General features: G+C 43.8%; 3 protein-coding genes across 4 annotated transcripts in view; 1 reads left to right on the forward strand and 2 right to left on the reverse strand.

Annotated features, from left to right (window-relative positions):
* The window catches only part of LOC311107384 (macrophage colony-stimulating factor 1 receptor 1-like), a 24,421-nt gene extending 23,771 nt beyond the window's left edge, over positions 1-650 (reverse strand). Inside the window, exon 1 of the mRNA XM_084149877.1 lies at positions 540-650. Within this exon, the coding sequence (XP_084006003.1) occupies positions 540-591 (52 nt within the window). The 5' untranslated portion in view covers positions 592-650. The remainder of the gene's footprint in view (positions 1-539) is intronic.
* A 915-nt stretch (positions 651-1,565) lies between these two features.
* On the reverse strand, positions 1,566-45,890 carry LOC311107628 (platelet-derived growth factor receptor beta-like). 2 transcript variants are annotated; one of them, XM_084150150.1, is made up of 23 exons: positions 45,460-45,890; positions 20,712-20,787; positions 20,071-20,352; positions 19,218-19,475; positions 18,719-18,849; positions 16,622-16,787; positions 15,502-15,682; positions 14,946-15,061; positions 14,518-14,641; positions 14,010-14,218; positions 13,591-13,685; positions 13,325-13,454; positions 13,094-13,198; positions 12,689-12,799; positions 12,283-12,442; positions 11,587-11,753; positions 10,589-10,707; positions 6,067-6,189; positions 5,758-5,869; positions 5,109-5,208; positions 4,886-4,991; positions 4,275-4,564; positions 1,566-3,308 (listed from the first exon to the last, which is right to left on the reverse strand). In XM_084150150.1, the coding sequence occupies exons 2-23, from the start codon at positions 20,758-20,760 to the stop codon at positions 3,155-3,157; spliced, it is 3,288 nt and encodes a 1,095-aa protein (XP_084006276.1). In that variant the 5' UTR covers positions 20,761-20,787; positions 45,460-45,890; the 3' UTR covers positions 1,566-3,154. The 2 variants fall into 2 exon arrangements, with proteins under 2 accessions (XP_084006276.1, XP_084006275.1); XM_084150149.1 differs by having other exon boundaries at positions 13,325-13,457.
* A 4,507-nt stretch (positions 45,891-50,397) lies between these two features.
* LOC311107385 (homeobox protein CDX-1-like) lies at positions 50,398-53,073 on the forward strand (the record flags this gene model as incomplete). Its single annotated transcript, XM_084149878.1, has 3 exons — positions 50,398-50,793; positions 52,015-52,163; positions 52,861-53,073. Exons 1-3 carry the CDS (start codon positions 50,400-50,402, stop codon positions 53,071-53,073), a joined length of 756 nt encoding a protein of 251 aa, XP_084006004.1. The 5' UTR covers positions 50,398-50,399.
* Positions 53,074-72,089: the final 19,016 nt, after the last annotated feature.

Here is a 72,089-nt window from a genome sequence, read left to right on the forward strand (position 1 = left end):
TACTCCATACATTTTCCCTAACACCCAAAAGTACTAGTTACATTTCGAATGATTAGCATGACTGAAAAATTATCTAATTCACACACTTATCAAGAGAACATCCGTAAAAGAATAAAACAAGAAAATCGTGCCGTCTGGTTTGCTTAATATAAGGAATGTGAAATAATGTTTGCTTTTACTTTTACTTTTGATACTTAAGTATATTTTAGCAATTACATTTACTTTTGCTACTTAAGTATATTTAAAACGAAATACTTTTTGACTTTTACTCAAGTAGTATTTTACTGGGTGACTTTAACTTTTACTTGAGTCATTTTCTATTAAGGTATCTTTACTTTTACTAAAGTATGACAATTGGGTACCTTTTCCACCACTGCATATAAATTGTATTTTAGTCGGGTAATATATACGTAAAAGTATGGAGGACACAAGAGCTGCAGTGAATACAATGTCAACAACACAACCAAATCAACACATGGACACCTAAACCTGAATCCCAACATGATGCAGTACAGTTGAAAACAAGGGTTGAGTCGTACCTTGAGCTGCAGTGGGCAGGATCCCCAGCATAAAGGCCAGGTATAGCTCCATCCTGGATCTGCTCCAGGTCTGTGTCTGTCTGTATGTCTTGGAGTGTTGTTATTGTGTCTGTGGTCAAGGAGAAAAATGAGGAATCATTCGATTGGATCTCTGCTGTCACTCACTCACTGTCAAACACTTCTTCTTTTCTAAAGAAGATTGGGAAATCAAAACTTTCAGGATTTATCATTTTGAAATCAAGGCAATATAGGCCAGACCTTACTGAAAGCCTTTTCAAATGTTATTCACATGCTATTAATGATAGTTACTGTGTAACATGGCTAAGACTGGAAACAATTAACTCTACTGAACCTGTAGATGTCTTAAGCTCAGTGGTATGCCTCTGACCCCACAGAGCTCTGTGGATTCACCATCCAGGAGCGAGTAAAGTCCCTTGAACCCTGTCTCTCTTCTGTCTCTGTCTCCCTTAGTCTGACCAGCAGCCAGTAAAAGAGAGAGAGGCATAAACAGACAGACAGTGGTGTCATGCTCCCCTCTAATGACCACGCGTCTCAGTTTGGTTAGAAAACAGGCCGGCCCTCCCAGTCCTAATGCCATGGTGCTGAGACTAATCTGCGGTGATGATGGGTCACACTGCTGCTCTGCTGCCTATCCCCAGCTCCAGCCCCAGCCCCAGCATGCCTAGCCCCATCCCCAGCCTGCCTGAGGGCCGAAAAGAGAGCTTTGATTGAACTAAGTCTAGCTGGGCTTGGGAAAGTTCATTTGGTTTTGCTGATTCTATTTTGGGAATCTCATCGGATATCTCTCTTATGGTCAATTCATGTGGGGACATTTATGATCTCTTCTACATTGATTGAATAAAGCCAGAAAACAGATGTTGGTGTTGAAAATTAGAGAGCTAAAGAACATAATGAATTATTTTCCGTTATGGGAAAATAGTAGAATGCTGCAAGTCATAGAACTAATACAAAATACAGAACACATTTATTGCTGATATAAAAGAAGAGACACAATGAAATGATCTATCATATTTTCATTAGAAACATTTATTTTCACATAAACACTTTTAACATACAAAATATTGCATAAAAAAATACATTTGTAAACATACAGAAAAGCTTTGGTACAGTAGCGTGTGTATGGTTAATATTCTACATAATGTAGTGTGTGAGTTCTGCATTCCTGCGTGTTCTGCATTCTGTGTTCCTACATCATGTGACAAATATATACAAATATGCATATTTGTATAAAGTTATCCTCCCAAAGAAAAGCTTATTTTAACATTAGGCCTACTATTTGTATTTCTCATAGAACTTTATACAATACAAAAGCACTTCAAAGATATTAGATCAGTCATAGTCACAGTACACAACAACGTACTAATCTTGTATCAGGTGTGCTAAGGCAGTGATATGCTCAGATTATTTCTAATTCAGTCAGTACCTCCGTGTAAAAACATACAATTTGTTCATACCTCTCAGACATCCTTCAATCTCTTATGTCCTGAACCTAAATCCCTTTCTTGGAAATGTTCATGTTTTCCTAAACATTGTAAAGTGCAAAATGTATACAGAATTGTTTAAACAAAATGTTATATAAAATGTAAAAAGAAATCTATATAAAACTCAAGACAACATAAAATGCTATTTTGATATATAACATTTACTGAGTGTACCATATTCTGCTTAATTAAGGCCAATGTATGTCTATTTTCTCAAAATTCATTATATTTCTGTGAAATAACTTGAAATAGAAAGTACGCATTTGTAAAAATAAAATAAAAAACACAAAGAAAATATACCTCAGTGCAACTAGAATGTCATATCCCATTGATATTGAGAAGTATAGATGCCATAAGATGATGTGTTCATGAATGTTTTTACTAACTAAAGTAGCCTACCCATCAACAAATTTGAACTTTTTCACACAACCAAAATGTAACAGTACATGTTACACTTTTAGTGATTTTAATAAAAAACTGAAAGGGTTTTGGAAGCCTAATGTTTTCATCTTCATAATAGAAAAATGACAAGACAAATCCCCATAGAAAACACTGCAATAGTGACCATATTACTACAGTATTTTAAAATCCTACATTTTTATTCTTATGTGTACTGGTATTTTTTAATCTTCATTATTATGTGAAGGGTTTGCAAATGGTCCCTCCCTTCAATATGGAGTATTTTGCATTGATTACATTAAAATCATCATCAATCAACAATCATCATTGATTAAATACATGTCACTGTCTCTAAGTAATTATAGATTTTTGAATTGATTTTCAGCACAGAATTATTTTGAAAGTACCAGTTGTGAAATATTTGCTAAAGCAGTGGAAGTTGTTTCTGTTGTTAGGGTCACCTTCTCATTGAAATCGCAATATGTTGTCTTAATCCACTGAAGCAGGGATGGGCAACTGGTGGCAGGAAATTAACTAGGGCCGGATCTGACTGCATTAATGGGGTATGCATGTGGGTACGCAGACATGTGTGCCACTGCGGACCCTCAAGATAAGTACAAAAAAATGGTGGCCCCCACTCCCATCAAAGTTTCCCATCCCCGCGCTACAGCTATTCAGGAATGTTGCTATACATTCACCAAGTTTCTTAAAGGTCTACAGGAAGCTGTCTTCCACTTCCGGTGTTCCAGAAGATTCCAGTGGAATCAGAGCCTGGTTGGCATGGAGACCGTCCTCTTCTGGAATGGTGTCTGCCTCTGCTGTCTCCTGGGAGATGGAATCAGCTCCGTCCTCCTCCAGAGCCAGAGAACTACAGGGAATAACAACACACGTTCCTTTAGAAACAAACGTGGGATTTTAGGTAAAAACTATACTTTGAGCACAGCATTGCGCCACAAATCCAAACTATGTAAAACCTAAACTGTCATATTTAAGCCAGCTTTGCTTGTCTGAGGTTTCAGTTGAAATATCCTGTGTACTGTATGCACAATCCTTATAGGTAATGCAAAATCCTCAAAATGTAACACTGAGTGTACAAAACATTATGAGCACCTGCTCTTTCCGTGACAGACTGACCAGGTGAATCCAGGTGAAAGCTATGATCCCTTATTGATGTCACCTGTTAAATCTACTTCAATCAGTGTAGAGAGATGAAGGGGAGGAGACAGGTTAAAGAAGGATTTTTAAGCCTTGAGACAATTGAGACATGGATTGTGTATGTGTGCCATTCAGATGGTGAATGGGCAAGACAAAATACTTAAGTGTCTTTGAACGGAGTATGGTAGTAGGTGCCAGGCGCACCGATTTATGTCAAGAACTGCAACGCTGCTGGGTTTTTCACCCTCAACAGTTTCCCGTATGTATCTAGAATGGTCCACCACCCAAAGGACATCCAGCCAACTTGACACAACTGTAGGAAGCATTGGAGTCAACATGGGCCAGCATCCCTGTGGAACGCTTTCGACACCTTGTAGAGTCCATGCCCCGACGAATTGAGGCTGTTCTAAGGGCAAAAGAGGGGGGTGCAGGGTGCAACTCAATATTAGGAAGGTGTTCTTAATGTTTTGTACACTCAGTACACATGGTAAGATAAAACAGCTTTTGTCTCAATCGCGCATATGGCTGTGTGGGTTGGTGTTGTAATGATACAAGGTCCTCTAGAGTAAATATGCCTTATCTTCCAGCATGCTCAGCACTTGGCACACATCTGCAGTCAGTCAGTCAGTCAGTCAGTCAGTCAGTGTTTGTAGTCAGGAAGTATGTTAGACAGCCATACCTCGCGGGGCTTTCCGTTGGCAAGCTGTTGGCCTCGGAGAAGACTTCCTCCTCAGGCTTGGGGTCCGGGATGGGGATGATGTAGTCGTTGTAGGAGGCCGTCACTTCCTCTCCATCTGCCTCCGGTCTAAAGTCTCCAGTTAGGGGGTAGGGGTTGAGGTCCTGGGGGGTGTCAGGAGCGGTGGAGGGGGTGATGGCTGGGGTGGGGAAGGGGGAGGAGAGCCTGGGTTTGGTGCGGACCACGGCCGGGTGGTCACTCTTAAAGAACTCGTCGTTGACCTGGCAGTATCTCTGTACCAATAATTATAGTCAATTAGATACATCTCAGTGATCAATGTTAGATCTGTCCATAGTCAATACACACTTAAAGGAAAACTCCACCCAAAAACTATCTTTTGGTATTTGTTTCGTTAGTCCATTGTTGACATAGTCCCAAAATGTTTTGCTTGTCAGCAATCAAGTTTTTAAGATATGTAACTTTCAAAATACAGAAATCATCCCCGTATGATGCATTTTGCAAAAACATTGATAGTTTTCATAGGTGGACGTGGAAATACTGTTTGTCCTCAGATGCATTGTGTAAAGGGAAAAACTCCTATATTAATAGGATACCTTTTTATAGCTGTCAGTGAGCATGTTCCCCATGGTGTGCACCAGAAAGGAGAACTCTGGCCTCTTCTCATGCTTCTCATCCCAGCACTTCTGCATCACTTCATAACTGGAGGACAGAATTACTTCCTTAGTTGAACATTTTAACTGAACATGTCACTAAAAAAGAACACTGACAGAAGACATGATTAGAGAGAGGTGTTTGAGAGTGATGGTAGAGACTTACACTTCGTCTGTGGCGTGGTTAGGTTTGGCCATGCGATAGCCTCTCTTTAAGGCACTGTAAAACAGCTCATTCATTGGAAGGTCAGGGTAAGGGGTTCCTCCTGTTAAAAGATCAACCATTCAAATATTTAAAGGCTGATCTGTTGAAGTCATGCTGAATCAGCAGTGTCCAAAAGTTCTCAGATCTCGAATTATACCAGAATCCTGTCCTATTTTGTTTACCATGAAAAACGTTCACGCGGTTTCACGCCAAATTAACCACTTCTCAATAGGTACTCTTCTTGTCACGGCACTTCCAAAAGCATTTGTAAAAATCCCAAAATGAATTGATAATAAACCCTGACTGTAGCTAATAACAACAAGACCTCATCTGACCCTAAATAGACTCAGGATTAGACAAGCTGATCGTCTTGTCCTCATAAGACAACTTTATTGCCTGTCTGTTTAAACACGGTATTGACAGCCTTTTGAAACCTCTATACTAACATACATTAAATAAACGAGGTAATCTAATCAAAAGTTCTGCTCATGCTACTACTGATATTTCTGAATTAATTCCAGTTAATGGGTTGTTTCGGTTTAATCAAACAGTAATCTCGTCTTCGATCTATCAGTTAATAATGAATGGATTCCGTTTCCCGTCCACGTACCAAGGGTGAAGATCTCCCAGAGGAGGATGCCGTAGGACCACACGTCACTCAGGGTGGTGTACAGGTTATGGAAGATACTCTCTGGGGCCATCCACTTCAAGGGCAGGAACGTCTGAAAGGGCCAGAATTAGAGATAATGTTAGCATCAGCAAGGTACTGAGAGGTAGGTTACAGCAGCAGTTATAGCTTACAATTTAAGTCGGTTGAAAGTTGTAATTTATGGTGTTTAAATGGTGTTTTACTGTTATCTTTCAAACGTTGTGTTATTTCATGTGTATGTGTATGTGTATGAGTGACCCTGCCACTCACGCTGCCTTTGGAGATGTAGTTGGAGTCGTGCATGATGTCTCTGGCTAGGCCAAAGTCACAGATCTTCACCAGTTTCCCCTCACAGATCAACACGTTCCTGGCGGCCAGGTCACGATGGACACACTGGGGAGGAGAGGGTTAAAAGGGCAATCTGCAGTTGCTACATTCATTTTTGATGAAATGCGTACCACAATAACGGACAGTATAAAGTTCTGTATAAACTGTGTGATCTCCACAAGAACCACCAGGGTATTTCCGAACGACAAACCATTGATTAATGGTGAGATCAAAAACGCATTAAGCACGAAGAAGTTTGCGTTCTCCCATCGGGATATGCAGTCCCTACGCCAACTGAACAGCTCCCTCAAACATGCCATCTAATGAGCAAACTAAGGTACAAGGAGAAGGTGGAGGAATTCAGCAACATGAACGCTAAGCAGGCCTTTCAAAAAGTCAGGAAGTTGGCAGGCTACTCTGACAAACCATCTCCACCTGCCCATGATGACCCAATCGCCTTGTCCAACGACCTCAACCACTACTTCTCACGTTTTGTTATCCACGTTTTGATACCCACTATGATCCAGAATCTGTGAGAACCTGCTGGATGCCCTCCACTTCACTGACTCCCCTCCACTGGCACAATCCCCACCCTATGGAAAACATCTACCATCGTCCCCATTCATAAAATGTCTACCCCGACTGAGTTCAACCGGCCAGTTGCTCTCACGTCACTGATCATGATTTTCTTGGAAAGACTGGTTCTTAACATCCTACTACTACCCACCCTTCACTCCTCCCTTGATCCCTACCAGTTTGTTACTAAGCGGGGAGAGGAATTGATGACACGGTGGTCTGCAGGCTGCACAGGCTGCTGGAACACATGGAGGGAATGGGAAATTACGCACACATCCCGTTCGTGGATTTCAGCTCTGCCTTCAACACCATCCAACGACACACTATGATCCAGAAGCTCAATAACCTGGACGTATCTCCCAACATCATTCGCTGGATCCACAACTGTTGAAGTGGCAGACCTCAGGCCGTGAGGATAGATAACACCCAGTCCTCTGTAAGCATCACCAACACTGTTGTTTGTTTCTTCTGTGTTTTCATATTTGTTTTAGGTATTCCTGTGTAAGCTGTGCCAAGATTTTCCTCTTGTAGGACAGTAAAAGGGATTCTGATTCTGTCAGTGGTGTAAAGTACTTAAGTAAAACTACTTTTACTTCACTACATTCCTAAAAAAAATAATGTACTTTTTACTCCATACATTTTCCCTGACACCCAAAAGTACTAGTTACATTTTGAATGCTTAGCAGGACAGGAAAATGGTCCAATTCACGGACTTATCAAGAGAACATGCCTGGCATCTCTACTGCCTCTGATGTGAAGGACTCACTAAACACAAATGCTTTGTTGGAGTATGCCCCTGGTTATCCGTAAATAAAAAAGAAACAAGAAAATGGTGCCATCTGGTTTGCTTAATATAAGGAATTTGAAATGAGTTATACATTTACTTTTACTTTTGATACTTAAGTATATATTTTTTTATATTTAAAACCAAATACTTTGACTTTTTCTCAAGTAGTATTTTATTGGATGACTTTCACTTTTACTTGATTCATTTTCTATTAAGGTATCTTTATTTTTACTCAAGTATGACAATTGGGTACTTCTTCCACCAATGGATTCTGTACCCCATCAGGACCCAAAATATAAGATTGTTTTACTCCAATGTTTGTAAACCAAATGTATGTAAACAAACACTGTATAGCCTCAATTTGTTGTTGTTGTTGTTGTCAAATAATTGTATTTAATGTATAATTTTTTACAGTTGAAGTTGGAAGTTTACATACACCTTAGCCAAATACATTTAAACTCAGTTTTTCACAATTCCTGACATTTAATCCTAGTAAAAATTCCCTGTCTTAGGTAAGTTACGATCACCACTTTATTTTAAGAATGATTTATTTCAGCTTTTATTTCTTTCATCACATTCCCAGTGGGTCAGAAGTTTACATACACTCAATTCGTATTTGGTAGCATTGCCTTTAAATTGTTTAACTTGGGTCAAACGTTTCGGGTAGCCTTCCAAAAGCTTCCCACAATAAGTTGGGTGAATTTTGGCCCATTCCTCCTGACAGAGCTGGTTTAACTGAGTCAGGTTTGTAGGCCTCCTTGCTCGCACACACTTTTTCAGTTCTAACCACAAATGTTCTATACGATTGAGGTCAGGGCTTTGTGATGGCCACTCCAATACCTTGACTTTGTTATACATAAGCCATTTTGCCACAACTTTGGAAGTATGCTTGGGGTCACTGTCCATTTGGAAGACCCATTTGCGACCAAGCTTTAACTTCCTGACTGATGTCTTGAGATGTTGCTTCAATATATCCACATAATTTTCCTTCCTCATGATGCCATCTATTTTATGAAGTGCACCAGTCCCTCCTGCAGCAAAGCACCCCCACAGCATGATGCTGCCACCCCCGTGCTTCACGGTTGGGATGGTGTTCTTCGGCTTGCAAGCAACCGCCTTTTTCCTCCAAACAGGACGATGGTCATTATGGCCAAACAGTTCTATTTTTGTTTCATCAGACCAGAGGACATTTCTCCAAAAAGTACGATCTTTGTCCCCATGTGCAGTTGCAAACCGTAGTCTGGCTTTTCTATGGCGGTTTTGGAGCTGTGGCTTCTTCCTTGCTGAGCGGCCTTTCAGGTTATGTCGATATAGGACTCGTTTTACTGTGGATATAGATACTTTTGTACCTGTTTCCTCTAGCATCTTCACAAGGTCCTTTGCTGTTGTTCTGGGATTGATTTGCACTTTTCGCACCAAAGTACATTCATCTCTAGGAGACAGAACGCGTCTCCTTCCTGAGCGGTATGACGGCTGCATGGTCCCATGGTGTTTATACTTGCGTACTATTATTTTTATAGATGAACGTGGTACCTTCAGGCATTTGGAAATTGCTCCCAAGGATGAACCATACTTTTTTCTGAGGTCTTGGATGATTTCTTTTGATATTCCCATGATGTCAAGCAAAGAGGTACTGAGTTTGAAGGTAGGCCTTGAAATACATACACAGGTACACCTCCAATTGACTCAAATGATGTCAATTAGCCTATCAGAAGCTTCTAAAGCCATGACATCATTTTCTGGATTTTTCCAAGTTGTTTAAAGGTACAGTCAACTTAGTGTATGTAAACTTCTGACCCACTGGAATTGTGATACAGTGAATTATAAGTGAAATGATCTGTCTGTAAACATTTGTTGGAAAAATTACAAGGTAATTAGATAGATGGTAGATGTCCTAACAAGGTAGATGTCCTAACCGACTTGCCAAAACTATAGTTTGTTATCAAGAAATTTGTGAAGTGGTTGAAAAACGAGTTTGAATGACTCCAACCTAAGTGTATGTAAACTTCCGACTTCAACTATATATATACTGAATAAAAATATAAATGCAACACGAAACAATTTCAAAGATTTTACTGAGGTTCAGTTCATATAAGTAAATCAGTTAAATGAAATAAATAAATTAGGCCCTAATCTATGGATTGCACATGACTGGGAATACAGATATGCATATGTTGGTCACAGATACCTTAAAAAAAAGGTATGGGTGTGGGGATCAGAAAACCATTCAGTATATGGTGTGACCACCACACATCTCCTTCGCATAGATTTGATCAGGCTGTTGATTGTGGCCTGTGGAATGTTGTCCCACTCCTCTTCAATGGCTGTGCTTAGTTGCTGGATATTGGCTGGAACTGAAATATGCTCAATGGGTGACATGTCTGATGAGTATGCAGGCCATGGAAGTTTCCAGGAATTGTGTACAGATTGTTGTGACATGGAGCCGTACATTATGATGCTCAAACACAACGCCATACACGTGCGGTTGTGAGGCCGGTTGGACGTACTGCCAAATTCTCTAAAATGGTAGAGAAATTAACATTCAATTCTCTGGCAACAGCTCTGGTGGACATTACTGCAGTCAGCATGCCAATTGCACACTCCCTCAAAACTTGAGACATCTGTGGCATTGTGTTGTGTGACAAAACTGCACATTTTACAGTGGCCTTTTGTAAACTTGTAAACAAATTTGTGCACAACATTTGAGAGAAATAAGCTTTTTGTGCATATGGAAAATGTCTGGGATCTTTTATTTCAGCTCATGAAACATGGGACCAATACTTTACATGTTGCGTTTATATTTTTGTTCAGTGTATATATCAAACTATCATTTTATATCAGTTGTTGCATCCATAGCTCTGTCTATTTGAGAGAGGTTACATTTCTCCAAGCCCATCGATCAGCTTTTAACCAAAACAGTGACGGTGAAGATGCTTTGTTATTGTTTCAACTGCTGATTGCCCATTTAAACATCAGGGTTACAGGAAGCCAAGGTCAGACGGGACATTAACTATTGATGCTGAAGTACATTCTATATCCATATCTACTGCACTTTAGATTCCATGTAATAAATAAAGGCTGAATAAATAGAACATTACATACGTTCTTGGAGGCGAGGAACTCCATGCCCTTGGCCACCTGGTAGCTGAAGCCGATGAGGTCAGAATAGCTGAGGGTGGTAGAGTCACTGATGAACAGGGCAGAGTCCACTGTGTTCTGGTCTGGAGATAGAGCAGAGACATGGATTGAAGGGTTCATTAATGAGGTCAAAAAGAGAGACAACGTAAAGGTGAATAGATTTTCAGGTGAGTATACAAAACATTAAGAACACCTGCTCTTTCCATGACAGACTGGCCAGGTGAATCCAGGTGAAAGTTATGATCCCTTATTGATGTCACTTGTTAAATACACTTCAATCAGTGTAGATGAAGGGGAGGAGACAGGTTAAAGAAGGATTTTTAAACCTTGAGACAATTGAGACATGGATTGTGTATGTGTGCCATTCAGAGGGTGAATGGGCAAGACAAAATATTTAAGTGTCCTTGAATGGGGTACACCTCGATAGTAGGAAGATAGGGATACTGGCCCATGTTGACTCCAATGCTTCCCACAGTTGTGTCAAGTTAGCTGGATGTCCTTTGGGTGGTGGACCATTCTTGATACACACGGGAAACTGTTGAGCGTGAATAACCCAGCAGCATTGCAGTTCTTGACACAAACCGGTGCGCCTGGCACCTACTACCATACCCCGTTCAAAGGCACTTAAATATTTTGTCTTGCCCATTCACCCTCTGAATGGCACACATACACAATCCATGTCTCAACTGCCTCAAGGCTTAAAAATCCTTCTTTAACCTGTCTCCTCCCCTTCAGCTACACTGATTGAAGTGGATTTAACAAGTGACATCAATAAGGGATCATAAGGTATACATAGAGGCTTCTGTAGGTAAAATAAACAATAAAACTGTCCTTTCCCATCCTCCTGTCCTTTCTTGATCTCATGTGCTTCCCATATGTTTGGCATATCATAGACCTAAAGTATACAAAGTATACAGTACGCTTGGGCTTTGTTATGGCTCTGTATTTCTTGGACTCTGTACCTTGTTCCTGGTAAAGGTCGTGCTGGTAGGGAGACTCATATGGAGAAGCCTGGATGTCAGCGTATTTGATGGTGTCTTTCAGCTCCTGCATGGGGACGTACACTGTGGGCTCGTCCTTACTCATGTCCATGTAACCACCGTCACACTCACTGCCAAATGACACGTAGCTGCCAAGATATTTGGGACACATTAGGATAATGTATAATGGAGAAAAAAAACACATGGCCAGTTCTATGTCTGTATGGCCTCATTTTTGTGACTGAAAGTCTACAGATGTAGAATCTTAATTTGAGCCAGTTTGCTACAGCAGGAAAATAATCCTGCAGCAGCAGGAAATGCAAATTATTATGTGGATTATAATTAATGGATTTTTTTTTTGTGGTTGATACATTTTTTGTAACTAAACCTAAACTGTAATTACTAAATTTCAAAGTGGAAACGACAAACTTCAGAATCCTTCTAAAACCTCAAATAAACAACAAGTTTACCTTTCCTGCATTGCAGAAAAGTTATCCTGCAACAGGGTGATCAAATTAAGATCCTACATATGTATGTCTTTTTTTCTCCCATTAATATGTGGTTGTACTTGATCCACGCACTGTTTCACTCAGCCAGAGGAAAGGGTGAGAGCTAACCTCTTCTTTATCTTCCAAACGAAAACCTGAGTGAACCCCCAGATGAGGAGGTAGCTCTCACCCTTTCCTCTGGCTGAGAGGAGTGCTCCCTCCAGAGATGCGGCAGCCAGAGTCCTCCTGGTTCTTCTCAGCGTAGTACTGCAGGAACGTGTGCTTGTTCCTGTGTAAGTAGTCCACCAGGTCTCCATAGCGACAGTACTCTGTCACCAGGTAGAGAGGGCCTGAGAGGTTGAGCGCCACAAAAAGGGAAATAATTTATTTTCACTGGGGAAGAATTTACACATACGATTACATAGTTAGTCAAAAAAAACGTTTGTAGCTACGACGTTATAGTCTCCCTAGGCAGATGGGTTGCCTCCCACATTAACAATGTTCCCGCATACATGCTGTTGCCCTAGGTCTGGGACTTCAGAGACTAATGACATTAGGCTGTGAGCTTGTGAATGTTGCTGTGGTGATGGGCTCACCCTGTTTGGTGCAGGCCCCCAGCAGGTTGACGATGTTGAGGTGAGGCCCCAGGTGGCTCATGATCTTCAGCTCTGACATCAGAGCCTGTGTCTCACTCCTCCTGGCCGTAGCTGGTGGTCAGAGGACAGAGAGGTCGGAGGTCAGAGAACTAAAGCATGGGGTATGGGTATGGGTGGTCCTCTGTAGCTCAGCTGGTAGAGCACGGCGCTTGTAACGCCAAGGTAGTGGGTTTGATCCCCGGGACCACCCATACACAAAAATGTATGCACGCATGACTGTAAGTCGCTTTGGATAAAAGCGTCTGCTAAATGGCATATTATTATTATTATTATTATTATTATTAAAACAGACTGGCATACAGGCTTAAAACTACCTCTATGCTGAAGATTATTGTTCTCACTTACATTTGAGCATTTTCACTGCCACTTTCGTGCTGGACTGGGAATGACCGAGACCATATGCGGTCGCTTCGACCACCCTGCCGAATGCTCCGGACCCAAGAGTACGACCTGGAACACAACACAAATACTGCCCAAATCAGAACAGTCAATATGTAACTTGCATCTGTCCCTATTAAATACACCATCAAATAAAGATTGGGGGTACCCCGTTCCCCCATGGTTCCTAGTCCTTACCCAGCACCAGGCTGTCTCGGGGCATCTCCCAGGCAAGGTCATAGGGCAGATGGATGGGGTCAACGTAGATATACTCATGTCCGTCCAGACTCACTGACTCGATCACCTTCCACCTGATCTCGTAACGAGGCTTCTGAGGCAACACACAAGAGTGAGAGTTACCCAATCACTCAGGCACATTGTAATACCATGAGTGAGTTAGTAATCGTAATGCATTTTTGCATAGTTGTTTAAACATTGTTCACTGTGTCTTTGTGTAGTCTCACCTTCCTCCACACAGCGATGAGGATGATGATGGAGATGATGAGGATGACCACCAGGGCTAGAACCGTAGCCAACACTGCCACCTGGGAGAACAAAGCTGGAACACAACACAGAACATTAATATCCAACTATTACATAATTGACATAGTCACAGAGAACATTTGTTCCTAGTATTAACATTCACACCATTATTTATACATAAACCATTATTTATCAGCTGTGTTAGTGCTGGACTGGAACCAACAGCCTGCACAGTACACCCTGCAACTCTCCACGACTTAGTCTAGTTACAGTATGCACTTAGATAAATAGAACCCCTTAGGTAGAGACACACTGAAATACAAAAATCCCCATAGATAAAATATTGTTCTTAGATAATGGTAATAGCATCATTATTTTTTTTATTTTTTTTGATACATACTGCTGGACACCAGTTTGACGTCCCTCCTGCGGAGTCCTCTCTCATTGCTGGCCTCGCAGCGGACGGTCACCTGCTGGGGCTTGTGGAAGATGACCTGGCTGCGGATCTGGCCCACCTTACGGCTCTCGTTGAAGCTGACGTTGGTCTGGACGCTCAGGGTCTCAGGGTCTGACACTAGGGGCTGCCACACTGTGCTCCGATTACTGCACCTGGGAGAGATGTTATAATGATAACGTTACTACAGGTGTTTCAATAGTACAGCAGTAAAGGTGAAATACTACTGCTACCTCTACTCAGGTGTGTCTGAGGTAAAGGCTGTGAGCTAATGTACTCTGGTATAGAAGCTGTCTAATAACACAAATGGCCTGACATCAGTTTAAACTGCAACTACTAAAACTAAACTAAAACCAGTTTAAGCAAAGTCTGCCCTCTAGTGTCCAGAGTGTGACAGAATCCCAGACACTAACAGTGTGATGATGATGATGATGATGACGATGACATGACTCACTTGAGCATGGTGTCACAGCTGAACCACTGGATGGTGGGGGAGGGGACTCCCTCAGCCACACAGGTCACTGCATGCCTCTTCCCTGGGAGGTGGTGGTCCGACAGGTCTGTGATCTGAGGGGGGACTACACAGAGAGGGGTACAGGGTTAGGAAATACATATCCCATGACTCTAGATGATAAGTGTAGGTATATGTTGAGCCAGGGTGGAATTTCAATAGTCTTAAGTGACTTTCTATTATTATCGCCTCTCATTTATTTGCACTGATCTCAAAGCATAGGGAGTGTGAAAGCAATGGAGCTACATCCATGGTGGATGCAGTTCTTTCAAATCAGTGCTGATGACAAAAGGTAAAGGAGGAGAAGGAACCACTTAACAGACTACAGAGATACACCACGTTGGTTTACATTGGTTGCAAAGGCGACTCACCTTTGACCTCCAGATCAAAGGTCAATTTCTTGGTGTCATCTCCGTTGGCGACGTGAACGGTGTAGAGGCCTTTTTGTTCTGTCCTGATCCTCACCAGGGTCAACGTGCTGACGTACCTGAGATAGAGGGGTAATGGAAAACCACACAGTTGTAAATGTCATGAAATTATTCACAACGGTTCAGTCTTCCTGGAAAAATGTGTTCATCTTAATCAATCCATCAACATCGCTAAAACCTTAAAACCTCCTGAGACATCCAGTCTCTATCAGTCAACAGCAGATAAAGCCTAGACAGCAGGTTACCCAATCCTCTCAGACAGCAAGACTAAATCACTCAACACCCAGCAAGAACCACAGACAGACTAAGACCATCTCTTAGAGCCTAAATTACCCAATGAGTTGCTAACGTCCATACCACACAAGTGGGATTGTAAATCCGGTTGCCTGATCTGTTTTATACTTTCATGTAACGACAAATAGAACCCACTCTATTGATCTAATCTGATCAATTCAATCTCCAAATTGATTCGAATTGATCGTCGTCCAGGTAGTCTCACCTGGTCTCATGTTCCTGCCTGGTGATGACGGTGTTGTCCCCATTGACCGTGGCATCATCTTTGGTCCAGCGCACACGTGGAGGAGGGTAGGCCTCAATCTCCACCCTCAGCTCTACGTTCTGGTGCAGCTGGGCCGAGATGTTACGCTCCTGGGCGGATCTCAGCTCCACGAAGCCTTGCTCTGACAGAGGAAGGTTGTCATTAGTTAGTAACCACATAATAAGTATAGTACCTCTGTAGACATCTTGCAAGAACATGTAGCCTGCGTTAGGGAATAAATAGCTTGACAAATGGAAGTTGAAAAGCTGAAACAGACAGGCACCCAGGGCAAGGGAAGTAACTACTATATAAGAGTATTAAGTGTAGATCACTGTGTTTACAGTATAGCTGCTAAGTATAGTAGGTCCATATTGTATAGACTGAGGTGATTACAAAGCTATCTATTCAAATGGTTGAACTGTTTGTAGACTGAAATGAGGATCTGTCATTTCCACTGGGCTGTCCAGAGTATTGGCTCAGAGCCCTGTAGAGAGAAAGACTTACAACATGCATGCCCTGGCTCTATGAAGAAGGCAGTTTATACATGTTTGGCTACCGTGGCCTAAATATAACACACCTCAGTGGGAATAGGGTAAGCATTCACAGAGGCATGACGGTATCTTAGGTTACATCCAATCCTCAAAGAGGGTGAAAGAGAAAAATGTTGGGTTTAACCTTAAAAAAACGTTCTGCTGACTTTCAATTTGCAGCGTGTTAGATGCAGTTCAATTATTTGAAGTGACGTCAAAGGTAAGGGGGGGAAAACACAGATTTAAAAAATAAAAATTCAGTTTAATTCTCAGATTGGACACTTTGTATAAAATGTTATCAAAAATAATAATTCAATATTATTGGATTTTAATTGACTTTCTCACACAAAACACAGATGTTGTGTTTGTATTTTCAGTGACGTTCACTAGCTACATGCTAAAAAATATGTATTTATTTTCACAGAACTCTCTCTCGCCTAGTGCATGGGGGTTCATATTATGAGTGATGCTCTTTCCGTCTAAAAAATAACCTTAATAATAAGCTATCCAGTCATTGTTTGTTTTGAGAGAGTCTCTTCCTGTCTCCTCACCGAGGACGGTGATGTTGACGTTGGCTGTGGCGCTCTGGTCCTGGACACCCTCGTGGACATGACACACGTACTGGCCAGTGTGGGCCAGCGTTGCCTTGGAGACTATGAGGCATGAGCGCATCCTCTGCGATGACAGGACGTCAGTCAGAGGCTCAATGGAGTCCACCTGACAGACAAAGGGGAGGAAAGGGGTGCATACATTTTTTATTCCTTCTAAGAGAAGGCTATGGAAGTACAAACTGAGTAATATCAGATTCTACAAGTTTAACAGTATGTGTTGATTTGATCCACATGTACAGTTGAAGTCGGAAGTTTACATACACATACACCTTAACCAAATACATTGGATAAAAGCGTCTGCTAAATGGCATATTATTATAATATTATATTACAATATATCACAATTCCTGACATTTAATCCTAGTAACAATTCCCTGTCTTAGGTCAGTTAGGATCACCACTTTATTTTAAGAATGTGAAATGTCAGAATAATAGTAGAGAGAATGATTTATTTTAGCTTTGGGTGGACTTCAAACGTTTCGGGTAGCCTTCCACAAGCTTCCCACAGTAAGTTGGGTGAATTTTGGCCCATTCCTCATGACAGAGCTGAAGTAACTGAGTCAGGTTTGTAGGCCTCTTTGCTCGCACACGCTTTTTCAGTTCTGCCCACAAATGTTCTAACGGTTTGAGGTCAGGGCTTTGTGATGGCCACTCCAATACCTTGACTTTGTTGTCCTTAAGCCATTTTGCCACAACTTTGGAAATATGCTTGGGGTCATTGTGCATTTGGAAGACCCATTTGCGACCAAGCTTTAACTTCCTGACTGATGTCTTGAGATGTTGATTCAATATATCCACATAATTTTCCTTTCTCATGATGCCATCTATTTTGTGAAGTGCACCAGTCCCTCCTGCAGCAAAGCACCCCCACAACATGACGCTGCCATCCCCGTGCTTCACGGTTGGGATGGTGTTCTTCGGCTTGCAAGCCACCCCCCTTTTCCTCCAAACATAACGATGGTCATTATGGCCAAACAGTTGTATTTTTGTTTCATCAGACCAGAGGACATTTCTCCAAAAAGTACGATCTTTGTCCCCATGTGCAGTTGCAAACCGTAGTCTGGCTTTTTTATGGCGGTTTTGGAGCAGTGGCTTCTTCCTTGCTGAGTGGCCTTTCAGGTTATGTCGATATAGGACTTGTTTTACTGTGGATATAGATACTTTTGCACCTGTTTCCTCCAGCATCTTCACAAGGTCCTTTGCTGTTGTTCTGGGATTGATTTGCACTTTTCGCACCAAAGTACGTTCATCTCTAGGAGACAGAACGCGCCGCCTTCCTGAGCGGTATGACGGCTGCGTGGTCCCTTGGTGTTTCTACTTGCGTACTATCGTTTGTACAGATGAATGTGTTACCTTCAGGCATTTGGAAATTGTTCCCAAGGATGAACCAGACTTGTGGAGGTCTACAATTTGTTTTCTGATTTATTTTGATATTCCCATGATGTCAAGCAAAGAGGCACTGAGTTTGAAGGTAGGCCTTGAAATACATCCACAGGTACACCTCCAATTGACTCAAATGATGTCCATTAGCCAATCAGAAAGTTCTAAAGCCATGACATCATTTTCTGGAATTTTCCAATCTGTTTAAAGGCACAGTCAACTTAATGTATGTAAACTTCTGACCCACTGGAATTGTGATACAGTAAATTATAAGTGAAATAATATGTCTGTAAGCAATTGTTGGAAAAATTACTTGTGTCGTGCACAAAGTAGATGTCCTAACTGACTTGCCAAAACTATAGTTTGTTAACAAGAAATTTGTGGAGTGGTTGAAAAATGAGTTTGAATGACTCCAACCTAAGTGTATGTAAACTTGCGACTTCAACTGTATATCTATCAGTGAAATCCTATCTCAAGGGCCTTCAAACTTAAACACTTTCACCACCATAAATGTACTGTATTATGAACGATGATATGAAAACCATGTGTCTGTCATGAATGAGATTTCCTGGGGATGTAACACATCTAGGTGTGGCTACACAGACATCTTGACGTAATTTACTCTGCGCCTGTTCTCCTCTCTTCTCTCCCACTCACATCTCTATTGGGATAGTCCCAGGAGAAGTAGACCAGCTCCACTCCGTGCACCGTGCAGTTCACTGTCAGAGGCTCGCCCTGCTTCAGCACCGTCTTGGACGCATTGATGTAGGCGTCGATCGTCTCCGGGACTAACACGGGAAGTGTGTGGAAAGAGAAGAAGAGAAAGAGAGAGGGAGGGCATGAGGGAGAGAGAGAGGGATAGAGATAAAGAGTTCCTTGTTATTTTTGAGACATTACCTCAAGGTGAAAGAGAACATATTGCTTACTTAGCAATATCACTGATATACAGCAGCTTGATAGCCTTTTAAGTGAGACCATAGATTGATACCCTTGCAATACTGTCTTTGTTACAGCCAGACATGCATATCAACAAAGAAATACATGGCCTGTACAGTACAATGCATGTCATGAAACGCTAGGTCTCTAGCCTCTAGTCTCCTTTGTTGTTACAATCCCCAGCCCCATCTCTGACCCCCAGCCTCAGCCAGGTACCCACCAGCAATACTGAAGACATAGAAAGCCTGGGACTCTTTCTCCTCCCCGTTCAGCTCTCCTCGACAAACATAGGTCCTGTCCTCCAGGGGCGCTCTGTAGCCCTCACTGGGGATGTAGACCCCCTTCAGGTGCATGTCACTGTCCCTTTCGTAGAGGGTGACGTTGATCTGGGGGTTGGTGACCACACAGGGGATGGTCCCCTCCTCGCTGGTCTTGGTCACCATGCCGTGGGAACTCTCAATGAACCACACATCAGGGTCTGTGTGAGGAAGGCGAGGGACGGGAAGACTTAGCATCACTTGAGGGATAAGAGGAATCATTTCACTCCATGTGAGGGATACAAATATTTACTAAATATATGACGATTGAACCTAGATATTGAGGCCTATAAGCTGAGTTCTCTGTTACAAGATCCAATATTTGCCTGGGCAGTGGGAACATAACAGTTGTCTAACCTAACCTATCTTTGTAAAAGTACAATAGCTGTGACAGAGTGTAAAGGGAGCGGCAGGTAGTCTAGCGGTTAGAGAGACGAGCCAGTAACCAGAGGGTTGCCAGTTTGAATCCCGGGTCCAACGGGAAAGATCTGAAGGCAAGTGAGCTGGCAACCGGAGGGTCGCTGGTGTCATTGCCTGCCGTTGTGCCCTTGAGCAAGGCACTTAACCACCACAGCAGCTCGCCGGATGCCCAGTGTGGCAGCCCTGCGCACCTCTCCAAAAAACCTGTATGTACTGTATGTGTGTCTATCGAAGGGGTTGTGTTAAAAGCGGAAGTACAATTTCAGTTGGACCTTGTGTGCAATTGACCAATAAATTGATCTTAATCTAATTTTAAAGTTATAACAGTGTTTTCACCCGGCACAAAGACTGCCACCTCTGTAGTCTCGTCAGTCCAAGCCTCGGCACAGACGTATACTCCCGTTTGGCTCCACGTCACGTTGTCCAGAATGAGAACACTGGTTGTGTTCTGGTTCTCCACTCCAAAATAGGGAACGTTGTCATCCCGCTTGAACCTCCATCCGACCGTCCCCCAGCCAGAACAGGTGAAGATCATTGAGTCACCCGCTGCCATGACGACTTCACTGTTGCTAGGGGATATCTCCAGGCAACAGAACTCAGGACAGAAGTGTAGAAGAGCTGCAGTCAACACAAACAAGGAAAGGTCAGGTTTGGGGTCAAATAGCTAGATCCCCAGGCCAAGGGTCAAAGGTTAAGATAGCAATAACAACTCAGATATCCATCCAATTACACAGTGATGAGGGATGTGAACAGTCTGGAGGGCTATGAAGGAGGGATGATGATGCACCGTTAATGACAGATCCTTTTAAGCTGATCGATGCTCTTTGTGTTCCAGATTAAAGAACAATCTCAATGGCAAATTAGTCCAGGAGTTTTTCCCTACCATGTAACCTAACCAGGAAAGACTCAGGCCCTAGTGATGTTATACCTCACAGTATATTTTCATGATATTCATGATGTGTGGTTGTTCCTCTCACCTGTAAGTAGGGTTGTCAGATGGAGAGTGGATATTCTGACACTCCTCATGGTGATTGGCTTCAGGAGATAATTATTCTGCAAACAGATTAAAAAGAAAAACACTTTGATTATTGTAGTCTCCATTATAACCCCTGTTTTTCTTCACAACATTCCTCCCAGTGTCACGACTTCCGCCGAGGCTGCCTCCCCTCGTTCGGGCAGGTTTCGGCGTTCGTCGTCACCGGCTTACTAGCTACTGCCGATCCCATTCTCATCACTCCATTTGTCATGTCTTGTCTTGTCAATCACACACACCTGGTGCTCATTCCCCTAATTAGTATGTGTATAAGTGTTCCCTCTGTTCCCCTTGTCTTTGTGAGTGACTGTTTATTGTGAGAGCGTGTAGCTCGGTTGAGCTACTCTTCCAGTTGTATTTGCCAAGGTGGAATATTTTCCCTTGTTATAGTTTCGTTTTGACGCTGGGTGCGTTAGATTTATGTAAACGGAATAAACTCTGGACTTCAGTGTTTTACCTCCTGCGCCTGACTCCTTCATTCACACCTCGTCACAGAATCACTAACCCGCTGAATGGAGTCAGCAGGAGAAGACCGCATGCCTGGAGTTGTGGCAAGGGTCCAGGAGCATTCCTCGATGCTGGCCAGCTTGGGGGAAGCGATGGATCGGGTTCTATCGAGACCAGCTGGTCAACCGGATCAAGCCACCTACACCCCAGCCCCTGGAGGGATCCAGATATCCCGGCCACCGGCGTTTGATGGGACGGCTGCACGTATTGAGCTGTATTTCTCCAGCATCAGGCCGGAGCCACTGGAGCGGGAGAAGGTATCCGTCGTCGTTTCCTGCCTTTGTGGGAGAGCCCTGGAGTGGGCCAACGCGGTGTGGAACGAGGGAGGTGCCGCGTTGGAGGACTACTGGGAGTTTGCTCGCCTCTTTCGGGCCGTTTTCGATCACCCGCCTGAGGGTCGAGTGGCGGGCGAACGACTGGTCCATCTAAGGCAGGGGACGAGGACCGCACAGGACTACGCGCTGGAGTTCCGGATGCTGGCAGTGGGGTCCGGGTGGAACGAGCAGGCCCTGATTGACCATTTCCGGTGCCACCTAAGGCTAGCCTGCCGTGATGCCATGCTATCGTTCTCCCAACTGGTGGACATGGCCATCCGGCTGGATAATCTGCTAGCAGCCAGAAGTTGTCCTGGTAGGGGTCTGCCTGTTCCCACTCCAGACAACTCTGACCCCGAGCAGATGGAGCTGGGGGGAGCCGCCGGTCGAGAGGGCGCAGGAGGACAGCGACAGTGCCACTCTGGTGGCACGAAGGGACAATCCACCTCACGTCACAGTCAACGTTCTTTTGGGTCTGGAGGCGGTAGGCAGGGTACTCATGCATCACCCCAGGTAACGAACACCCAAATTTGTTCAGAGCCCTTTGTGGCGCACTGTACCTTATCTTTCTCCTTTCCCGATCACCTGGTAGTTTCCCAGTGTAAGGCGCTAGTCGATTCAGGCACAGCTGGGAACTTTATGGATAGGGCATTTCATTGGTTCCCCTATCCATTCCACTCCCCATCAGAGCACTTGATAGTCAACCATTAGGGTCCGGGTTGGTTAAGGAGGTTACTGTACCAGTCACCATGATTACACAGGAGACGCATGTTGAACAGATCACTTTTTTTATTATTGAGTCTCCTGCTTACCCTGTAGTCTTAGGTATTCTGTGGTTAGCCCTTCACAACCCCAATTTTTCATGGCCGCAGAGGGTTCTTACGGCGTGGTTGCGTGAGTGTCCGGGTAGGTGTCTAGGTGTTTCCGTTGGTGCGAACACGGTGGAAAGTCCAGACGGCACTCCCACCGTGTGCATTCCCCCCGAATACCATGATCTGGCGCTCGCGTTTTCCAAGACGCAAGCGACTAAATGATCACCTCATCGGGAGGGGGATTGCGCGATAAACCTTCGGGTAGACGCCGTACCTCCCAGCAGTCATGTGTATCCCCTGTCGCAGGCTGAAACGGAGGCTATGGAAACATACGTCACAGAGTCCCTGCGCCAGGGGTATATACGTCCCTCCACTTCACCTGCTTTCTCAAGTTTCTTCTTGAGAAGAAAGATGGCGGTTTACGCCCGTGCATTGATTATCGACCACTGAATAAGGTGACGGTACGATTTAGTTATCCTCTTCCCCTCATTCCTTCAGTGATTGAGTCAATGCATGGGGCCCGTTTTTTTCACCAAATTAGACCTCAGGAGTGCCTACAACCTTGTGTGTATTCGGGAAGGGGATGAGTGGAAAACAGCATTCAGCACAACCTCGGGGCATTATGAATACCTGGTGATGCCCTACGGTTTGATGAATGCTCCATCCGTTTTCCAGTCCTTTGTGAACGAGGTGTTTCGGGACATGCTTGGTCGCAGTGTGGTGGTCTACATCGATTACATCCTGGTGTATTCCTCTACGTGCGCCGAACATGTGTCCCTGGTTCGCAAGGTACTGGTCCGACTGCTGGAGAATGATCTTTATGCCAAGGCAGAGAAGTGTGAGTTTTTCCAGCAGTCAATCTCCTTCCTCGGATACCGCATTAATCCCACAGGTGTGGAGATGGAGGGAGATCACATTTCAGCCGTGCGTAATTGGCCGACTCCAACCACGGTGAAGGAGGTGCAGCGCTTCCTTGGCTTTGCCAACTACTATCGGAGGTATATTTGGGGCTTTGGCAAGATCGCAGCTCCCATTACCTCCTTGTTGAAGGGTGGGCCGTCCCGGCTCCGCTGGTCTGCTGAGGCTGATTTGGCCTTCAGTAGATTGCGGGGTCTGTTCACCTCCACCCCCGGTACTGGCTCACCCCGATCCATCACTACCGTTCGCAGTGGAGGTGGATGCGTCCGAGGTAGGGATAGGTGCTGTCTTATCCCAACGCTCGGGCATGCCACCCAAGCTCCGCCCCTGTGCCTTCTTTTCGAAGAAGCTCAGCTCGGCGGAGCAGAACTACAGCGTTGGTGATCGGGAGCTGCTGGCTGTTGTCCGAGCTTTGACGGTGTGAAGGCATTGGCTCGAAGGGGCGAAACACCCTTTCCTCGTCTGGAAAGACCAACGTAACCTGGAGTACATTCGGGCAGCTAGGAGGCTGAATCCTCGTCAGGCCAGGTGGGCCCTCTTCTTCACCCGGTTTGATTTCACACTCTCATGCATTCCGGGTACGAAGAACTTGAAGGCAGACGCACTGTCCCGGCTGTTTGACACAGAGGAGAGGCCCAGAGACAACACCCCAATACTCCCGGCCTCATGCATTGTGGCGCCGGTAGTATGGGCGATGGACGCGGATATAGCGCAGGCATTACGCACAGATCCATCTCCACCGCAGTGTCCAGCTGGGCTGCAGTACGTGCCTACGCTTATCCGTGATCGTCTGATCTACTGGGCACACATGTCACCCTCCTCTGGTCATCCAGGTATCGGTCGTACAATGCGCTGCCTGACTGTAGTACTGGTGGCCTACCTTGGCTAAGGACGTGAGGGTGTATGTTTCCTCCTGCTCAGTGTGCGCCCAGAGTAAGGCACCTGGGCACCTCCCAGTGGGTAAGCTACAACCTTTACCAGTTCCACAACGACCATGGTCTTTCCTTAGTATTGATTTTCTTACTGATCTTCCCCTCTCCCAAGGTAACACCACTATCCTGGTCGTTGTGGATCTCTTTTCGAAGTCCTGCCGCCTCCTTCCTCTGCCCGGTCTCCCCACGGCCCTACAAACTGCGGAGGCTCTGTTTACTCACGTCTTCTGGCACTACGGGGTACCAGAGGATATAGTGTCCGACCGAGGTCCCCAGTTCACGTCTAGAGTCTGGAAGGCGTTCATGGAACGTCTGGGGGTCTCGGTCAGCCTGACCTCTGGATTTCACCCCGAGAGTAATGGGCAGGTGGAAAGGGTGAATCAAGATGTGGGTAGGTTCCTGCGGACCTACTGTCAGGACTGGCCGGGGGAGTGGTAGAATACGCTCAGAACTCTCTCCGCCACTCCTCCACTAACCTAACACCCTTCCAATGTGTTTTGGGTTACCAACCGGTCCTGGCACCATGGCACCAGAGCCAGACCGAGGCTCCTGTGGTGGATGACTGGTTTTGGCGCGCGGGGGAGACTTGGGACGCTGCCCACATTCGCCTCCAGCACGCCGTGCATCGTCAGAAGGCGAACGCTGACCGCCACCGCAGGGAGGCCCCGGTTTTCGTACCGGGGGATTGGGTCTGGCTCTCGACCTGGAATCTACCCCTCCGCCTGCCCTGCCGGAAGCTGAGTCCACGGTTTGTGGGGCCGTTTAAAGTCCTGAGGAGGATAAACAAGGTTACTTACAGGTTGTTACTCCCCCCTGATTACTGTATTAACCCCTCGTTTCATGTGTCTCTCCTCAGGCCGGTGGTAGCTGGTCCACTCCAGGAGTCTGAGGTGCGGGAGGTTCCTCCACCTCCTCTGGACATCGAGGGGGCCCCGGCGTACTCAGTCCATTCCATACTGGATTCGAGGCGTCGAGTGGGGGGCCTTCAGTATCTCGTGGAGTGGGAGGGGTATGGTCTGGAGGAACGGTGCTGGGTCCCAAGGACGGACATCCTCGATCCCTCCATGTTGAGGGATTTCCACCATCGCCATCCGACTCGCCCCGATCCCATTCTCATCACTGCACTTGTCATGTCTTGTCAATCACACACACCTGGTGCTCATTCCCCTAATTAGTATGTGTATAAGTGTTCCCTCTGTTCCCCTTGTCTTTGTGAGTGATTGTTTATTGTGAGAGCGAGTAGCTCGGTTGTATTTGCCAAGGTGGAATATTTTCCCTTGTTATAGTTTCGTTTTGACGCTGGGTGCGTTTGATTTATGTAAATGGAATAAACTCTGGACTTCGGTGTTTTACCTCCTGCGCCTGACTCCTTCATTCACACCTCGTCACACCCAGTATATTGAGTTTGACCAGTGTGTTAAAGACAAACTCCCCACCCAGAGTTTCTATTTTACACTTGTCCTTCATACAGTAAATGGCTTATGACAGACAAGATGATTGAGAGGGACATAGACGACTCAAAGGTTAACGTAAGGGTGTTGTTCCCTCCTACGCTGGTTACTAGTGAGCTCAGGCATGGGGAGGGTGGGACTCAGAGTTGGTCTGAACATTCTGATCTCATAACAGCTCATGAATATCTCTTCACATACACTACTGATATGCTCATATCATGATGGATGCCTTTTACTCTTGTAAGACCAACAAGGTTAGGTCAAACTAAGTTGGGAGCTTACGATATAAAACACATGTCATGACAGCACAATCTGTTCCTAATCCAAAGATACTGTATGCCACAGAAAGAGCACAGGGCTAATCATCGACATAGACTAAACAGAGTAGATGTGGCTCTTAGAATACAATGGAATTCAATAATGAGATGTGAGTTCTGTACACAACATTCCGGTTCTATGTTCTGAATGGGTTCAAAGGAGAGGTATGTGATGGCTCACTGCACAGGGACAGAACAATGTCAGAGTTTTTGTTCTTGTTTTAACAGCGTTCTGTCTAACTAACAAACGGGTCAGTGTGTGCCTCTGCAACACTATGTTGTTGGGTCTAAAACTATTCCACTGTCGTATCGAACCCTTAATTGGATTCCAAGTAAACAAAAGTGATTAGGCAATAGCGGCAACCACAGAACGGCAACAACAAACCATATTTGGGATTTTATTTAATGATAAGCTGGTATGGTGGTACAATGTGTAGTTTTGTATTTTAAAACTCAACACTGAGGTAAAATCTCAAATCATACCCTATTACCCTTCAGAAAGTATTATTCACACCCCTTGACTTTTTCCACATTTTATTGTCTTACAAAGTTGGATTTAAATGGATTTAATAGTAATTTTTTTGTCAACGATCTACACAAAATACTCTGTCAAAGTGGAAGAAAAAGTATATAATCTGTAAAAAAAAACTAAAAATCTAGCACTAATATATCTTGATTAAATAAGTATTCAATGCCCTGAGTCAATACATGTTAGAATCACCTTTGGCTGCGATTACAGCTGTGAGTCTTTCTGGGTAAGTCTCTAAAACTCAAATCCAATTTTTTCCATTTCCGATTCGAATCTGTTATTTTTTCATGCAGTCTGAACAGTCAAAAGCCACATGGAATCTGATATTTCAATCCACATTTCAAACCACCTTCGTAGATGGTTGAAGTCAGATAGAAATGTGATTCCTGGCCTAGCGAATTGTGTCTGAACGGTCAAATCTGGTATATTTGCCCTCAAGTGGTTGTTAGACTGTTATTTGGCATGTCTTGTTACTTGCTAGCTACTCTATTGACAGTGTGACAAGAACATGGCGTGGTAGCTAACTTGTTAATTGTTTACAAACAAATTTGTGAATGTGCTAGAAAGCTAAACAGCGACCTAGCTAGCTAGTTGACTGCTGTGGCTAACCAAAAATGACTCATTTTGAATGTTGGATCATCTTACACTTTGATGCTTTAAAGGTGTTTTTACACTATGATTTAGAACATTCAAAGCAACTGGGAAACGTCCATGGCAAGCATTGTTGTCACCTGCTAACTTCTGAGCGATAGGAAGCATGAGCACCACCACCAATCAGCCTACACACCCATCATTACTATGACCACTAGCATAGCCATGTCAGCAAATGACTGCTGTCTGAATACACACAAATCTGATTTGGTCACTTGTATCTTGCTGTTTGGACAGTCAGTATTCCAAAACGGAATGTGTGAACAAGGCATAAGAGCTTTCCACACCTGGATTGTGCAACTGGTGGAAAGCAGACTGAACCAGGTTTTCGTCTAGGATTTAGCCTGTGCTTAGCATTCCGTTTATTTTCTTCCCAGTCCTCATCAATTACAAGCATACCCATAACATGATGCAGCCACCACTATGCTTGAAAATATGGAGAGTGGTACTCAGTAATGTGTTGTGTAGGATTTTCCCCAAACATAACACTTTGTATTCTGGACAAAAAGTGAATTGCTTTGCCAGATTTTTTGCAGTATTACTTTAGTGCCTTGTTGCAAACAGGATCCATGTTTTGGAATATTTGTATACTGTACAGGCTTCCTTCTTTTCACTCTGTCAAATAGGTTAGTATTGTGGAGTAACTACAATGTTGATGATCCATCCTCAGTTTTCTCCTATCCCAGCCATTGAACTGTAACTGTTTTAAAGTCAATGTTGGTCTTAGGGTGAAGCCTGAGTGGTTTCCTTCCTCTGCAGCAACTGAGTTAGGAAGGACACCTGTATATTTGTAGTGACTGGGTGTATTGATGCAACATCCAAAGTGTAATTAATAACTTCAACATGCTCAAAGAGATATTCAATGTCTGCTTTTTTTTTTTTTTACCCATCTATAAATAGGTGCCCTTCTTTGCAAGGCATTGGAAAACCTCCCGGGTCTTTGTGGTGGAATCTGTGTTTGAAGTTCACTGCTCGACTGAGCGACCTTACAGATAATTTTATGTGTGGGGTACAGAGATGAGGTAGTCATTAAACAATTATGTTAACCACTATTATTGCACACAGAGTAAGTTTATGAAACTTATTATGTGACTTGTTAAGCAAATTTATACTCCTGAACATATTGAGGCCTGCCATAAGAAAGGGATTGAATACTTTTATTTTGTAAACATTTCAAAAAACATAATTCCACTTTGACATTATGGGGTATTGTGTGTAGGCCAGTGATACACAATCTGAATTGAATCAATTTGAAATTCAGGCTATAACAAAATGTAGAAAAGTCAAGGGGTATGAATACTTTCTTAAGCCACTGTAGTTCACTACCAGACCCCTTATCCATAATTTGAGACACGGACTGGTTTTGATGCTTTAAGAGCAATATCATCGCTTCAGCTTCAGCGTCATGTCAGAGGTCAATGGAGGTAAAGGCGACATGGTTCACCCATCATTGACCACAGACAGCCAATGAGAGAGCAGGAAAGTATTCCTAAGTAAACACTGCACCTTAAGAGGGAAAGAGGACAGAGGTAAATATCTACAGCACAGAGAATGTGATGGAAGGAGAGAGGAAAAGAGGGGTGGACGTTCTTGTGGGTGGAAGTGGGGAGGGGGAGCGTTAAGGGGGGCACAGGGAAGGGGTGCAGCAGCAGGCGTCTGGAAACAGTTAAGGATAGATCACAGGCCTGTACGCAGGACGAGGGTGGGAAATGGAGAGAGGGCGGAAGAAAGAAGCCCTGGGAAGAGAGGGGGGAGAAGCAAGAGGAGGAGGAATCCTTCAAGGGGGTCAGTGGAAACATTGAAATTGATCTTAAAAATAATTGTGGGCACTTAAATTGTTTTATTTCTGTTTTCAACTGGATTACTTAATGTGTTCTATTAAAAGCATGTGTAGTAAAACTTCTCCAACTTCTAATCTGATCACGATACAACTGTGGAACTGTTACATCGCCATGAAGATGTTCCTCCTCACAAGGCAAACTTTCATTTATTGTCATATACAGTATGAAATACTGTAAATTGATTAATTGTTCTGTTTTTAGAAGTAATCAACAGAATCATAAAACGTGCTGAAAAAAGTATTACTGGTACTTTGAGTACTGTAAAGCCCTTTGGGCTACAAGTATTCTAGCCTATGAAAGGTTCTATATAAATAAGATTAATTTGTTATTATTTGAAATCCCCTGACTATCCAGCTAACAGTTACTCAAACTTAGATACAGTATATCTTTAGAGCTTTAAGCCTGTGTAAAGAAACTGCCCCTGGCACTTCCGTTCCCCAAACTGAAACTCTTAAAATGTTCCAACAACATGACTCGTACATTTCCTCCCCCGCCTCCATCCTCCTGGTTCTAATAAAGCTGAGGATCCAGAGAGAGATGGATTGGACGTCGCACTGCACTAGGCTAGCTAGGGCCTTGTGTAATGTTTGATTGATTTCATTATACATTTTTTTGGGTTCTCTCACACACTTCAAAGGCACAGGGAATACAAATGCAGGCGCACACACACATACACACACACACACACACACACACACACATACACACACACACACATGGAGGCACACTTACTGGCACGCACACACACATTCACAAAGACACGCACAAGCATGCACACACTCCCTCCCCCTCCATCCCCTCTGTGTCACTGGTCTACAGTACAGTTCACATTCCCACAGTGTTTCTCTGAAACTTTCCCAGGCCCGCTGATCCACTGGGGATGGTGGCGGGAGCACCAGGGCCCGGAGGTCACGCCGTCCCAGAAGGACATGCGTCAGAACACTCAGAGAGCGATCCGCAACCCGGGAAACAGTACATCAATATTTATGAGCACGAGACACCTCAGTGTCACAAATGACAACTATACGTTGATGAGTGGCGATGGAGAGTGGACACCAGAGTTGACCCTAAGGATAGGAAAACACTCTCACTGCTCGTGCCTATAGGCATTAAAATGCTTCTGGGAAAGACAGACTGCATCAGAGACTCTGTGGTTTTGTAGAGTGAGGCTGTGAGGCAGTATAAGAAGATACAAATGTGTCTGTGCAGAGTAGATCCCCTGCTGATTTTGTATGTTTGCCCACTGACAAAGAAATGATCAGTCTATAATTTTAATGGTAGGTTTATTTGAACAGTGAGAGACAGAATAACAACAAACAAATCCAGAAAAACGCATGTCAAAAATGTTCTGAATTTATTTGCATTTTAATGAGGGAAATAAGTATTTGACCCCCTCTCAATCAAAAAGATTTCTGGCTCCCAGGTGTCTTTTATACAGGTAACGAGCTGAGATTAGGAGCACACTCTTAAAGGGAGTGCTCCTAATCTCAGCTTGTTACCTGTATAAAAGACACCTGTCCACAGAAGCAATCAATCAATCAGATTCCAAACTCTCCACCATGGCCAAGACCAAAGAGCTCTCCAAGGATGTCAGGGACAAGATTGTAGACCTACACAAGGCTGGAATGGGCTACAAGACCATCGCCAAGCAGCTTGGTGAGAAGGTGACAACAGTTGGTGTGATTATTCGCAAATGGAAGAAACACAAAATAACTGTCAATCTCCCTCGGCCTGGGGCTCCATGCAAGATCTCACCTCGTGGAGTTGCAATGATCATGAGAACGGTGAGGAATCAGCCCAGAACTACACGGGAGGATCTTGTCAATGATCTCAAGGCAGCTGGGACCATAGTCACCAAGAAAACAATTGGTAACACACTACGCCGTGAAGGACTGAAATCCTGCAGCGCCCGTAAGGTCCCCCTGCACAAGAAAGCACATACACAGGGCCGTCTGAAGATTGCCAATGAACATCTGAATGATTCAGAGGAGAACTGGGTGAAAGTGTTGTGGTCAGATGAGACCAAAATCGAGCTCTTTGGCATCATCTCAACTCGCCATGTTTGGAGGAGGAGGAATGCTGCCTATGACCCCAAGAACACCATCCCCACCATCAAACATGGAGGTGGAAACATTATGCTTTGGGGGTGTTTTTCTGCTAAGGGGACAGGACAACTTCACCGCATCAAAGGGACGATGGACAGGGCCATGTACCTTCAAATCTTGGGTGAGAACCTCCTTCCCTCAGCCAGGGCATTGAAAACGGGTCGTGTATGGGTATTCCAGCATGACAATGACCCAAAACACACGGCCAAGGCAACAAAGGAGTGGCTCAAGCAGAAGCACATTAAGGTCCTGGAGTGGCCTAGCCAGTCTCCAGACCTTAATCCCATAGAAAATCTGTGGAGGGAGTTAAAGGTTCGAGTTGGCAAACGTCAGCCTCGAAACCTTAATGACTTGGAGAAGATCTGCAAAGAGGAGTGGAACAAAATCCCTCCTGAGATGTGTGCAAATCTGGTGGCCAACTACAAGAAACGTCTGACCTCTGTGATTGCCAACAAGGGTTTTGCCACCAAGTACTAAGTCATGTTTTGCAGAGGGTTCAAATACTTAATTCCCTCATTAAAATGCAAATCAATTTATAACATTTTTGACATGCGTTTTTCTGGATTTTTTTGTTCTTATTTTGACTCTCACTGTTCAAATAAACCTACCATTAAAATTATAGACTGATCATGTCTTTGTCAGTGGGCAAACGTATAAAATCAGCAGGGAATCAAATACTTTTTTCCCTCACTGTATATTGACATAACCTGAAAGGCCGCTCAGCTAGGAAGAAGCCACTGCTCCAAAACCACCATAAAAAAAGACAGACTACGGTTTGCAACTGCACATGGGGACAAAGATCGTACTTTTTGGAGAAATATCCTCTGGTCTGATGAAACAAAAATATAACTGTTTGGCCATAATAACCATCATTATGTGTGGAGGAAAAAGGGGGTTGCTTGCAACCCGAAGAACACCATCCCAAACGTGAACCACAGGGGTGGCAGCATCATGCTGTGGGGGTGCTTTGCTGTAGGAGGGACTGGTGCACTTCACAAAATAGATTGCATCATGAGGAAGGAAAATTATGTGGATATATTGAAGCAACATCCCAAGACATCAGTCAGGAAGTTAAAGCTTGGTCGCAAATGGGTCTTCCAAATGAACAATGACCCCAAGCATACTTCCAAAGTTGTGGCAAAATGGCTTAAGGACAACAGTCAAGGTATTGGAGTGGCCATCACAAAGCCCTGACCTAAATCCTATAGAAAATGTGTGGGCAGAACTGAAAAAGTGTGTGTGTGCAAGGAGGCCTACAAACCGGACTCAGTTACACCAGCTCTGTCAGGAGGAATGGGCCAAAATTCACCCAACTTATTGTGGGAAGCTTTTGGAAGGCTACCCGACACGTTTGACCCAAGTTAAACAATTTAAAGGCAATGCTACCAAATACTAATTGAGTGTATGTAAACTTCTGACCCACTGGGAATGTGATGAAAGAAATAAAAGCTTAAATAAATCATACTCTCTACCATTATTCTGAAATTTCACATTCTTAAAATAAAGTGGTGATCCTAACTGACCTAAGACAGGGAATTTTTACTAGGATTAAATGTCAGGAATTGTGAAAAACTGAGTTGAAATGTATTTGGCTAAGGTGTATGTAAACTTCCGACTTCAACTGTATGTCATATATTGCCATAACTGTTCATGCATACTGCTCTGTAAACTCACCTCGGTCTTTCTCTTGAATACAAGCCATGTCTACTTATTTGCTACAGTGACAGACTAATCTACTGTTTTTTTGGAACATGTTTACTTGCCAACAAATTAAAGTTGAAATGATACACCAAGTCCCTGCATCATTTGTTTTAGTAGTAAGATTGTAGCTATTTTCTTCCAATTACATTTCATGAATATCACAGTGAATTAATCGAGAAGTTGAGGTCAACACTTTATTGGTTTCTGATGCAGCTGGAATCATTTAGTCACTTGTCAGTACACTTGTAAGAAAGATTATATAAAACATGATCAAACTCCATTATATACATATGTACAAGATCTAGCAATTTCTATACCACAGTTCAGTTGTGAGCATACTAGGCATGCTATATTATACTACAACATCAGTCTAACTGAATATGGATGTTGTGTTTGCTGAATATTCCAGGCAGGGTCCTGAATGTTCTTCAGCTGGTGAACCTCATCTTGTGTTGGGCAATGGCAGCTGGTCTGGCAGAACTGCATAAGCTCCATGACGTTGGACTCAGACTATACACTTTGGCTCTTGCCAGCCCCGTGCAGTCTTTTCCACTTCCGAGTCAGATGATGTTGAGCTTGTTCCTGGCTGATAGCTTTCATCCAATAGGTCTACAGGATCTGTACTTCTTAAGCTGGTGTCAAGGTCATCATCATCAGCAGCAGCAGGATTAGTCTGTAGGACATAAACAAGACAGTGATTAGCCATCATTTTACTACTTTGTCCCCATCAATGCACACTTAAACAAGGTACTAAAATCCACCCATCCCCCTCGTGTCAATAGATCCTGCTGACTAACACTTCCACACAATACCCATCCCCAACAGACACCAATCAGTCACCCACACCATCCCCTCCTTACTAATAACTCTGCTTTTCTTCAATTTAGACTTCAAGCTTTGCATACACAATCAACTAAGCCTCCGTAATACAGGTAACTACAATAGAAGTTGTAGCCTACTTATAAACACAACAACTATGACAACAAGACTGTATATATATTTTCTGTTGTATTTTTGACTTTATGTTTTTTTACCCCATATGTAACTCTGTGTTGTTTTTATCGCACTGCTTTGCTTTATCTTGGCCAGGTCGCAGTTGTAAATGAGAACTTGTTCTCAACTGGCTTACCTGGTTAAATAAAGGTGAATAAAAAAAAAAAAAATTAAGACACAGACCATGTTTATGCCTAGCTCCAGTATATTTATTTGCTCATCATGGAGTCATGGAAAGTTATAGCAAAGGTGACTTACACTAGTTCCTGGTGCTGAGTTTGATGTTGATGCTGCTGCAGATGTTGATGTGATCAGACTCTGTAAAAAGAACACACAGGCCAGTCACATTAGCCGATGCGTTAGTTAGTTAGCTAGCTAACAGTTAGATACGGTCCAGTAGGCTGTAGCTAACGTAATCTAACGTAGCTAAAGTTAGCTTGCAAAATTACAAATCACATCGCCAGATAGCAGCTGGCTAATTACAATGATTTGCTTTGGAACGTCTAGCCAGCATATTATGAAAGCTAGCTAGCTATATTTAGATTTAGATAAACAGATGTAGTTTGCTAGCTAATTAGCTAGCTAGCTAAGTTTGCTACGTTACCTCTGCTTGACGATGAAATGTTACCCCAGCAGCCTGTGCTTGCTTGTAGTTTGCACATCCAGGTACTGAGCACCACACCATGACTAAACTTTACAGTTGTTGTAAACACACGCACAAAATTTTTTTTATTTGCAAGATGATGTTTTATGAACGAGTGGCTGGTCCAGTGAGTCACGTTAGCTACTACCTGTTGACACCCATTCTCAAACGGATCCACCTAGACAGGGGCGGCATTTTGTCCTGAAATCTGTATATTGTGGTTACAACCAGGAAATGTAGAGGGCCCGTTTCTACCGGTGAGATGCAGAAACGCTCGTATTTGCGTGTAGTGAGGACATTCTTAATATGACACATATTATATGTTAATAACATATTAATGAACATATACAGTTAAAGAGCAAAAAAAAAAAATTGCATACTTGCTACTGTGATTCCTGAAAATGCAGAGCCTGTTGATGGAATATTTTTAAAATCCAAAATTATACTTTTGTTACATTGTTTTCTAGCTCAGCTAGTTAGCTAGCTCTCATTGACCACCAAACGTTTCAAATGCTAGCTAGCTAGCCACTTAATATAACTTGTTTTCTCAAAATGTATGTTACCTAGCTAAGTTAGCAATGTTATGAATATGACGCCCCATCTGCTCTCAACATCAAGCAACGATTTGAGAGCACTATTTAGCCCCAAAAGTGGTTATAGATTTGACTGCATGATGACAGCGAATTCAGAGCCATTCAGTGTCTAGCTACACTACAAACATAATTTTACCAGGTTCTCGTGAAGCAATTTTAATGACAGTCCACCACAAGAGTTTCCTGATTAGCAAGGGGTAGTCTGTGTTTAATTTCATTGTGTTTTATAAACACAGTTTGACATCATTGTGAGGGGATTTCGCCAGTGGTTGAATGGGGATTTGGGCTTCCCGGGAAAATGTTGTCTGAGGTTGCAACAGTAACCAAGGGGGGTGAGGCTTAGTGAAGGGTCAATTGAAGGGTGTTATCAGATTTGAGTGGTCCATAGATAGAGTGGTTTTGTATGTACTGTCCCTTTCCCCCATTGGCCATGGTCGACGTAAAGATAGGTGTTTACATTGGAGATGTCATGGTAATCACCATGCATGAGATTTCCAGCATCCCTGGGAAAACTCACACTCTGGGAACACAGTTTTAAACACCTATCTCATGGCTGATTGACCCTTCCCAGCATTCACTACCAACTCCACTACACTCAGTGTAACCCCCACCCCTTCACCCCCCTGACATAGAGGATGGTTCGACCCAACCCCACCAGGGAGCATGCAGGCGGCCCGGCCCACGCACAGGCACAGGATACAGCTAGTGTGTAAACTGAATTTCCTCAGCAGCCTTCGTGCTCAATCTCTGGGTATTATCCATACTGGTCCGTGTTTGAGTTAGACATCTGGCAATGATGTTGCAGTCAGCACATGATGAGGTGGGAACCACTTTCCCAATCACATTTGCAACCAATCGTTTGCCTTACTGAGTGTGTCCCGAGGGGAAGCGGGGAGACAGTGTTTGAAAGAATGAAAAATACATTTTATAACAAAAGACAGACACTTGGTCCAAAAAGCTTATTTGAGCGCAGCTGGAGAGTCTTCACTTCCTGTATGGGGAAACATGCGGCCATGTGTGGGTGTGAGGGAGTGATTCAACAGTGATGCTGCAGATCACCAAGACCACTGGCCAGACACATAGTACAGCACAACACAACGTAGCCAGATACAGAGTACAGTGCAACACAACACAACCAGACATGCAACATAATGACACAAAAAATAGCACATCACAATCAGAGACAGAAGAGCACAACACAGTGCAACACAGACAAAACACAGGTTCAAACAGACAAATGAACACAGACCAGACAACTGTACACAGGAAAACACAAGACAAAGCATAAATCATGACAAAATAAGGGACAGAATTAGCAAGATCAAGAAGAATGAGAGACACCACAACAATGGATAGAACACAACCTCAGACGTTACAAACAAAACAGAGAAGGGACACGCTGACAGGCAGAACACAGTTTATGACACAACACCACAACAAAGTGAGCAGTACAACAAAAAGAACACAAGAACAGACACAAAGCTTACTCAACACAGAGGGTTCTGTCTATACATAACACGTGTGCAGAACGTGGTCCTGAACAAAACAAACCTCTCCAACTTTGTGGTCACCTTTTTCTATTACGTACTATACATACTATACATGGAGTGGACATCTTCCAAATCACATAACTAATATAGTAGCTATAGATACGTTTACACATCATTGTCATCCTCCAGCTCTTTCTGGAGTACTCTTTAGATAACAGAGTCAGTCTCTGAGACAAGACTCCTGGTCTCCAAGGAGCACTGCTTCCAGCCCCCCTTCCACTAACACTGCCTCAACATCAGTCTTTTCCTCTTTGACTTACAGAGACAGTAAAACTAACCCAACAACCAAAGTTTAGGGAATGCTTTGTGAGATTTCAGTCCAGATATATAGTATCTCTGCATAACCATATGTCTTCTCTACTGTAGCACTGGGTGTGTGTGGTCTGTACAGTACAGAACAGTACCTGCTTTTGACCAAAACCACTTATCTGCCAGTCTGTGAGAGGGGATATACAGTGCCTTGCAAAAGTATTCATCCCCCTTGGCATTTTTCCTATTTTGTTGCATTACAACCTGTAATTTAAATTGATTTTTATTTGGATTTCATGTAATGGACATACACAAAATTGTCCAAATTGGTGAAGTGAAATGAAAAAAATTACTTGTTAAAGAAATTCTAAAAAATAAATAACGGAAAAGTGGTGCATGCATATGTATTCACCCCCTTTGCTGTGAAGCCCCTAAATAAGATCTGGTGCAACCAATTACCTTCAGAAGTCACATAATTAGTTAAATAAAGTCTACCTGTGTGCAATCTAAGTGTCACATGATCTGTCACATGATCTCAGTATATATACACCTGTTCTGAAAGGCCCCAGAGTCTGTAACACCACTAAGCAAGGGGCACCACCAATCAAGCAGCCCCATGAAGACCAAGGAGCTATCCAAACAGGTCAGGGACAAAGTTGTGGAGAAGTACAGGTCAGGGTTGGGTTCTAAAAAAATATCAGAAACTTTGAACATCCCACGGAGCACCGTTAAATCCATTATTAAAAAATGGAAAGAATATGGCACCACAACAAACCTGCCAAGAGAGGGCCACCCACCAAAACTCACGGACCAGGCAAGGAGGGCATTCATCAGAGAGGTAAAAAAGACACCAAAGATAACCCTGAAGGAGCTGCAAAGCTCCACAGCGGAGATTGGAGTATCTGTCCATAGGACCACTTTAAGCCGTACACTCCACAGAGCTGGGCTTTACGGAAGAGTGGCCAGAAAAAAGCCATTGCCTAAAGAAAAAAAGAAGCAAACACGTTTGGTGTTCGCCAAAAGCCATATAAACATATGGAAGAAGGTACTCTGGTCAGATGAGACTAAAATTGAGCTTTTTGGCCATCAAGGAAAACGCTATGTCTGGCGCAAACCCAACACCTCTCACCACCCCGAGAACACCATCCCCACAGTGAAGCATGGTGGTGGCAGCATCATGCTGTGGGGATGTTTTTCTTCGGCAGGGACTGGGAAACTGGTCAGTCTTCCAGAGATTTGAGACTGGGACGGAGGTTCACCTTCCAGCTGGACAATGACCCTAAGCATACTACTAAAGCAACACTCGAGTGGTTTAAGGGGAAACATTGAAATGTCTTGGAATGGCCTAGTCAAAGCCCAGACCTCAATCAAATTGAGAATCTGTGGTATGACTTAAAGATTGCTGTACACCAGCGGAACCCATCCAACTTGAAGGAGCTGGAGCAGTTTTGCCTTGAAGAATGGGCAAAAATCCCAGTGGCTAGATGTGCCAAGCTTATAGAGACATACCCCAAGACTTGCAGCTGTAATTGCTAAAGGTGGCTCTACAAAGTATTGACTTTCTTGTTTGTTTCACACAAAAAAATATTTATAATCTTCAACGTGGTAGGCATGTTGTTTAAATCAAATGATACAAACCCCCCAAAAATCTATTTTAATTCTAGGTTGTAAGGCAACAAAATAGGAAAAATGCCAGGGGGGTGAATACTTTCGCAAGCCACTGTAAGTAACATTTCAAGCCTATGGGCATTTTCCATCCACATCCAAAGTGTAAACCACATGTCACTTGAACACAGATGTATTCTACTGTAGATTAATCTACATTACAATTGTTTAACATTCTTGAATTGACCTATTTCTTCATTTGTTATTAGGGTCACTGCATGAACAGCTTAATGTGCCAGAAAACAAATACTTGTCGGAAATACCAATACTTGTCTGACACTGTGTCGCAGTCTCTTCGGAAAATGAACTGGAACTTGTGTTTATAGAACCAACTAAGTCTACATCCTTGTAGAACAACACCACGCTAACTCAGCTCTACAAGCTTAATAGATCTTAGCTTTCCTGCAATTCAACTACTGACCCTTCAGTAAGGATCACATAGAGGCCATCTTCTATAGACTAACTGTTAACTTCCCTGTTCGTACAGTAAGTGTACTACAGCTTCTGCCAAGAGGTTTGGACCTTCATGGCACATGAGGTAACGAGGAAGTGTACGCCAGAGATGCTGATTCATGCACCACTCCAGCTGTTCCCCCTATATCGCTACACTATCATCACAGTACAATATGTTAATTGAATGAGACATTAGAGGAAACTGCAGAGAAACTGATATAACAGCAAAAGTCCCTTGCTGTATTTTCTCCGCTTCTCAAAATGCACCGCGGTGGTGTTGGATTATCATGGGTAAACAGTGACTGGTGTCTGAAGTACCCTACCTCAACAGAGCTATGTCAGACTTCTTATTTGGGAAGCTGTGGGTTCTGGCTAGCTCCTATTTAAATGAAGCTGTAAATGCTACTGAGAAGGGTTATGGTAAAAACCAGTGGTTAAAGGGGTGGTAGTTGTTGGATGTGGCTGACGTTTGATATCAGTTTAATGATCTCGTTTGCAACTCATTTGGAAAACTAAACTAGGGAAAAGGCTTAAAAAGCATTAAAGAGGGGAAAAACACTTTTTTTTAAACAAAGTAGCTCTTATTCAATGTCTCATTAAGTGTTTGTCAAAATAAAAACTATTTTCCTGTAATCAAATGTTTGTTCTTTACTATCAAGGCAAAAAAACTTTAAAAAACTAAGTACTGTACTTCCAATGGAACATCATCTTTAGTGTCTATGACGTAGTGTTAAACGCACATCCAGTATTATCACCAGGCAACGATAATATGTTATAAAAAGACGAAGGGCAGAGTTCCAGTAAAATAACAACCGAAAACCCGTGGTGAACTCTTCCCACTCCTAGGGAAGATACCGGATGTAGAGACCTAGACACTGACAACTAGCCCCAGTCCCAGTCACTAGACCCTCTCCCCCTACACCCCCCAACCCACTCCACTAAGCCCTCCCCATCTGGCAAGTAAAACACCCATGTCCCCCAACCCTCACTCCCACCTCTCAGCCCAAACACTTGAGGGAATAGCAGACCCCCCCCCCCCCCCCCCCCCCCCCCCCCAACCCCCCACCCCAGACCCTTCCCTTCCCCGTGAGAAATAGAGGACGCCTACACTCCTCAAAAAAAAAGGAAAGAAAAAGAAACAGCTGAATATAATTACAGCTCTGACTGGCTTTAAATCCCTCTTGTTTTCCATGGCGGCTTCCAACAACACAGCCGAGAGAGGGAGAGAGAAAAGGAAGGAAAAGGAGATTTTTAAAAAAGTTTGCAAAGTGTGTTAGTTTGAGCATCACAGCAGCTTTACAGTGGGATCAGGACTATGGGGGTCAACTGACCCTGCTTTGAGGAATTTCAGATTATTATTTTCATGTTGAAGGATAAGTGTTTTAATGAGAGATACTCATATAGTGGTGATTCTCTATTTCCATCCCTAAGACTCAGGGGTAGTTTCAGTCATGATTTTAAGGAGGGAAAATGTAATTACACATAAGCTAGGTATGTACACTGTAGTATCATCAGCTTAGCTTTTATCTTTCAAATTCACACACAGTCAGAGTAGCAAGCCAGACAAATTCACTGTAGCCAAGGATTATTTTGTCTCAGTTTTCCTTCGTGTGAAAGGTCTTATCACTTCTGAGAGCTACAGCATGTTTTCCTTTGCCCTCCTGCCCAGTTTGTATCACCAGCAATAATCCCTGACATGTTTTAGTTGGACCGAGGACAGCGCCAGAGGAAACATCACTGTTTTCAATGAAGCCACAACAGCCTTAATCGTCATACTGACTCCATTCTCCATTTACTTTCATTGTATGATACTTTTATGACGAAAGCTCGCTGTCAATACACTATAGTCTATATGACTTCCTGGGATGTGTTTCACTTTCTTATGAAGCCTTATTACTCTGTTACGAAGCTTTTACAAAACCCTTCTATTTCTATTATCCTCCAAAGAGAGTGGCTGGCTGAAAACTGTCACACCCTCTCTCAGATATGATGCAGCTGCTTCTCGTAGTGTTGTTGAGTGAGAGGTGGGAGGGAGAGGAGTGGTGCAGGCCAGACCTGGACAGGATGTATTAGCTCAGCACTCCTCACAACTCATTAAGTGTTCTATGTTCTAATGACTCTGTCAGTGGAATGGTTTGTACAATAGGAGGAGGAAGAGGTGGAGGAGGACGAGAAAGAAGAAGGCTTTGAGTAGCAGACTGTTTCAACCACCACTGGACTTACTGGAGTGGCTATCTCTTAGTCCAGAATTATAAGGGTGATACATAATGAATCAATGGATTATTGAGCACTGGTAAATTATTCATATAATGTTGTGTTCTGGTAATAGCAGGAAGATGTGGCTTCGCAGTGTTGATCTCTACATATGCTATAGCTGTAGTATAAGTTAGAATGGCAACACTTCAAGAAGGAGAGCTAAGTGCCAGGTGCTAAATCCTTTATTAGTACCAAGATCTAAACAGCATTAGTGCCTGGGCTTGATTCTAGACACTTATAACTTTGGAAAGATCAATCATAGGCCTCATTCAATGTGCTGCAGAGCTTGTAGCTATAAGCTACCACACTGGTACTTCAGACCATTTGGGTTAGTGCCTGTGAGCCGCCTGTTGAATCAGATACACTGCATGTCTTCTGGATGGTCATAATGTGAATCACATTTCTCACTTTGGCTGGCATGCAGGGAGCTCTGAGAGCCAGGACACAGCTGATGACTGCTGAAAGATTAGTTCTACTGCCAGACAGAGAAGAGGAGAGGGGAAGGGAGGGGACAGGAGAGGAAAGGAAAGGAGGGGAGGGAAGGGGAGAAGAGAAGACTGCAGCACTACAACAGCACAGGGAGAACTCTCTCTCTATCCAACATACCGGCCCCCTGTCACACTGTAAGACAAAATCCCCACAATGCTCCAAACGTGCCTTAAATTAAACTTCTGGATGTCTTAGAATGTGAGATTGAATAGGGTTTAGCGGAGGAGGTACATAGCATGTTAGTGATAAACTGCAATTATAAAACAATTCATAAAACACTCATTATAAAACAATGGTATGAACATAATTTTTTAAGCTCATTAAACAGGCTATACATGTCCTATAAATATCCAAACAGCTTGTGACAAGATGGTTACACATGATAAAGAACTGTACTTCAGAGGAGAAGAGACAGAGATGAGGAGTCAACAGTAAAGCACATGTCATGCTAACATCGGTTGTATCAAACAGATCCATCTGCATTACAGTACTAGAGTGTTGTCTGTTTGTGGCTCTACAACCTAAACCGCCCCATGCCAGAGCATCGGTATACCAAAGGCTTCTAGCATCTGACCGTAGTCATAGAACAGCAGTCTCAGGTGCACAACATCTGTTGGATGAAAGAGCAACATGCCACACGTCTTTGTTATGAGATTAAATTACTACTATAACCATAAGGTATGTAATATGTATGCCAGCTCAATAACTGAAACATCCACAGTGATTAAGTCTGTCTGTGTGGGGATGTCAGAGAGTGGAGTATGTTTGTATGAATGTCTGCCTCTCTCTCCTTTCTGCCCAGATGACACAGACACAACTCACTGTTCTACAAGCAACACACGCTCACCAATGACAAAGCTAAAACTCTATGGGCCAGTTTCCCGGGCACATATTAAGCCTTCTCTAGAACTAAGAAGCATTTTTAATGGAGAATCTCCATTCACATCCTGTTTCAGTCTAGGACTAGGCTTAATCTGTGTCCGGGAAACCGGGCCCAAATGTATTACACTTACAGATGTAGGATCTTAATCTGATCGCTCTTTTGTTCCTGGGAATTTTCCTGCACCACAGGAAATGCAGATGAGCTTTGTGATTGACATACATTCACTGAAAACCCACTCTAACACATGGTTATATTAACAGTATTGCGCTTTTCATGTAGCCTACTTTTGGCCAGCTAATAGCCTAACCACCCATCAAGCAACATTATGGACTAAACATTCAAATCCGGTTCAAATTATTTTGCTGTGACAATAGTCAAATTAATATCTGTATGTGTTTGTATGTGGTTAAAACAAAACACAGAGTTGTATCCTCAACTGAAGACACTGAGGACTCCTATGACGTGAATGATGCTATGCTGTGATAATGGCTCCATGGTTGTCAGTGGCTCCCCTGCGTAGCTGTGCGCAGAAGATTGATTATGTAAAGGTCATTCACCAGGACTACAGGGCATCAATGGTTCACTGGTGAGGACCAGTGGTTCACCAAGGGTGAGTTGAGTATGTGAGTGTGTGTGTGTGTGTGTGTGTGTATGTATGTGTGTGTGGAAGACCTTCCTAATATTGAGTTGCACCCCCTCTTTTGCCCTCAGAAGAGCCTTGTCGGGGCATGGACTCTACAAGGTGTCGAAAGTGTTCCACAGGAATGCTGGCCCAAGTTGATTCCAATGCTTCTCACAGTTGTGTCAAGTTGGCTGGATGTCCTTTGGGTGGTGGACCATTCTTGATACACACAGGAAATTGTTGAGCATGAAAAACCCAGCAGTGTTGCAGTTCTTGACACAAACCAGTGCGCCTGGCACCTACTACCATAACCCGTTCAAAGGCACTTAAATGTTTTGTCTTGCCCATTCACCCTCAGAATGGCACACATACACAATCCATGTCTCAATTGTCTCAAGGCTTAAAAATCTTAATTTAACCTGTCTCCTCCCCTTCATCTACACTGTTTGAAGTATATTTAACAAGTGACACCAATAAGGGGTCATAGCTTTCACCTGGATTCACCTGGTCAGAAGAGGTGTTCTTAATGTTTTGTATAATCAGTGTATATTCACAGCTATTTTCCGTCCTCCTCTGGGTACATTGACTTCAATGCAAAACCTAGGAGGCTCATGGTTCTCACCCCCTTCCATAGACTTACACAGTAGTATGACGACATCTGGAGGATATCCTCCAACCTATCAGAGCTCTTGCAGCATGAACTGACATGTTGTCCACACAATCAAAGGATCAGAGAATTAATCTAATAATGAAAGCATAAGCTACAGCTAGCTAGCACTGCAATGCATAAAATGTGGTGAGTGGTTGACTCAAAGAGAGACAAAGACAATAGTTGAACAGTTTTGAACAAACTAATTTCTTCAAAAATTATGGAGAAGCAGCTGAGACAGAGAGAGAGAAATAGCTATATTTCGGTGTATTTTTTTCACTTTCACTTACCTAGCTAGCTAATGCAGCTAGCTAATTTAGTCTACTCAAATACCCGACTCAAACAGAGAGGAATGCTATTTATGTTAGCTAGCTGGCTAAGGCTATCCAACACTGGAACTCTTTCAAGTCAGGGTAAGCTTTCGGTTTTATTAATTTATTGCCTCCGGGGCCCGCAGGTGTAACTGCTAAACTGCTTGCTGTATGTACACAGTACTGCGTGATTGTAGTGGGTTTACTAACATATTAGTTCTAGAAGCTATGTTGACTATGATGTTAGCTAATATGGTGACAACGATGTAGGCTGTGTTTACCGGTTAGCAGTTATGGTATGAAGGTTTGGCTTGGAAAGTTCAGACAGCTGTTGTGTTGTGCACTGAAGTCCACAAGCGAAAGGAAAAGGTGAGAGGAGGAAAGTGTGTAAATAAAATAAGGAATTATACAATGAGCAAAGTGATTATGCTTTTTGTATGTGGCTGCTATTACATTTACATTTTAGTCATTTAGCAGACGCTCTTATCCAGAGCGACTTACAGTTAGTGAGTGCATACATTTTCATACTGCTATGAAAGTGAACTGTGTGTGCGGGTGATCAGGGGTGTATTCATTCCACCGATTCTGTTGAAAAACTTTTCTTAAATGGAAGCAAACGAAATGGGGATAAACCTACCTGAATTTGTCCAATATAAACTCTTGTTTGCAACTGTTTGGACTAATAATTACACCCTAGATCAGCTAGATGCAGGCAAGAGTATGCAAGGCGGTATTGAATGTGTCACTTTCTGTCACCTTGATTAATCAAATTTGTCTCTCGACCTGTCATCCAATATGCTGTAGTAGAAATAAGACCATGCTCATAAAAGAAAATCGTCCTCCCCAATCTTAAACAGCACCAACCGCCAACACACACACAAAACACACAATGGTATAAGTCTGGCAAGACATTCCATGAAATGAAACACAGACAGCCATTCCGTGACATTAAACACACACAAAGTTAACTAAATTAATCAATTCCCAATTAATCATTACAACAGAAAATATGTTTGCAGAAAATGCCATTATCCAGTTGTGGACAGCTACAGTACAGTAGTGTATTAGTGAGGTGATAGACAGCCATGTAATTGAATTATTCATAGTGGGATTTCTGTCGCAACTAATTGTATTTAGACATCCTTCATGTCCAGTAATAAATCATAGGCTCTATTACAGTTGCCAAAAATGTATTAGTCAGAAAAACTGTAAATGTGAAAGAAAACGAAAGAGCCAAACTGAAACAAAATCCTCTTACCTTCAATGTATCAGTTCTCGGCTGTGTCTTGGCTCCTAAAACATGATCAAGTCTCAGTCTCTGTGAGTGTCTCTCTCTCTCTCTCTCTCTCTCTCTCTCTCTCTCTCTCTCTCTCTCTCTCTCTCTCTCTCTCACACTTTCTGTCAAATAAGTGCTCTTCTGAGTAACAGTCTCTAGTAACAGTCTCCAGCAAGTTGTGTTTTTAAGGGTTGGACTAGATCCCTCTGAAGTGCAGGACTGTAGGGTTTAGGGTGAATCTCCAGTGTCCTGGGAGTCCGTCGGAAGAGGTACCGCTCTGAGCTCTCTGTTTATGTAGTCAAATCACAGCACAGGGGGTCTCCTCTCTTCTGGTCTGCTCTCCTCTGCTCTCTTCTCACATACACTGATAAAGTCAGCCCACTGCTCTGCCGAACAGCGAACAGAAACACACACTGTCTCCCTCACCCAGAAGAGACTGCCAGTGGTCCTGGTCCACCACTGCTGAGGCTCTAACACATGGAGAGAGAGAGAGAGAGAGAGAGAGAGAGAGAGAGAGAGAGAGAGAGAGAGAGAGAGAGAGAGAGAGAGAGAGAGAGAGAGAGAGAGAGAGAGAGAGAGAGAGAGAGAGAGAGAGAGAGAGAGAGAGAGAGAGAGAGAGAGAGAGAGAGAGAGAGAGAGAGAGAGAGAGAGAGAGAGAGAGAGAGAGAGAGAGAGAGAGAGAGAGAGAGAGAGAGAGAGAGAGAGAGAGAGAGAGAGAGAGAGAGATCAGGTTGTGTTTGTTGTTCTAAGGTTCACCACCGGTGTGATTTGTTTGAGGTGTAACTGAACTGAAGCAGTTCCGACAGTCACTACTAGCAACAGGATCGGACTGCATCTGTATCTAAGACTCAAAACAAGTACAACAAAGAGAGAGAAAGGGACAATTCCAGGAGAAAACGTGTTTTGGCAAGCCTGTGCCAGGCTATAGAAAACAAACGAAAAACAAGTCTCTCTTTCACTTAGTAACATAACTCAGCTTCACTTTCAGTAATAATCACCTCATCTACACAAAGTGTGAAAGCGCGAGAGAAAACAGGTTAGAGACTACAGGAGGTTTGTACTGTGCACAGGAGCTCTGCTTTCAGTGTGAAAGAATCTCTCTCTCTCTCTCTGTTTTCAATGTCTGTGCCCATGTCTGTTTTCAATCTTGGCCGGATTCCTAATTTCTCCTTTCCCAGGATATGAGTGGATGGCCTGAAAATTCATAATGCCAGCCAGCAGCTGACTCAGGCCTTTCTTTCTGTTAGAAAGAGAGGGCCTCCTGAGAGGGAACGGGGGGTACAGAGAGTGAGAGATGAGGGGGCAAATTGGACCAGACTCTCCTTTAATTGTGTGAGTCAATGTGAAGGCTCAGCAGCAGTAATTAGAGGGATGACAGTTACAACACAACACAGGGAGTTAAGAGGGGACAACAACAGTCTTCAGAACCGCCAGTCAGAGCATAGTGGGCCCCACCTCACAGTTGTATACTAATGCAATAGTAAACTACTGTAATACTTTATAATACATATTATCTTGTTCTCTACAAGCCCAAAGTGAGCTCATAGTGCAGTATAAACGTTGCACAGATCGCTGCACTGCGGCCACTACCACAACATCAATGACTTCAACTTCTATCACTGTAATATTAGCCCTCTGCTACAGCTGTTGCTTCTCCATCTACTGTACCAGATGTAGACAACATCCTCTTTTTGAAATACCAGTAGTAGTAGTAATACCATGGCTGATGTTTTGAAAATACCATTAGTAGTATTTGTAGTAGTAATAATAGTAACACCATGGCTGCTGTTTTACCTCTATACAGTACTCATTGCTTCCCCACACACTCTTATCTATGAGGATGAGGGGAGCTAAGACACAAACTGTCTAAACATCCTCCAATTAAAAACAGGCCAGCTCTTCTCCTGGGACAGACCCTCACGATAGAAATCGTCTAAGCCCTATGACTGGCTAGGCCAAGAATGCCTATGGACTGACTGGCTGGGACACCCATGTGTTGTTGGGAGGCCTGGTCCGTTATCAACAGTCATATTTACATGGCCTCACTTAAGGGGGGATAGCTTTTACAATGGCACAACAGTTGGAGTAGTCTAGGGAGTGGTCAAGAGAGGAAATGTTTTGTTTTGTAGTAAAAGGGAAAATGTCAAACCCTATATAGAAAGCTTAGTAGTGAAACAAATCACTAATTCGATCTAGGATAAGGTGCCATGCAGTTCTGCCTACTGAATATTGGTTTTAACCAATTCATTATTTATGTGTGGAGAGTCTGAAATTGGGCAATCCTCATCAGTAGTTACAGTAAGAGAGAGTGTTTTATAAGAATTAATACTGGCCACAATTAAACACTTAAAGATAATTGTTATGACGTTATCTATGACTTGCTTGTTTGAAGTCTTTATTATTATTATTATTATTTTATTATTAAGTTTGTAAACGGTATGTGGGATAAACTTCAAGCAACCACATTTAGTATTGCATAATAAAGTATTACATAACACAGTAAGAATAGATTACAAAGCATATAGCAAGGCCCAGTAGGCCAGAGGGATAATGCCCATAGGGGGCAGCACAGGGGCATGTGCCCCCTCACATTTCTCAATTTTCTTCTGTAATACTACTAGCCACTTAGCAATTTTATGAAGTTGGCCTTTGATAGCCCAGATAGGTTCCCAATCTCCCAACCTCATAACTAGCTACCAAGATGCCATTTCAGACTATCAATCAAGTTTGGGTAGCTAGCTTGTCTAACTATCTTAGCTGGCATGCCTGCTGGCAAGGTTGGTAGACTTTTGAAAAGCAAGTAATAACTAAATGTACAGAATAAGACTCACATTCCTTTCAATCTTTTAACCCAGATATTAGCAGAGATGCAGAGAAACATATTTAGTTTCTTTAAAAAAGGACCACCACTCAGGAGGATACAGACAGCTCAAGAGGTATGCTTAGATATGCAGAAAAATTGACATATTTTTTAAACATAGAATTAAGCATAATGATTTTGTCTCTAGATTGCAGGAGAAAGCTGTTTCAGGTGTTCAGGCAAAATCTTCCAATTTACCGGTGACCACCTACCAACGATCCTCACATACTTTGTGCCCCCTCAGATTTTTGGGGTGCATGACACCCCTGCTGTAGGCCACAGGTTGCCTCAGGCTGTGACTTGAGTCCACTGTATCTTTCCCTCCAGGCGGAGGCTGCTGAACATCAAAGAATTGGGTCTGCCTGGGAACCCATAACAACTCATTACCGCCCAGAGGCAGTGCTCCTGACACGTGTAAGCGTCTCACAAGTGGCCCACAGAGGCTAGAAATCTTTGATTACTTCCCCAGTTACACTTTATGTGTTTACAAGACATACAGTAGGGAAATGCTATACTGTTTATGTAGGACTACTACACTTAACCACAGAGACAATTCAACCTACCTCTGAGTCTGATTCTTTTTTCTGGCACAGAGCAAGAGTCAAGTTCCTGTAACTCAGTTGTCTATATAAAGTATGTCCTATTTAAAGCGTTTTGTGGTTTGAAACTTTTCAGTAGATGTTGGAGACATTTTTCAGGGAGCTATAATAGAGTTTTAGACTTACATAAAGCTCAGACAGTTGGCTTTGCTCAAAGCTTATGTCTGGAATCTGTGTCAGTGGGTTGTGTAATGGACAGACTTGCCTGTTGAGCTGACGTGTGCATGCTTCGTGCGTGTGTGTGCATGCTTAGCATTCCTATCTGTCTGTCTGTCTTCTCATCTGTTTGTATGTAAGTCTGTTTGTCTGTCTGTCTTATTTGCAGCAACAACAAACAAGATATGTGTGGTCCTACCCAGTCCAACAAGATACCAGTGCTGAAAACACACTCTCCACAAAATATCTACTTTATAAGCTATTCTTTACATTACAAATGGTAGGGAAAGTGCATTAATGGGATTTACAGTACAGAATGAGCTGTATTCTGTCTGGGTTCCAGATGACTGTACATTTGTCTACACATTCTGATGGACATCAGGTTTATTGGGCGCCGGCAGGTGAATTTGGCTGGAGGCTTCATGAGTATTATAACAGTTTCTCATCCTTTAGTGTTCACTTGGCCGGTGCTAATGGTGGATTGTCGCTAATGGACGTCTAGACTAGATATTGACTTCAATCTTTAATAAATGCCTTCCCTTCCGAAATTCTAATGGATGGTGTCTTTTGCACCAGCTGAGTAGGCTGTCACTGTAGATTATCAACAATGTGACATATTTTTATTCATAAAATAATTATGTTTCCAAATGTGAACAGTAGAAGGGTCTATACCGCATTAATTGCCTCAGGTGAAAGTAAAAGTAGTTTTGAGATGGCAGGCTACTTCAAACCCAAGAAACTTCACAAACAGTAGAGGACAGCAGATCACACACATTAAATGTACTTTACCCCAGCATGTTGTTGTCCGTCATTTCAGGTTGTAGGGCTGCATGTCATGTCTGGTAATCTGATGCCCCCCTATGGTCACTGTAAAGTCATGCAGTGTTTCAGACTTTTAGGAGGGAATGTATCCCCCACCTCATACAGACACAAACACAGTGAATTACTTTGATTCAAGGAATAATTTTGTACATTAAATAATCATGATGTCCTCACCTCAATGGCCTCCACTGATCCTAACTTATTAATAAAACACCATTTCTGAAAAAGACCCTACATAATCTTGATGTGAGGGGCTGTGCTAACTAGGTAGTCCCTCCAGGTTGTAAAGTTGACGTCATGGAGATACCTTCGAACTGTCAACTTGTCCTGCAAACAACACTATATAAAGGTGTGGTGAGGTGTAACTGCTCGACAGGTGCATAGGTTACAGGAGGTTGATCGCGTAGATAGATTTCTAGGAATTTCTATAGAATTGGTGTTATAATTTTGTGGATTACCATGCGCAGAGGAGTTAATTCTTTGACATGTGCGTGAGTTACCTGCTGGATAAAAACACCAGAATGTACTCAAATTCTGTGGGACACCCGACTCAAACTCTGAACAGTCAGAACTTCATGCAATATACGGATTTGACTGGTTATCATCATGTCACAGGCATCAGTGACCCGCATGCCCAGATGACAGGTGTGTGGAACCCCACTTACTTCGCAGCTCCGCAGGAGGAGTGGTCACCGTATGGCCAGAGCGCGGACTTCCACGGTTTGAGCCCAGGTACAGAACAGATAAGTTTCAGTTCCCGTGATACGACATCCATCCTGCCTACGGGGCCGGGAACTCTTCCATCACTCAACTCACCTGCCGGGCAGTACTCTCCAGACTCAGACTGGATCAGACACAATGTACATTCATCCAGTACAGGTAAACTCCCCAAATCCCAATTCCTTGAGCCTATCTCAAATATATGAATTGGCCTAGTTTATTTCCTCAATAAAATGTATTTATTATGTACAGTAGGCTACTTATTGTTGAACGCCCAAAACTGTTTATGAACTTTGCGGAGAGTATTACACCTATTAGAAAAATAGTACAAGTTATGGACTTGTTGATCCAATGTTAGTGCTCAATGGCAGACGTCAGGTTTAATGTTTTGAGTGGGTGTAGGCTTACAGGACACAAAACAAGCATTGTTGACTCACTGAAAACAGAATACATATTCATATACATAAGTTCCAGAACCTTTGCAAAACGTCACACACATTCATCAAACAGAACCTTTTCACCTATCCCTTCCACTGGTTAAAATATTTTAGTGAAAAGCTAACATCCGAGGCCTGGGAGTCTGTAACCTGTGGTTCCCCACCCTCTCTGTCCACTGTGGGGGTGACACGGAGGGCATATAAGGCTGACAGCCAGGGGTTTGGTTTGGACTGGGCTGGGTGTCTCAGACAGGACAGGACCAACCCTCCTCTACAGGAAACTCTCCTGGCCTTATCTCACTTTGTGTTCCCCTCCTCGCCCTGTTGCGATCAATGTTCGGTCGCACCGTGCCGTCAAGACTTCTCCTGTGGATCAATACCATCTCCCTGACTCACCCGTCCCTGGCGCTGTGTGTGTGTGTGTGTGTGTGTGTACAGTATGTGTGTGTACGCACACAAGTGGGAATGAATGGCTATCTATGTAAACTCCTATGTAAACAGCTCTCACAGTGATAAGAACCACCACAGTAATGTCTTACACACTGCTTATGATTAACATGACTAATAGGGTAGATGAGGCTTCACAGGCGCCAGGGAGCTTTCAACCACCCCCATGTGTGAGACAACTCTAACATGGCTCCAGACATGTCTCCATCAGCCAGTTTTAGCAGTCTGTGGTGGTACTACTGTTCACACATTGTACAGCCTGAGTCATGGAGATATCTTCACACTGTTTACACTTGAATCTATGTATGCCAATCCCTCCAAGAGTTATACACTTTTTGTATTTATCATATCATCACCTAACATGCCAATTTAACCCATTTAGAACGTTGATTTCAAAATCCTTGAAAACTACTCAGTGCTGGATCATCCCTATAATAGTTGTTAGATAAATGTATTATTATGTTTGTTGCATTGTCATTTTTGTGTTTGGTTCCAGGAGGGAAGACGCGCACCAAGGACAAGTACAGGGTGGTGTACACGGACCAGCAGCGCCTAGTGCTAGAGAAGGCGTTCCAGTACAGCCGTTACATCACCATCAGGAGGAAGACAGAGCTGGCCCTGAGCCTCAGCCTCTCAGAGAGACAGGTGGGTCAGAGAGACAGACAGACAGACAGGTGTCAGAGAGACAGGTGTGTCAGAGAGACAGGTGTGTGTTAGAGAGACAGACAGACAGACAGGTGTCAGAAAGACAGGTGTGTCAGAGAGACAGGTGGGTCAGAGAGACAGACAGACAGACAGGTGTCAGAAAGACAGGTGTGTCAGAGAGACAGGTGGGTCAGAGAGACAGACAGACAGACAGGTGTCAGAAAGACAGGTGTGTCAGAGAGACAGGTGTGTGTTAGAGAGACAGACAGACAGACAGGTGTCAGAGAGACAGGTGTGTCAGAGAGACAGGTGGGTCAGAGAGACAGACAGACAGACAGGTGTCAGAGAGACAGGTGTGTCAGAGAGACAGGTGTGTGTTAGAGAGACAGACAGACAGACAGGTGTCAGAAAGACAGGTGTGTCAGAGAGACAGGTGGGTCAGAGAGACAGACAGACAGACAGGTGTCAGAAAGACAGGTGTGTCAGAGAGACAGGTGTGTGTTAGAGAGACAGTTGGAGAGCTGTAGAAAGAGTTCCAGTGCAGAGCTGGCCCTGGGACTCAGCCTCTCAGAGAGACAGGTAGATGACAGATATGTTTGTGAGAGTGACAGGTGGGTCAGAAAGACAGGTGAGAGCAACAGGTGAACATCACCTCACACTGCAGATACATTCTCATCATTCTCTGATATCGTCGCAGGTAAAGATCTGGTTCCAGAACAGGAGAGCCAAGGAGAGGAAGATTACCAAGAAGAAGATCGAGATGTCCCAGCAGGCCTCTAAGACTACAACCACCCTGACCCTTACCCCGTCCAGCCTGGCTGACCCCAGCAACGGCTCCATGGCAACCAGCTCCAGCAGCAGCAGCTTGTTGTCAGAGACAATATCAATGACTATCAAAGAGGAGTACTGAGGAGTTCCTTTACCGCGGACAAACTGTAAAACACTGGAATAACCATATTAAACTGCTGTTCCCATGACAATCACTACAGAAGATGTAATTGACCTCAGTGATATGATGATGAAAAAACTATTACATGCTTCTTGCACACCTCTAATAGAATACTACTGTCTGTGTTTTGATAAAAATAAGAACGAGAGAGAGTAGAACAGGTTACACTATGCAAATATGTATAAAGACATAAGTGCCTTACTTGCAACTGCTTTTGTGTTTATATTTTCTTGACCCAATTAATTTGTAACTGCAAAACAAGGGTAATGTTTTGATCAGATGTTTTTTTTTCTTTTTTTTTCTTCAATATTTTGTATGAAAGGTTTGATTGGTTTTGAGGCACCGTGAAGGGAAAATCAATTGAAGAGATGTCGAAGAAGGAAGTAAGCAGGGGTATTTATGTTCACATCCTGATAGTTGATCGACAGCTGGCCTCAGTTTCTCAATCCTATGATTCATCCAGACAAATAAAAAAACGTCTTGGTACGTCTTATTGGTACAAACATTTCTGTGTTACAAACGACTTTACAAGTGTATCATTGACACCTAGGCTACATATAGATGTTGTTTGCCCCGTTTTGCCAAAATTGACACCTAAAAACAGGTTTGAAAACCACTGCTGTATCCCCTTTACAGTATGTGCCAAGACAGCCATGATCACCAAGAAGAGAAACCACACGTTTTAGCCGTTTACAGTCTCTCCACAAATGATTAGTTTGCTATTTTAATGCCAGAGGCACATGACAAGCATAAAAGTTTCATGATTGCAAAAAAAAACTTATAAAAGTCTTATCTAAGCTGTTTGTATCACATGATGATGAGCACTGTTCGCATTGCATTGCTGTAAAACTTACAGCGCCTTGCAAAAGTATTCATCCCCCTTTATCGTTTTTCCTATTTCTGTTGCATTACAACCTGTAATTTAAATGGATTTTTATTTGGATTTCATGTAATGGACATACACAAAATAGTCCAAATTGGTGAAGTGAAATGAAAAAAATTACTTGTTTCAAAAAATTCTAAAACATTAATAATGGAAAAGTTGTGCGTGCATATGTATTCACCCCCTTTGCTATGAAGCCCCTAAATAAGATCTGATGCAACCAATTACCTTCAGAAGTCACATAATTAGTTAAATAAAGTCCACCTTTGTGCAATCTAAGTGTCACATGATCTGTCACATGATCTCAATATATATACACCTGTTCTGAAAGGCCCCAGAGTCTGCAACACCACTAAGCAAGGGGCACCACCAAGCAAGCGGCACCATGAAGACCAAGGAGCTCTTCAAACAGTTAAGGGACAAAGTTGTGTAGAAGTACAGATCAGGGTTGGGTTATAGAAAAATATCCGAAACTTTGAACATCCTACGGAGCACCATTAAATCCATTATTTAAAAATGGAAAGAATATGGCACAACAACAAACCTGCCAAAAGAGGGCCGCCCACCAAAACTCACGGACCAGGCAAGGAGGGCATTAATCAGAGAGGCAACAAAGAGACCAAAGATACCCCTGAAGGAGCTGCAAAGCACCACAGCGGAGATTGGAGTATCTGTCCATAGGACCACTATAAGCCGTACACTCCACAGAGCTGGGCTTTACGGAAGAGTGGCCAGAAAAAAAGCCATTGCTTAAAGAAAGAAATAAGCAAACACGTTTGGTGTTCGCCAAAAGCCATGTGGGAGTCTCCCCAAACATATGGAAGAAGATACTCGGTCAGATGAGACTCAAATTGAGCTTTTTGGCCATCAAGGAAAACGCTATGTCTGGCGCAAACCCAACACCTCTCATCACCCCGAGAACACCATGTTTTTCATTGGCAGGGACTGGGAAACTGGTCAGAATTGTAGGAATGGATGGATGGCGCTGAATACAGGGAAATTCTTGAGGTAAACCTGTTTCAGTCTTCCAGAGATTTGAGACTGGGACGGAGGTTCACCTTCCAGCAGGACAATAACCCTAAGCATACTGCTAATGCAACACTCGAGTGGTTTAAGGGAAAACATTGAAATATCTTGGAATGGCCTAGTCAAAGCCCAGACCTCAATCCAATTGAGAATCTGTGGTATGACTTAAAGATTGCTGTACACCAGCGGAACCCATCGAACTTGAAGGAGCTGGAGCAGTTTTGCCTTGAAGAATGGGCAAAAATCCCAGTGGCTAGATGTGCCAAGCTTATAGAGACATACCCCAAGAAACTTGTAGCTGTAATTGCTGCAAAAGGTGGCTCTACAAAGTATTGACTTTTGGGGGATGAGTAGTTATGCACGCTCAAGTTCTGTTTTTCTGTCTCATTTCTTGTTTGTTTCACAATACAAAATATTTTGCATCTTCAACGTGGTAGGAATGTTGTGTAAATCAAATGATAAAAAAAAAAAAAAAATTCAATTTTAATTCCAGGTTGTAAGGCAACAAAATAGGAAGAATGCCAAGGGGGTGAATACTTTCGCAAGCCACTGTATATGGGGATATGGACACTTACATCCGCAGTATAGATAACCCACATGACATTATTTGGACTTAAAAACTATTATGAATTTCACATTAATCTGTACAGTCTGCTGGTTTTGATATGCATACCCTTTTCTCCCTGCTTATTGTCCAATAGGGGACATGACAAGAGGATGTCAGAAGAACACATTAGTTATATGATTAGAGCAGCATACCTGGGCATCTGTGTCACCTGTCCTATAGATCAGTAACCATAGAGAGGTAATGATCCTGGGGTTGTGGAGAATTCAACTATGATGGGCCATAAAGACTGTGTTAGTACTCCTCAGAGGGGATGAATGGTAGCCCAAGGCTCTTAACCTTTGACCTCTATACTGTACTATTAGAGAAGACAGCCACAACTTTTGCTTGTTTAAAAAAAAAAGTATTTTATTATCAAATTGCAGTTTCCTATCACACAGTGGCATCAACAATGAAGCATGACAAGTGATTCCTCTGCATATTACATTTACATTTTAGTATACACTCTTATCCAGAGCGACTTACAGTTAGTGAGTGCATACATTTTCATACTGGCCCCCCGTGGGAAACGAACCCACAACCCTAGCGTTGCAAGTGCCTTGCTCTACCAACTGAGCTACAGGGGACTCCTATTACACAACATTACATGATGTTATCAACACTTTGTTAGAAACATTATTATCTTTATTTCTCAACCTCTTCTCAATTTGTTCTTTTAGCTTAATTTATTTTGAGTGAGACTGATATACTGTATGGTGAAATCATGCATGCTTTACTTTTAGTTAATGAGGGGATTCTTGACTGGAAATAATGCGACTCAAACAGGAAATGCATCAGCAACTTTAACCCCCCCAAAACCAGTGATGTGGAAAGGTTCAGAGACATTACATCTAGTATTTCACTGGCACCGGTAAATTGTAGTACTTAAGGAAGAATGTCCTTCACTGACAAGTCACGGTTTTGTCTCACCAGTGGTGATAGTCAGATTCGCGTTTATCATCGAAGGAATGAGCGTTGCACCGAGGCCTGTACTCTGGAGCGAGATCGATTTGGAGGTGGGTGGTCCATCATGGTCTGGGGCGGTTTGTCACAGCATCATCGGACTGAGCTTGTTGTCATTGCAGGCAATCTCAACGCTGTGCGTTACAGGGAAGACATCCTCCTCCCTCATGTGGTACCCTTCCTGCAGGCTCAACCTGACATGACCCTCCAGCATGACAATGCCACCAGCCATACTGCTCGTTCTGTGCGTGATTTCCTGCAAGACAGGAATGTCAGTGTTCTGTCATGGCCAGCGAAGAGCCCGGATCTCAATCCCATTGAGCACGTTTGGGACCTGTTGGATGGGAGGGTGAGGGCTAGGGCCATTCCCCCCAGAAATGTCCGGGAACTTGCAGGTGCCTTGGTGGAAGAGTGGGGTAACATCTCACAGCAAGAACTGGCAAATCTGGTGCAGTCCATGAGGAGGAGATGCACTGCAGTACTTAATGCAGCTGGTGGCCACACCAGATACTGACTGTTACTTTTGATTTTGACCCACCCTTTGTTCAGGGGACACATTATTCAATTTCTGTTAGTCACATGTCTGTGGAACTTGTTCAGTTTATGTCTCAGATGTTGAATCTTGTTATGTTCATACAAATGTTAAGTAAAACATGTTAAGTTTGCTGAAAATAAACGCAGTTGACAGTGACAGGACGTTTCTTTTTTTGCTGAGTTTATATGAGTGCTGTAGGCAATAAAAACAGGAATAAAATATGTACAGTACATTTAGTTGATTTACAACCTGTAATTGAAATAGATTTTTATTTGGATTTCATGTAATGGACATACACAAAATAGTCCAAATTGGTAAAGTGAAATGAAAAAATGTTTTTAAATAATTTTTTTTTAAAAATAACGGTGTCAGAAAATGTGTTGATGTGGATGCGGTGGGTGAGTCAATCGCAGGACACAGAGGATCAGTCAAAGCGACTTTACTGTATTTGTAAATAGACACAAAAAGAAACGGCCTCAAACACAGGAGGCGAACAAAATACGCGCAGTGCGTAAAACACTAAACTCAGACAAGGCACCGAACCTACAACATGTGGAACAATAACACACAACTACAAAACATAACACAGGGCAACTTATAGGTGACATAATCAGGACAGAATACGAAACAGGTGCACTAAACTAGACATGACCAAACAAACATCGAAAACATCAAACGGTGGCAGCTAGTACTCCGGGGACGACGAACGCCGAAGCCTGCCCGAACAAGGAGGAGGAGCAGCCTCGGCGGTATTCGTGACAATACCCCCCCCTTGACGCGCGGCTCCAGCCGTGCGCCGACCCCGGCCTCGGGGACGGCCAGGAGGACGCGGAGCAGGGCGCCTGCAATGGTTACGGTGGAACTCCGTCAGGAGGGAGGGATCTAAGATGTCCCTCCTAGGCACCCAGCACCGTTCCTCCGGACCGTACCCCTCCCACTCCACAAGATATTGTAGACCCCCCATCCGACGTCTCGAATCCACGATGGACCGGACTGAGTACGCCGGAGCCCCCTCGATGTCCAGTGGGGGCGGAGGAGTCTCTCTTATCTCACTGTCCACTGACTCACTGGAGTGGACCAGCTACCACCGGCCTGAGGAGAGACACATGGAATGAGGGGTTAATGTGATAATCATTAGGCAGTTGTAACTTGTAGCATACCTCGTTCAATCTCCTCAGGACTTTAAATGGCCCCACAAACCGCCGACCCAGCTTCCGGCAGGGCAGGCGAAGGGGCAGGTTTCGAGTCGAGAGCCAGACTCGATCTCCAGGTGCGTATACTGGACCCTCACTGCGGTGGAGATCGGCGCTCGCCTTCTGTCTACGGATAGCCCGCTGCAGATGGACGTGTGCAGCGTTCCACGTCTCCTCCGAGCGCCGAAACCACTCATCCACCGCAGGAGCCTCGATCTGGCTCTGATGCCATGGTGCCAGAACCGGCTGATACCCTAACACACACTGGAAAGGGGTCAGGTTAGTAGAGGAGTGGCGAAGAGAGTTCTGGGCAATCTCTGCCCAAGGGATATAACCCGACCACTCCTCCTGCCGGTCCTGGCAATACGATCTCAGAAACCTACCCACATCCTGGTTCACTCTCTCCACCTGCCCATTACTCTCAGGGTGAAAACCCGAGGTAAGGCTAACCGAGACCCCCAAACGTTCAATGAACGTCCTCCAGACTCTAGAGGTGAATTGGGGACCTCGATCGGACACTATATCCTCGGGAACCCCGTAGTGCCGGAAGACGTGGGTAAACAAAGCCTCAGCGGTCTGTAGGGCAGTAGGGAGACCCGGCATTGGGATGAGACGACAGGCCTTAGAGAACCGATCCACAACGACCAGAATAGTGATATTCCCCTGGGAGGGGGGTAGGTCAGTGACAAAGTCTACCGAGAGGTGAGACCACGGCCGTTGTGGAACGGGCAGGGGCTGTAACTTCCCCCTGGGCAGGTGTCTAGGCACCTTACACTGGGCGCACACTGAGCAGGAGGAGACATAAACCCTCACGTCCCTAGCCAATGTTGGCCACCAGTACTTAACACTAAGGCAGTGCACTGTCCGGCCAATACCTGGATGTCCAGAGGAGGGTGACGTGTGAGCCCAATATATGAGACGATCACGGATCTCGAGCGGCACGTACGTCCGCCCCACCGAATACTCCGGAGGAGTAGGGTCGGTGCGTAACGCCCGCTCGATTTCCGCATCGATCTCCCACACCACCGGTGCCACCAGACAAGATTCCCGGCAGTATGGGAGTGGGCTCAATGGACCTCTCCTCTGTGTCATACCGCCGGGACAGGGCGTCTGCCTTACCGTTCAGGGACCCTGGGATGTAAGTAAGCTTAAAAACAAACCGGGTCAGAAACATGTTCCACCTAGCCTGACGAGGGTTCAGTCTCCTAGCTGCCCAGATGTACTCCAGGTTACGATGGTCAGTCAGAATGAGAAAAGGGTGTTGAGCCCCCTCCAGCCAATGCCTCCACACCTTTAGGGCCTGAACTACGGCTAGCAGCTCCCTGTCCCCTACGTCATAATTTCGTTCCGCCGGGCTGAGCTTTTTAGAATAAAAAGCGCAGGGCCGGAGTTTAGGAGGCGTGCCTGAGCGTTGAGACAATACTGCCCCAATACCGGCCTCTGACGCGTCCACCTCCACTTGGAACGCTAAAGCGGGAACCGGATGCGCCAGCACCGGAGCCGAGGTGAACAGGTTCTTCAGTTTATCAAACGCCCTGTCCGCCTCAGCCGACCACTGCAAACGCACCGGGCCCCCCTTCAGCAGGGAAGTGATGGGAGCTGCCACCTGTCCAAAACCCCGGATAAACCTCCGGTAGTAATTGGCAAAACCCAAAAACCGTTGCACCTCTTTAACAGTGGTTGGAGTCTGCCAATTACGCACGGCTGACACACGGTCAATCTCCATCTCCACCCCTGACGCGGACAACCGATGACCCAAGAAGGAGATGGACTCCTGGAAAAACAGACATTTCTCTGCCTTGACATACAAATCATGCTCCAACAGCCTACCCAACACTCGGCGTACCAGGGCTACATGCTCGGCTCGTGTAGACGAGTACACTAGAATGTCGTCAATGTACACAACCACACCCTGCCCATGCAAGTCCCGGAAGATCTCATCCACAAAGGATTGGAAGACCGAAGGAGCATTCATTAACCCGTATGGCATGACGAGATACTCATAATGACCCGAGGTGGTCCTAAATGCTGTCTTCCATTCATCTCCCTCCCTAATGCGCACCAAGTTGTAAGCGCTCCTGAGATCCAGTTTTGTGAAGAAACGCGCTCCGCGTAATGATTCCGTCATACTCGCAATCAGAGGAAGAGGATAACTGTATTTAACAGTGATCTGATTGAGATTACGGTAATCAATACACGGGCGCAACCCTCCATCCTTTTTCTTCACAAAAAAGGAACTCGAGGACACAGGGGAAGTGGAGGGCCGTATGTATCCCTGTCTCAGAGACTCGGCTATGTAAGTCTCCATAACCGCCGTCTCCTCTTGAGACAAGGGATACACATGGCTCCGCAGAAGTGCCGCACCCGCCAGGAGGTCTATCGCACAATCTCCCCGTCTATGAGGTGGCAATCGTGTCGCCCTAGTCTTGCTGAACACGAGTGCCAAATCCTCATACTCGGGGGGAATGTGCATTGCGGGCACCTGGTTCGGACTCTCCACCGTGGTCGCCCCTACGGAAACACCTAAACATTGCCCGACACACTGGTTAGACCACTCCTTGAGAGCCCTCTGTTGCCACAAAATGGTGGGATCATGGGCGATTAACCAAGGAAGCCCCAGTACCATGGGATACGCAGGAGAGTCGATCAGATACAACTGAATAATCTCTTCATGACCCCCCTGCGTCCTCATTTTAAGTGGCGCTGTGACCTCCCTAATCAACCCAGATCCCAACGGACGGCTATCTAGGGCATGGATAGGGAAGGGTGCATCAACGGGCAGGAGGGGAATCCCTAACCTCACACAAAAATTACGATCAATGAAATTCCCAGCTGCGCCTGAATCGACTAGCGCCTTATGCTGGGACTGAGATGCAACCTGAGGAAATACTACAGGTATACAAAAGTGAACAACAGAGAGCTCTGGGTGAGTTGGGCGCCTACTCACCTGGAATGACTCCCCAGTGCGCGACCTGTTGCCTCGAACCCCTGGAGACCCTCCCCAGCACCTAGCCGCAGTGTGTCCTCTACGACCACAGTTGGTGCAGGGGACGGCCTCCCTCGGTATCTCTCTCCTCCTCTCTCTAGCGCCAGCACCCCCGAGCTCCATAGGGCTCGGCTCGGAGGTGCTGGGGGATGGAATGGACGGCCCCAACTCTGGACGTCCGCGGGTGGCCAGCAGGGTATCCAGACGGATTGACATGTCCACCAACTGGTCGAAGGTAAGATTGGTGTCCCTGCAGGCCAACTCTCGTCGAACGTCCTCACGCAGGCTACACCGATAGTGGTCGATGAGGGCCCTCTCAATCCACCCCGCATCCGCCGCTAGAGTCCGGAAGTCCAGGGCGAACTCCTGTGCGCTCCTCTTCCCCTGTCGAAGGTGGAACAGACGCTCCCCCGCCGCTTTACCCTCAGGGGGATGATCGAAAACAGCCCTGAAGCGGCGGGAGAACACCGCGTAGCTGATGGTGGCGGCATCTATTCCCCTCCATTCGGCATTGGCCCACTCCAACGCCTTGCCGGAGAGACAGGAGATGAGGGCGGAAATGCTCTCGTATCCCGAGGGCGCCGGGTGTATGGTTGCCAGGTAGAGCTCCACTTGAAGGAGGAACCCCTGACACCCGGCTGCGGTGCCATCGGGAGCGAGAGCCGAATACCACTGGACTCCGGAGCTGGTATGGTGGGGCTGGCCGATGGTGGTGATAAAATAAAAAATAAATAAATTGGTCATTTAGCAGACGCTCTTATCCAGAGCGACTTACAGGAGCAATTAGGGTTAAGTGCCTTGCTCAAGGGCACATCGACAGATTTTTCACCTAGTCGGCTTGGGGATTAGAACCAGCGACCTTTCGGTTACTGGTACAATGCTCTTAACCACTAAGCTACCTGCCGCCCTAAGGTAGGAGGAGGTGTGGGCAAGCCTCCTCTCTCCCATCGGCGCAGGGTGTCCATTACCTCTTACATGGCAGATCCGAGTTGCTGGATCCTGGCGTCCTGGCAGCTGACCCGATCCTCCAGCGACTCGGTTCTCGCCACTGCTCCTGCTGACTCCATAGTAAAGAGGTGTGTTATTCTGTCAGAAAATGTGTTGATGTGGATGCGGTGGGTGAGTCAATCTAAGGACACAGAGGATCAGTCAAAGCGACTTTACTGTACTTGTAAATAGACACAAAAAGAAACGGCCTCAAACACAGGAGGCGAACAAAATACGCGCAGTGCATAAAACACTAAACTCAGACAAGGCACCGAACCTACAACACACGACATGTGGAACAATAACACACAACTACAAAACATAACACAGGGAAACGTATAGGTGACATAATCAGGACAGAATACGAAACAGGTGCACTAAACTAGACATGACCAAACAAACATCGAAAACATCAAACGGTGGCAGCTAGTACTCCGGGGACGACGAACGCCGAAGCCTGCCCGAACAAGGAGGAGGAGCAGCCTCGGCGGTATTCGTGACAAACGGAAAAGTGGTGCGTGCATATGTATTCACCCCCTTTGCTATGAAGCCCCTAAATAAGATCTGGTGCAACCAATTACCTTCAGAAGTCACATAATTAGTTAAATAAAGTCCACCTTTGTGCAATCTAAGTGTCACATGATCTGTCACATGATCTCAGTATACCTACACCTGTTCTGAAAGGCCCAAGAGTCTGCAACACCACTAAGCAAGGGGCACCACCAAGCAAGCAGCACCATGAAGACCAAGGAGCTTTCCAAACAGGTCAGGGACAAAGTTGTGGAGAAGTACAGATCAGGGTTGGGTTATAAAAAAATATCTGAAACTTTGAACATCCCACAGATCACCATTAAATCCATTATAAAAAAATGGAAAGAATATGGCACCACAAAAATCCTGCCAAGAGAGGGCCGCCCACCAAAACTCATGGACCAGGCAAGGAGGGCATTAATCAGAGAGGCAACAAAGAGACCAAAGATACCCCTGAAGGACCTGCAAAGCTCCACAGCGGAGATTGGCGTATCTGTCCATAGGACCACTTTAAGCCCTACACTCCACAGAGCTGGGCTTTACGGAAGAGTGGCCAGAAAAAAGCCATTGCTTAAAGAAAAAAATAAGCAAACACGTTTGGTGTTCGCCAAAAGGCAAGTGGGAGACTCCCCAAACATATGGAAGAAGGTACTCTCGTCAGATGAAATTAAAATTGAGCTTTTTGGCCATCATGGAAAACGCTATGTCTGGCGCAAACCCAACACCTCTCATCACCCCGAGAACACCATCCCCACGATGAAGCATGGTGGTGGCAGCATCATGCTGTGGGGATGTTTTTCATCGGCAGGGACTGGGAAACTGGTCAGAATTGAAGGAATGATGAATGGTCGCTAAATACAAGGAAATGTGTATACAGTATGAAAAATGTATGCACTCACTAACTGTAAGATGCTCTGGATAAGAGCGTCTGCTAAATTACTAAAATGTAAAATGTAAATTCTTGAGGGAAACCTGTTTCAGTCTTCCAGAGATTTGAGACTGGGACGGAGGTTCACCTTCCAGCAGGACAATGACCCTAAGCATACTCCTAACGCAACACTTGAGTGGTTTAAGGGGAAACATTTAAAAATCTTGGAATGGCCTAGTCAAAGCCTAGACCTCATTCTAATTGAGAATCTGTGGTATGACTTAAAGATTGCTGTACACCTGCGGAACCCATCCAACTTGAAGGAGCTGGACCAGTGGCTAGATGTGCCAAGCTTATAGAGACATACCCCAAGAGACTTGCAGCTGTAATTGTTGCAAAAGGTGGCTCTACAAAGTATTGACTTTGGGAGGGTGAATAGTTATGCACTCTCAAGTTTTCTGTGTTTTTGTCTTATTTCTCGTTTGTTTCACAATAAAACATATTTTGCATCTTCAACGTGGTAGGCATGTTGTGTAAATCAAATGATACAAACCCCCCCAAAATTGGAAAAATGCAAAGGGGGGTGAATACTTTCGCAAGCCACTGTATCTGAATTGAACACTGGCAAATGGACAGTGCGGTTTCTAAACTGGTCAATTTCCATTGAAAGGATTGATCATTATTATAATCATCATAATTATTATCATTAATATTCTTTCATAATATGTCTGTTTAACAATGTAAATGAAACAGTAGATAACCTGGACAGTGCGATATTCTCTCGCTGGTGGTAACAACGTTGATGTTGTTTTTGACGGTAGAGTTGAGATCTTCAGACAGGCCTTTCTTCAGTGTGATGGTGTTTGTCTTGTCACCAGGAGAGGCCTCAGTGTCTCTCAGTGGATGTCCATCCAGAGTCCAGCTGTACAGGGGACCGTCCCCCTCAGAGAAGCAGGACACCCTCATCTCTCCATTGGACAGACACTCAGAGGACAGCTTTGCAGGGGACACAGGGGCTATGGGGGAAGATGAACAATGGTATTAATGTTGAGGTTATAATGTTGTTACTGGTTTCTGTCTAGTTTATCACAATTACAGCTCTATGGACACATATTTATATACTTACAGTATTAAATGCATTTTTTGTTAGTTTGATTTATAAGTCATTGCATCATACTTGTTGATTAAATGTCCTAAATTAATATCTAGGAAGCAAATAGTAAAATTACTGTATCAAATAATAAAATAAAATAGTAATGAGTTAGCGAGTTAGGTATTTACCTTCAATGAACAGTTGTAGTCGTCTGGTGCCCAATGATATTCAATTTTTATCAAATGTTACAATTATGTATTCAGCTATATCTGTCCTTTCTGTGTTATTTAATCTAAACGTCCCGTTGTTGATGAAGAAGTGTGACCTAGCTTTAAAGGGGTCATCGATTATCACTTTGTTGTCTGTCATTTTGAATATTCGTGTAGAACTACCATTGGAGTCTTTTTAAAACGTGATATCATGTGCAGTCATCAGCTGGAGATAGACAGTTCCTCCCAGAGTTCCATAACATGACATGTTTTGTCTAGCATCACAGGTTGTCACCTTGCCTGAAAATCATAGTCACTATTACTGTCCTCTTTTTGAGTTTCATTTTACAGATGAGGATACAAGCAAGCAACAGTATATGGACGTATAGGAATGGAAGTATATATGGAGACTGTTTAGTGCAAAAAATAAGGGGTTAAATACATGTAAAATGTATATACAGTACCAGTCAAAAGTTTGGACACACCTACTCATTCCAGGGTTTTTCTTTATTTTGACTATTTTCTACAGTGTAGAATAATAGTGAAGACATCAAAACGATGAAATAACGCATATGGAATCATGTAGTAACCAAAAAAAAGGTTACACAAATCAAAATATATTTTAGATTTTAGATTCTTCAAAGTAGCCAACCTTTGCCTTGATGACAGCTTTGCACACTCTTGGCATCTGTTGTTCCATTTAGTAAATCTGTTATTCAATGCGTTTGTGTGGGCTAACAGCAAGAAGGCCAAATCATTTTATTTCAGCAAATAATAATTTCAAGGGGTCTTAAAAATCAAAAATCAAACAGCAAAATGATCCTTGGTATGACCTTAAAACAATTCCATATAGCTTAGTAAAAAAAAAACTCCCCCGGCTTAGACTCTTATGGGTCAATAGGCAACATACTGTAACAGCACCTCAGTTTATTAGAGGGATTCATTTGACAAAAGTGATTCTGAGTAGCCTACAGTATACTGTATCACAAAGAGCTGTGATCAAGCGATGCTCTTGCTGCTTGATATACTGTACAAAACTCCTTATACTATGCATAAAAAGAGGGACACCAACACATATACAGAAACTTCCTACCATGAGACACTCCTACTAAGATCCCGAACAGTCCAAACACAGCCTCCATGTCTCTTCACAACACAGCGCTCAATTTAGCAAATTAACCCTCTATTTTTCATACCGTGCTGAATTTTCATAACCTGTCAATGTTTTAAGACATAAACAAAACCTATGCAAAGGTGGTATGAAAGATACTCCAGCTGCCCCTGCCCTTCAGTAGAACTCGTTCAGTTTGTGACAACCAAAATAAACTGTAATTTTGACCTAACCCTATTCATAGGTTCTGACTCAGAGGAAAGGTGAGGAGCCTTGTAGGCCCTCCCTCACACTTATGTGCTCTCTGTCACCTAGGGCTGCAGCCTGGTCTCAGACTAGACGTAACATAGTAAATGTAAATCCAGGATATCTAAATTAGTATGAAATGTGACGTTTGGTATGGTTACATAAGACATATGTTTACTTAAAGCAAAAACGGAAGTAGGGTGGTTGGTCGGGGTGGATGGGTTGGTGTATAATGTGAAAAGGTTGCGAGTTCGAAGCTCATCACGGACAACTTAAGTATTTTAGCTAATTAGCAACCTTTCAAGTACTTACTACTTTTTAGCTACTTTGCAACTACTTAGCATGTTAGCTAACTCTTCCCCTAACCTTAACCCTTATAGATAACCTTTCCCCTAACCCTAACCTTAACCCTTTTAGCTAACCCTTCCCCTAACCCTAACCTTAACCCTTTAACCTAAATCCTAAACTCAACCCTAACCATAACCCCTAGCATAGCTAACATTAGCCAGCTACCTAACGTTAGCCACCTAGCTAGAATTCGTAACATATCATATGTTTTGCAAATTTGTAACATATATAGTACATTTAGCTAATTCGTAACATATATGTTTTTGTAGATTCATAACATACTGTATTGTACGTTTTGCAAATATGTAAAATGTGGTCCTCTGTAGCTCAATTGGTAGAGCATGGCGCTTGTAACGCCAGGGTAAAAATGTATGCACGCATGACTGTAAGTCGCTTTGGGGGAAGATGAACAATGGTATTAATGTTGAGTTTCGGAGGCTTTAGCAGCCTCCGAACTATCCTATTGCTGTTCACCGGACCTTATGATAACTCAGCTATACAGCTGATGTCTGCTGGACTGTTCCTTTTTACGGTACTACATCCTGTTTATGTTTAGCCTCAGCCCAAACATGGTTAGCTTATTGTTGTTTCGGTTATTTCTAATTGTACTATTTCACTGTAGATCCCCCAGCCCAGCTAAACCTGCCTTAGATAGCTCCTTTGTCCCACCCCCCATACACGCAGAGACCGACTCAATTGATGCCTCTAGTGATACTATCTCTTTCATTGTTACCCAACGCTTAGGTTTACCCCCACTTTACTCATATCCTTCCATATCCTTGTCTGTACATAATGCCCTGAATCTTTTCTACAACACCCGGAAATCTGCCCCCTTTATTCTATGTACCCGACGCACTAGAAGACCAGTTCTTAAAGCCTTTAGCCGTATCCTTATTCTAGTCCTCCTCTGTTCCTCTGGTGATGTAGAGGCTAACCCAGGCCCTGCAGCCCTCAGTATCACTCCTACTCCCCAGGCGCTATCATTTGCAGACTTCTGTAATCGCAAAAGTCTTGGTTTCTTGCACGTAAACATCAGAAGTCTACTTCCTAAATTTGAGTTATTCACTGCGTTAGCACACTCCGCCAACCCTGATGTTCTAGCAGTGTCTGAATCCTGGCTCAGGAAGGCCACCAAAAATTCTGAAATGTCCATCCCCAACTATAACATTTTCCGTCTAGATAGAACTGCCAAAGGGGGTGGAGTTGCAATCTACTGTAGAGATAGCCTGCAGAGCTCTATCATACTATCCAGGTCTGTGCCCAAACAGTTTGAGCTTCTACTTCTAAAAATCCACCTTTCCAGAAATAAGTCTCTCACTGTTGCCGCTTGCTACAGACCCCCCTCAGCCCCCAGATGTGCCCTGGACACCATATGTGAATTGATTGCCCCCCATTTATCCTCAGAGTTTGTACTGCTTGGTGACCTAAATTGGGATATGCTTAATACCCCGGCCATCCTACAATCCAAACTAGATGCCCTCAACCTCACGCAAATTATCAACGAACCTACCAGGTACAACCCTAAATCCGTAAACAAGGGTACCCTCATAGATATCATCCTGACTAACATACCCTCTAAATACACCTCAGCTGTCTTCAACCAGGATCTCAGCGATCACTGCCTTATTGCCTGCGTCCGTAACGGGTCCGCGGTCAAACGACCACCCCTCATCACTGTCAAACGCTCCCTAAAACACTTTAGCGAGCAGGCCTTCCTAATTGACCTGGCCCAGGTATCCTGGATTGATATAGATCTCATTCCGTCAGTAGAGGATGCCTGGTTGTTCCTTAAAAGTAATTTCCTCTCAATCTTAAATAAACATGCCCCATTCAAAAAATACAGAACTAAGAACCGATATAGCCCCTGGTTCTCCTCAGACTTGACTGCCCTTGACCAGCACAAAAACATCCTGTGGCGTACTGCATTAGCATCAAATAGCCCCCGCGATATGCAACTTTTCAGGGAAGTTAGGAACCAATATACACAAGCAGTCAGGAAAGCAAAGGCAAACTTTTTCAAACAGAAATTTGCATCCTGTAGCACTAACTCCAAAAAGTTTTGGGACACTGTAAAGTCCATGGAGAATAAGAGCACTTCCTCCCAGTTGCCCACTGCACTGAGGCTAGGAAACACTATCACCACCGATAAATCTACAATAATCGAGAATTTCAACAAGCATTTTGCTACAGCTGGCCATGCTTTCCATCTGGCTACCACTACCCCGGCCACCAACTCTGCACCCTCCGCTGAAACTTGCCCATGCCCCCCCCGCTTCTCCTTCACACAAATTCAGACAGCAGACGTTTTGAAAGAGCTGCAAAATCTGGACCCCTACAAATCAGCTGGGCTAGACAATCTGGACCCTTTCTTTCTAAAACTAGCCGCCGAAATTGTCGCAACCCCTATTACTAGTCTGTTCAACCTCTCTTTCATAACGTCTGAGATCCCCAGAGATTGGAAAGCTGCCGCGGTCATCCCCCTCTTCAAATGGGGTGACACTCTAGATCCAAACTGCTACAGACCTATATCCATCCTGCCCTGCCTTTCGAAAGTATTCGAAAGCCAAGTTAACAAACAGATCACCGACCATTTCGAATACCACCGTACCTTCTCCGCTATGCAATCCGGTTTCCGAGCTGGTCATGGGTGCACTTCAGCCACGCTCAAGGTCCTAAACGATATTATAACCGCGATTGATAATAGACAGTACTGTGCAGCCGTCTTCATCGACCTGGCCAAGGCTTTCGACTCTGTCAACCACCGCATTCTTATTGGCAGACTAAATAGCCTTGGTTTCTCAAATGACTGCCTCGCCTGGTTCACCAACTACTTCTCAGATAGAGTTCAGTGTGTCAAATCGGAGGGCCTGTTGTCTGGACCTATGGCAGTCTCTATGGGGGTGCCACAGGGTTCAATTCTTGGGCCGACACTTTTCTCCGTGTATATCAATGATGTCGCTCTTGCTGCTGGTGACTCTCAGATCCACCTCTACGCAGACGACACCATTTTGTATACATCTGGCCCTTCATTGGACACTGTGTTAACAAACCTCCAAACGAGCTTCAATGCCATACAACACTCCTTCAGTAGCCTCCAACTGCTCTTAAACACTAGTAAAACTAAATGCATGCTTTTCAATCGAACGCTGCTGGCACCCGCCCACCCGACTAGAATCACCACTCTTGACGGGTCTGACCTAGAGTATGTGGACAACTACAAATACCTAGGTGTCTGGTTAGACTGTAAACTCTCCTTCCAGACTCACATAAAGAATCTCCAATCCAAAGTTAAATCTAGAATCGGCTTCCTATTTCGCAACAAAGCCTCCTTCACTCATGCTGCCAAACATGCCCTCGTAAAACTGACTATCCTACCGATCCTTGACTTCGGCGATGTCATTTACAAAATAGCTCCAACACTCTACTCAGCAAATTGGATGTAGTCTATCACAGTGCCATCCGTTTTGTCTCCAAAGCCCCATACGCTACCCACCACTGTGACCTGTACGCTCTTGTTGGCTGGTCCTCACTACATGTTCGTCGTCAAACCCACTGGCTCCAGGCCATCTATAAATCACTGCTAGGCAAATCCCCGCCTTATCTTAGCTCATTGGTCACCATAGCAGCACCCACCCGTAGTCTGCGCTCCAGCAGGTATATCTCACTGGTCATTCCCAAAGCCAACACCTCCTTTGGCCGCCATTCCTTCCAGTTCTCTGCTGCCAATGACTGGAAAGAATTGCAAAAATCTCTGAAGCTGGAGACTCTTATCTCCCTCACTAACTTTAAGCATCAGTTGTCAGAGCAGCTTACCGATCACTGCACCTGTACACAGCCCATCTGAAATTAGCCCACCCAACTACCTCATCCCTATATTGTTATTTATTTTGCTCTTTTGCACCCCAGTATCTCTATTTGCACATAATCTCTTGCACATCTATCATTCCAGTGTTAATACTATTGTAATTATTTTGCACTATAGCCTATTTATTGCCTTACCTCCATAACTTGCTACATTTGCACACACTGTATATATATTTTCTGTTGTATTTTTGACTTTATGTTTTTTACCCCATATGTAACTCTGTGTTGTTTTTATCGCACTGCTTTGCTTTATCTTGGCCAGGTCGCAGTTGTAAATGAGAACTTGTTCTCAACTGGCTTACCTGGTTAAATAAAGGTGAAATAAAAAATAAATAAAAAATAAAAGCGTCTGCTAAATGGCATATTATATTATATTATTATACTGAACAAAAATATAAACACAACATGTAAAGTCTTGGTTCCATGTTTCATGAGCTGAAATAAAAGATCCCACCTATGGCTGCGCCCCTGCCCAGTCACATGAACTCCATACATTAGGGCCTAATGAATTTATTTCAATTGACTGATTTCCTTCTATGAACTGTAACTCAGTAAAATCATTGAAATTGTTGCATTTATATTTTTGTTCAGTATAATATGAATTGTAATTCGTAACATGTCATATGAAATGGGTGATGGACATCCACAAATTAATACATAACAAACAAAACATAACATATCATACTAAACTGAGAATATCGGCTTTACATACTGAATAATACAAAATTATCTGAGACCAGGTTGCAGCGGGGCTGCATGGTGAAATGGCCCAGGGCACAGTTTCCTGATAGCGATGGAACTGAGGCTTACAAGTGTTTTAATGATTCATCTTTCCAACAACGGCAGAAGATGTAACATGTGTTTCCCAGAACACCACGCAGAGAGAACAGTCGCTAAGTTGGAGCATGTGTCAATACTGATAGAATCAAAAGAAAGGGATCGGATCAGCTTTCTCCATTCAAATCTTTCCTTAACATTAGAATTATTTCACAATACTGACAACGGATCAGCTCCTAGAGAGATAGTACCACCTACTGCTGCAAATATTGAGGCGGCTTATTCTATGCTTACGCATATGGAAAGCCAAAAAATTCAAATCGTCTTACCCGGAAGATGTCTTAACACTTGTAATTATCATTTTTCACTTGCTTTTTTCAAGTGTCAAATGTCATTTTCTTTACATATGTTTTTGTCACTTGTCCAGTGTGCCTTTACAGGTGATTTGAACTTTTGTAATGGTCATTTTTCACTTGCTTTTTTCAAGTGTCAAATGTCATTTTTTGTACACGTGATTTTTTCACTTGTCCAGTGTGCGTTTACAGGTGATTTGAACACTTGTTATGATAATTTTTCACTTGGTTTTTTTAAGTGTCAAAACTCATTTTCACACTTGTTAATTACACCGGTTTAGTAAATATTTACAAGTGATTAGAATTCTTGTTATGGTCATTTTTACATGTGTTCTTTACACCTGTCCAGTGTAAAGGGACTAGAGGAATGCGTAATGATAAGGCCACTGACCGGTCTAGG

Source organism: Coregonus lavaretus, assembly GCF_964263955.1.
Source record: "Coregonus lavaretus genome assembly, chromosome: 32".
In the NCBI taxonomy this organism is placed as follows: domain Eukaryota; kingdom Metazoa; phylum Chordata; class Actinopteri; order Salmoniformes; family Salmonidae; genus Coregonus; species Coregonus lavaretus.

Excerpts from the sequence above, each read along its gene's own strand:
- LOC311107628 (XM_084150149.1), bottom strand. The coding sequence starts at position 20,760 with ATGAGGAGTGTCAGAATATCCACTCTCCATCTGACAACCCTACTTACA. Across the intron at positions 13,686-14,009 it reads CGTCAAACTGGTGTCCAGCA|CTTTGTTCTCCCAGGTGGCA; the intron begins GTATGTATCAAA and ends GTTGTGTTCCAG. Across the intron at positions 13,458-13,590 it reads TCATCGCTGTGTGGAGGAAG|AAGCCTCGTTACGAGATCAG; the intron begins GTGAGACTACAC and ends GTGTTGCCTCAG.